General features: G+C 39.2%; 1 protein-coding gene across 1 annotated transcript; it reads right to left on the bottom strand.

Annotated features, from left to right (window-relative positions):
• Positions 1-23,409: 23,409 nt before the first annotated feature.
• On the bottom strand, positions 23,410-53,793 carry TRANK1 (tetratricopeptide repeat and ankyrin repeat containing 1; the record flags this gene model as incomplete). The annotated part of the gene is made up of 16 exons (XM_029087535.1): positions 23,410-23,518; positions 24,749-24,847; positions 26,383-29,459; positions 31,625-31,770; positions 32,660-32,792; positions 34,445-34,548; positions 38,631-38,719; positions 39,300-39,456; positions 40,182-40,322; positions 42,178-42,315; positions 42,792-42,991; positions 44,107-46,971; positions 48,533-48,709; positions 49,575-49,826; positions 50,221-50,379; positions 53,626-53,793. Coding segments are annotated over 16 exons (8,014 nt in total), but the record flags the coding sequence as incomplete, so codon positions are not given.
• Between the last annotated feature and the right edge of the window lie 936 nt (positions 53,794-54,729).

Raw genomic sequence — 54,729 nt, 5'->3', positions numbered from 1 at the left:
CGGGTGGGGAGCGGCACCTCCCGGGGGGGCCCCGCAGGGCTGAGCTCCCCGCCGACCAAAGAAATAAAAGGCAAGTGCTGAGCCATGTAAATAACACATACGATGGACGTGTGAACAACTGGTTGCCCAACATCTTAATGAGAAGACCTCTTGCCATACTAAGAAGGAGATGCAATTTGATAACAGCACCTACAAACCTTCAGAGGGGAAAATTCCAGGAATTAAAAGGCCCTTTAACCTTGTAGAGAAAAAGAATAATAGAGAATCAACGCCTGGAAGCTGAAGTTGGACAAATTCAAATTGGAAATGTTATCAATGGGAGTGAGTAGTCATTGGCAAAAGTTACGGAGAGAAGCTGTGTTTTCTTCTCTGGAAATCTCCAAATAAAACAAGATGTCTCTGTGGAAAATGTACTGTATCCCAATAGACGTAGCTGGACTTACCACAGGTATAATTGGATAAAGTTTAGTGGCAAGGGATATCTGGTCAGGGATAGTAAGTCAGACTAAAACAGTGTTCCATCAGTCTGGCCTCAGACAATATGAACAGGGCAAAGCAGAACATGCTAAAAAAATCCCTTATACTCTGATTTCTGTCATTTACTGACAGTTTTGTCCAGCTGCCCCATCTAACTAACTTGTCTTCTATGATTTTACCTCCAGAGTATTTAATAATTTTTGAGGTAACGCAGTCTGACACAAACACCTTTGTAAATGTAGGTCATAGAATCATAGAAAGGTTTGGGTGGGAAGGGACCTTAAAGATCATCCAGTTCCAACCCCCCTGCCATCAGCAGGGACACCTTCCACTAGACCAGGTTGCTCAAAGCTTCATCCAGCCTGGCCTTGAACACTTCCAGGGAGGAGCATCCAGAACTTCCCTGGGCAACCTGGGCCAGTGTCTTACCACCCTCACAGCAAAGAATTTCTTCCTCTTCATCAATGTTTATTCTGAAATATATTTCACCATGCTCTTTAAGAGTTGAGTGTAAAGGCCTGGACAGAAAACTCAAATATGTTTTCTGGCTGTTTGACACGGAGCATTCATATTTTGCTCAACTATTTAGTGAATGAAACCATGTAAATTAAAAGTGTAGACAAAAACCATCATGTAAAGTAGTCAAAACCCAGGTTGTCAAAACACATTATAATACCAAGTTAGCAAGGTGCAATCTAAAAACTTAACGTAATTTCACTTTCATTTGAAATCTCCATTTGTTTAAAATCTCAAAAACTCTCTAATTCCATATTTTTTTTATTTTTGCCTTACCCCATTGTCTAGAGTTTGTTAATCCTACAGTCATCATTATCTGTTTACCCTGAGTGTTGAAGTTATTTTCAAATAATAGGTCTTCAGGATTACAATTGCCTGGAGGAGCATAACTAAAGTGTTGGTTTTCAGTCATTTTTCACATGCACACCTTGTATGGTATAACAAGCTACCTCTTCTATCACATTCAATGCCCATGAAATATTGGCTTCACTACAGTCAATGGGAAGTGTCTTCTGCTATTCTCCATCTTTCACATGTTCTTTAATCAATGCTACAACTAATTTCTGCAGTTCTTGGCATCTCAATGACTTAATTCTATCTTAAAAATTCAGGAACTGTGTTCAGTTCCTGGCTCTGGGACCCCTCCATCAGGTTATTCCACATTTCTGTGTGTGACCTTTTCCACCTGTCAAATGTGGATAATGACACCAGTTAAAGGGATTTGCTGTCTATAGATGCAAAATCCTTAGAAGAGCTAAGTATCAATCCTAATTACCTGATATTACTTCCTGCAGTTGGTTTGCAAAATAAGAATGTTACATGACTCAAAAGTCAACACTCATTGGTAGTACTCACATCTCTTACTGCAGAATGAAAAACAGATGAAGAGTGAATAGACTTCTGAAGACACCTCATTCCTACTTGCCTCTGGAAATTTGTCATCTCTCCCTTCAACAGACAGTGAAGATGATTTCCCTTTAAGCCACTTTTTAACCAGCCAGTGAAGTCAACCATCCCATTCCTCTACTAAAGCATGTACAACTTTAATAAGCGCAAACAAGAACCACAAGATTTGCTTCTCAATAATAGCCTTTTAACCTGTAAGAATGCTCAATTTCACAGACTGAAATTCCAAGCTAATGACTAATTAGCAGAAAGCTGTCGAACACACATCTCCATGTGTTGCACATCTAGGTCATATAGAGTATCTACATATGCCTATAACTGACCACAGGTATGTTGGTACATACTTGAAAATTGGAGTTAAATCTCTTATGAAGATATCCTGCTTTCTTTTGACCTTGTCCTAAACTCAATGACTTCTCTCTGTCTTAGAAATCACAAATTCCTTCCCTCCCTCTTCCTCTCCTTTGAGACCCAAGATTCTGCTGGCTTCTGTTCTATTTCAAGGGCTGTACTTAAATTAGATGAGATCTGTGAAAGAAAAGATCCTACTGATCCTCTTGAGGAACTATTCTCTCTAGATGATCATGCTCTGAGATTGTCTTTTGTGTATTTCTCATCAAGTTCTTAGGAAAATTTCATTAAAATAAAATCCACATTTTTTCATAGTGGATCTATTAAGTTGTATCCCAGATATAATTGTTCTTTCTGATATCACAACACATTGCTTTGAAAAGAATAAATGACTGGTATGCACTTACCATATAAAGGGAGGAAAAAGTAGCAAGAGAAGAGGAACAACTGAACTATATATACTTATTTGCATCTATTTGTTTTACATAAGTTAAAAGTCATTACAATTGACCATTGACAAGAAAAAAGCAGCTACTTTAAGCTTAATCAGTTTATTCACAAAGTCTGATGATAACTGTATTCCTAATGTCCAGAAATCTAATCTAGAATATTGAAGAAATCAGCATAAAAGTAGCAGTTTCATAATGCAGTTTCAGTAATAAAAATGTTAGCTTGTCATTTGTATGTGAAAGTCATTCATCCACAGTGGTTTTCCAACTTACTAAATAGTCCTTTAGGAGGCAAATTAGCTTTGAAGTCTAGAAGCCTAGCACTATAATATAATCTGGTTTTAGCCTATAAAAAAAAGTGTGAGTGTCCTTTTCTGATGAATCTGAATACCCCACAGCGCTGGGATATTCCAAATACCCGGGAGCCAATGGTTGCTCTGGGCACATTAAATTTTGTCACATCATGTGGCGTGGAGAAGCTCTTGCTGACACAGAGCTTGAAATACAGACGTGTGTGACAGGCATCCTGAAACTGCTGCTACTGGCAGCGCTAACAGGGATGATTTCATATCTGCAAAAATATCTATATTGTAAATAAGACAGCAGTTAATATGGCTTCCTTTAAAAAAAGGAACCTAGCGTATTTAATATAAAAATAAAGACAAAAAGCCCTGACCTTTACACAAGACTGAAAATAAGACTGAGTCCTCTCCAAACCGCATTTCAATCTCATGTTCTATGGCTTGAGTATATGAAATATCAGGGCCAAAAGATAAAGGAATTAATCTGAATAAAGGTGAGAGTAGCTAACAGCTGCTGTTAGAATTCCAGGAGCAAATTTTTCAGACCTCTTCAATAAGAAATCAGTAAAATGACAGGCATTATTAAAACCACAAAAAAAAAAAGCCAAACTATATATAAATGATACAAGTTTTATCCTCTACCCTCAAAAATAAATTTAAAAAAAAAAATCCAAGAATTTACATCCATGCTACTCCTTAGATGTATGCTAAATGTAATGAAGAAAATAGTTCCCAATAGAAACCTGAGTGGAACCAAGACAATGTGTTGTTTTGCCAGAAGAGCGATATTACAGTAATTTACACAACAACAGTACTGGACATATTATCACAGGATCAAGAAAAAAAGGTCAGGATCCAAAACTTCCTCAGTCAGCAGACCAGCAGATACTCAAAGCAGAAACCAGACTTTAGCAACTTCTTATTACCTAACCAAGAATAATGATAATGAACATAATCCTGTACTTCTTTTCAGAATTCACTTTTTCTTTAAAGGGCATATTTAGGAAAAAAAGCATTGTAGCTTCAGCGAAGTAAGTTGTGTTATCTTCCTCTAACATACTGCCTTGTTTCAGTTTCCAAGTCATGAATATAGTTAATCAGTGTCAAATTCATATAATTAGAAGCTGCAATGGAAAAGGGCATTGATAATAGGTGCATTATAAATGGCAATGTTTTGATGATGTGGGATAATTCGCAATGACTTGTTTTAGAAACTGTTAATGTATTATTTTAAGAGAGACTCATTGGTATCAAACGAGTAGAAACTGTGAACGCCTAACACTCTGGATTTGTGCTTTGCCTGTGCTAAACTAATATGTCCAGCATTATGACTCCCGTACCTTCTAGGAAGACTCACAGAATGGCATGTTCATCACTAAGACACTTCCCAAGGATGACATTTTATATACTAATAATGCCTTTCATTCAAGTATCTGACAGCTCATCAACATTCAGTGAAATCTCACACAGTGATGCAAGGCATGTAGGAACTTCAGTAATAGGTGACCTGACCAAAACCTAGAGCTGGATAAAAACAGTTAAGGTGCATAAACCTTATTTTATTTTATTATCTTAAATGAATATTAGAAGTGAGAAGATTGAGGCACAAAGAGACTCAATGAGTGTCACATAGCACGTCATAGAAAGAAAATCCAAACTGCCTGACTTCCTGTGCCTCAATATTTATCATTGTTATTACAATATTTGATGCTGGATGCATTTCTTGAAAGTACCCTTTCAAGGTATTTAGACACCTACGTACACACAGAAGTTAGTTGTGGATTTTCAAAAAGCCAAATTCTCTGGTTGACAACATAGCTTTAAAATTCTGCTCCCTTTCTTGCTCAGAAGTTTTGAACACTCTCCCTGCTGTGAATACCTCTGCTTGCTACATATTAGTTTATTTCATGCCTTCAGGTAAAGTGAAAAGGAACCTTAGCTTATGGGAGACAATTTTCACTGCCTCTAATGACTCAGGCAACGGAGAATTTAGCTGCAAACAGTGTGAGACTGTTTGTACAGATATATTTTTAAATGACACAATTCATAGTATTTGGAATCAGCCAGTTTTTACTTACTAATTATGTCCGTATTCTTATTGTAGAAATGGAATGCTACCAGAAAAATAAAGATGGATGGGAAAAACCAATCAGTAAACCAGAAATAACAGTGCCAATCTGACACCGTCTTTTAACTCAAGGTCATTTAATCTAACACAGGTGAGCACTGATGAACATGTCTGACTTCTGAGTGCCACCAAAGGAAAGCAGCTCCTTCTGGCAAGGCAAGAGAGGCACCACTGATTTTCTGGCCACCTTTTCAGGCAACTTGATGGGCTTGTTTCTCTCCCCATGTTCAACAGCTGAGCTTGATGAGTAAATCCAATTCCTCACTTCCCTGTTGAATGAAAAGGTTGGAACAGAGAAAATATTTCTGTTTCCAGGATTAGGTGGACTGGACTCAAATTGTCCAACTTCTGTGCATCTTTGGAGAATGTGGTCACAGCCTGCTGTGTTCATGTATGCAAAAGGAAGGGACTTACTGAGACACTGCAGTCAGTTTCCTGTGTAATATGGCTGTAGATCTTTCTTAAATTAATTCACACTGAAATTAAAGCTTATCTACTGAAATAAGGACTTGTCATATAAACACTGCCCTGACTTATGGTTGGTCAGAAAAGCAGGAATTTGAAAACTGCAGGTTTAATCTGAGAAACCTCCCAGATAATACAAAATGTGGGCTTTTGCATCATGGTAAGAAACATCCCATCTTCTGTGCCTTCATTAAGAACACTTGAAAACTGCATCTTGTGCCAGGTTCAGTCTAACTAATAATGCTTGTGATTCTTAGGAAAGATGGATAAGGAGTCCGTATTTTTCTCTTTACTCTTGAATACATTCCACTGCAGTTAAAATTCAGACAGCAAACATGACACTACCACCATTGCTTTCTGCTTGCTTGCAGTTTTCTTTTTCTTCCCCAGGACAGAACTTATTGCTTCCCCATGCTTTTGCAGTGCTGACCACAGAGGAGTTCCTGGTGGCCTTCTCAGTCTCTCCATAAGAAGCACACATGACATGGAGGAAACTCAGGGATACAGGGATTCAGTATCTCATCACCCCTGCCCAAGGAGAATTCATGGGGGAAGCCTACACAGGTGGTGATCTCATGGACACAGACCTCAGTGGGACTCCTCAGCAACTGCTTTAGGCAGGGCAAACCATCTGGGAAGACAGCCTTTGGGACCAGCCTGCTCTTTCTTACTGTATCCTCATGGGAGCTGAAAAGATCCAGACCTCTACACAAAAACAGGAAGCTCCTTTAACAGGAGGTAATCCATTGCTTTGTAGCCAGTAGGCAGGAGAGTTCAGAGCATGTAACCTACCTTCACTTGTACTACCCTAACCTCAAAAGATTGCCTTGCAATCCCAGTTATTCCATCCATTATCATCATAGTACAGTAATACTGAGAGAAGATGATGTAAAGTGCCGCATCTTTGCACCAAGAGATACACAAATCCATTGTGACAGGCAGGTCTAACAGCCTGATGAGCTGGGTCCAAAATTATGCTTTAATTAATCATAGTCTGTCAGTTAGAACAGGAAAAAAAGGACAAGGTTAAACCACATGGAATAAGAATGTTTCTAATGGATTACAAAACACACAAGGAGAAGTTAACGTATTTTTGTTTGTATGACTCATAACCCCTTTCATATCCACAGGAACCTGCGTTTAGCTATTTAGTTCAGAAAAATAGGGAAATAAAGACAGTTTGTGATCCAAGTCAGTAACAAAGAAAGAAAAGTCCTACAAGAGAGAAAAATACATTAAAGAAAAGAATGTGGTGGGGAAGAAAGTCGTATCACTTTGACAAGGCCAAGAGACAAGCCTGTGCGTGGTAAATACACGGAGCGTTCACGCATTTATACTAAAGACAATGTAAACACAAATATACTTAATCAGAATATAATTCTTCTGAGAGGTCACAGCAGCGTGACAATTCATGAGTATCTGAAAAGTGTATGATGAAGCAGAATCATTGAATAAATTACTTTCTTCCTTTTTTTTCCCTTGTCTCAACAAAGATTTTAACAACCTTGCATAAAAGTGAATGAATACTGCTCAGCCATATCCCAAGACACAGTGTATTTCAAGTGTTTTGCACAGTTTTCTATATTTATTAAGTATTTATAATGTTTCCTTAAAACTTTGAGTTTCATAACACCATATTAAAAATGCAACATTTTATTTGGGACCTTGCAATGTGGCAGGGCAGTCCAGAGAAGGGATTCTGATGGGGAGGCAGGAGATTGAGCTCTATTCTCAGCTCAGACACTGATCTGCTCTGGAGCCAGGCACAAGTCACCTCATTTTGTGGCGCCTGTCTTTCCTTTTCCACTCTTGGCCTAATTAGCTATGATATTTTGGGGGAATGACATAGAGGGGAACTGGGGACAGGATTATCTCCCACAACATGTAGATACAAAAAATAGTACCTTCAGGTTCCACTTTCAGCTAGGACCTCTTGGTATTACTGAAGTATAAATAATAATATTACATTGCAAAGCACCCTCTAATATTTAGAGGAAGATGGTGTGTAAAAACGGTCACCAGCTGTTCCTTTCTTGCATGCTCAGGACAACTGGTGCCACCCAGCAACTTTTGGGAGCCCTGGTTAGAATTAGCTATTTATACTGGGCTTTGATGGACAAGATATCAAATCAGCAAGAGAACCAAAAGAAGAGAACCTGTTCTGGCAACTTTTTAAAAAACTTAATCTCACAATATAAAAATTATTTTTGAAGCCTCAGCTACAGTTATATGAGAATTTGTATCACCATGAACATCATAAAAAATGTTCAATCCTCTTGATTGAGAAAGAGTATCTTGAAAATATCAACTTACAGGTTGAAGAAGGAGCAGACAAAAATACAGTGCTGGCATTAACAGTTTCAAGTCTTGACTTCCCAAGGAAGGAAGACTTTTGAGCCTGTGATTTTCTCCACCTATCTTATTTGGCACTTTCCCTCTCCTCACCTAATAATTTTGAAACCACTGTCTAATTTCTACCAAATTGACAAGAGGGTAGACATTTGAAATACAGCTGTCCTGTATACATTTAGTGAAAACTTAAAGCTGGCTAGCACACAAGAAAGCAAATTGTTTTCCTTCATGAGGGCAAAGCGACTAGGATGTAGCCGCTCTTCACAGATGCAACTGCTGACAACCCACTGGCAGTCAAACATGGGTAATCATCCATGGGTGGCTTCATGTTAGCTCTGACCCTGTTTCTCAGGGTGAGCATCGACAGCTGCTGCATCAACAGCACAGGCTGGAGAGCTGACATTATTCATGTTGGAGGAAAGCATAAGGATGGGAGATAAAAGACTGGAGGCAAAGGATAATTCATAGGAAACCAGGATTGCTTAGTCCTACTGCTCACAGAACAACTTAAATCTCACTCATTTTAAGGTATGGGCCACCACCACAGCACAAACACTGTCAATTTTAGAAGAAAACACTGAAATGAGTACATGGCATTAATTCTGACCCCTCAGAAAAGCACTTTAAAAGTCTTTCCACCTTTTTTTTGATAGCACTTTCCTTTACCCCCTGTGCCAATATGCAGTATTACATTATTTACAAGCTTTTGAGCTCTTTATGCATTAATTTCGTTGCTCTCCTGACTTAGCCTTGCAAAACAAGAGTGCAAAAGATGTGCAAAACTGAACAAGGTGAAAAATCATAAGAAAGTAGGTGGTTTTCCACTGGCCCTAATGAACTTTGCTCAACCCCAGAGGACACAGGGGAAGCTGAAGTCCTGAAAGTGCTTCTATATAGCTGCCAATCTACTCATACCCAAGGAAAGGAGAAAGATGTAAAAGGCAAGAGCAGACAGTTAAGTGCTTTATTAGGATTTTGATGGAGATGGTGTTCTAGTACACAGACACCTGGCAGCAAGACAGGTTTTTTTCTGTTTTTGCCCTTCTCCTTGTGGTGCAGTGAAAGAAAGTGGAGAAAACATTGAGGGGCCTCCCGAACCATGGCTACTCAGCCAAGACAGCTGTGCCTAATGTATAGCCTTTCCTCTGCCATATGTCCTTCAGACACAGTAATAAGCAGCTCAAGAGGGAGAGGGAAACAATCTCCTTTCCTTGCTCCTGCCTACATACATTACACGTCAAATGGTATGGACACAATCCTACATTCTGCCTTCCCAGCTCAGTCAGATCAGAGTTGCTCCTATCTCACAGACACCTTGTTGGAACAGAACTTGGCATAAGATCTTCTGGATAAGAAGTTTTCTGTCCCTCCTTCCCTGGCCCAGATCTGTGGTCCCAGCTTATGCTCTAGTGCTCTATCCAATGCTATTTGTGAGGTCTTGCTTTCACAGGAGGCTCGAATTCAAATGGTTCATGTAGGTCACGGAGATGATGTTACAGGGCTAAATTAGCCATTCTGCAAGAGTTTAAGAATACCTTTCTACCAGGCCCTCCATTCAAATTTCATTCCTAAACAGGTAGGTTAAGCTTTTAAACTGCTTTGAACTAAGAGACCTAAGACTAGACAAATTTTGTTACTGCTGAAAGGAATGAAATTTTTCTGTACATGGAGAATAATGAGGAATACTGCATTGACATGAATGCTTTTTCAGTTTCCTCAGGCAGAAGATATGAATGAAGCATTACATTTACAGACAGTGCTATTTGTTGTTACAGCTACAGATGTCTACAACCTTTTATTTATACTTTTCTCATTCGCCAGCAATCCTCACAGTCTCCATCTAAAACAAGGAAAACTAGGCTTGGCATTTCAATGGTGAAAAGGTGACAAAAGAAAAACAGGTGGCAATTTCCTTCCCTTTGAGAAAATTCAGACAGTCCCTTCAAACCATCTTAAATTCATTGCAGATCACTTAACAAAACCCCATGTGGCACTTCATGAAAAGGCACCATGAAGCAGTGGGGGCCAGCTGCCTGTGTCACTTCATCTAATCAAGCAGTAGTTTGCCTGGAAAACACTCTATGTCACCCAAAAATTTAAGTTCACTTCAAAAGTATCCCTTGGAAATACCACTTTTCCCTCCCTTAAATGATCCATCAATCTCTCTCAAATAAGGAAACAGGAGGAAAACAGGTCAAAGTAAGCAAAAGGATTCTAATCCCTCTACACTTGTTAGGAACAGGCTTGCTACGGAGTGTTTGCTCACAGCCTGGGAGCTTGGGGACGATATTTTGCTACACAGGCAACTTATCCACATCATCAGTAAAGCCCTGCGGATAGTATCTGTAGACTAATCTGAATGAAGAACCCTGCATCTCATCAGCTCTGTCTTATTTACTTAACGAGATACAAATACAGCACCTGTCTAATGGTTCTTGTAATTAAAGGAGTGAAGTTGACAACGAAAACTTGATCAGAGTTTTTAGCCAGTGCTTTATCCTCCCATGCCTGTGCTGGGGATCACCATAAGACTGTCAAACACACTCCAAGGATGTATTTCCCTTAGGTGAAGCTGAAATGTGGCGTACCTTAGACTCTGTGTGAAACTGAAGATGTGATTCGAAACACCATTTTTGCATCAGGGAGTAATTAGAATTATCTGTTGAGTTTTGCCATCAAAGATTAATAAAAGAGTGAGTCAGCTTTAACTAAAGATGTAAAAATTCCTAGTCCCTTTTCTGAAATCAACCAAACGAGATGCTTTGATGAATAACTTTGCTCATTTCAGGGACAAACCTAGAGACTCTGCTCTTTAAAGGGAAAAATGGGTGTTCCTTGTATAAATTTTACCTATTTCAAGTAATTGATTGAGACCATCTGGAGTTTCAGACATTTTAAAATACTGAATATATTAAATACATAGGTCATACGTGTTCCAATGCATGTGTTGGCCCTACATCTGTACTGTCCAGTGAGTGACAAATTCCCAAGAATCAGAGCTGACAAAATGAATTCAGTCTGTGCAGAACTGTCTTTAACATGATGTTCTGAAAAAAGTGCAGGCTGACTGTTCCCCTGCCCTTTCCACTGGAAGATTTAAGGAGGCTACACCCATTATTTCACTCGACTCAGTGTTTCATGACCTGTGGTGCATGTGAACCACACCTGAAAATCAAGACTGTAAAATTTTAAAAAATTGCCTCTCTGTCAAGTTGCTAAGGAAAAGAGTAGCACCACGTGAACAAATTCTTCCTTTATGTTTTAAAACTTTTATTTGTTTGGGGGGTTTTTTGGTTTTTGGGGTTTGGGTTTTTTTTTTTGGTAAGGCAGGAATGGGAATTAATTTATTTTAGACATTTTAAAAAACAAATATTTCAATCAAATTTCTGTGTTACAATAACACATATGTACCTATATTGCAAGGGCATAGAAAATATGTGGAGGCAAAAGTACCAGCTTATCACCTTTGAATGTTCAGTGAGCATTCCAAAGGAGGACAATTTAGGGTGAATCATGCTGTGGTAAATACAGAAAGTTTTCCATAAGAATTTTTTCAGAATAGAGTCTATCTGAGCCTGGGTTTTTTATTGCCACTTTTCCAGGTAAGAATTTAAAATAAAGCTGAATATCTTTGTTATAAAGTCAGTAAATGGGTGCTGTTAAAACTCCAGTAGGTTGGAGATGATTGCACATGACTTACAGCTTTGTTTATTCACTGTATATTTTTTTTTTAAATGACATGGCATAAATCCAAAGGGAAACAATTAGTATCCGTGTACTGAGAAACAAAGCAGTGCTGGCTCTTCTAAACTCTCAGAGGAGTGACCAAGAGCTAGATAGAAGAAGGAGCTGAAAGTCCTTCATACTTCCTTCCAATACATACTTCATACAGTCCTTCCAATACAAGTGAGAATTAAGTTCACTAAATCAAAATCACATTCTGGAGCATCTCCCCTTCCCCTTAGCCACATCTAAATGCTGTCAGCACCTTCATTTTTTTCAGAAGCTGGTAGGTGTAAAACGCAGAACCATTGAGAAGTGAGCAGGCTTCGTCACCGAGTGACCCCAGCGTTAGGCTGCAAGATCTTGATCCCTGTACCCCCTCCTTTTCTCACCCAGTAATCTCTTAATGACTGTCAGCATAAAAGGGCCAGGTCCAAGAGGGAACCTTACCTCCAGCTTGGCTTTGTGTCTTGGTCTCAAGGTGGGAGATGTTGATCTGAGTATCCTGGGTGAGGAAGAGGCTGACTCTGCTCCCATTTTGTGTCCAAATGGTCCCACCATTTCAGTGTTTTCTTCAGGATGGAGCTTCTGGAGACCCTTTAGAGAGGTGGATCCCATGTAGACAAAGGTTTATCCTTCTCTCCATAATTTCTACATACCTAGCTTGAGGCAGTTGTATGTTTTAGTTAATCTCACAAATCAGTGTAATGGCTGCACTGGATTGAATCCTGAAGAGCCTTATTCTCTGTACCAACTACATATATTTCTGAGCAGAGGATTTTGGATTTCATTGTGGAAACAAGCACCTAGTGCCTAACACATTCACTGGACACATTGGCTTTTGCTTTCACTAAATAGAAAAGAGGGAGAGAAAGATGCATGTTTGAGGCCACCATATCATTTGAGGTCATCTATTAATTGTTCATTACTCAGCTGATATCAGAAAGAAAACCTAAAAAAAAAAAATAAAAATTCAAAAATGCAGCTATCATCAAATGCACACAAAGCCTACAAGAGCTTGAACAGAAAGGTAACATATGGGTAAGGCTGAAAAAGCTAATTTTAACATTATTTAGTTCAGCAAAGAACACATCCTGATTCAAAATGTGGCTTTATTCTTATCTCACATTTGTTATACTTAGTTATTTTTCTGAAGATTGATTCTCACTTTTAGCAATTACTAAGACATGCTGTTTTGCAAGTAAGTGAGGTGTTTTTACTAAATCTGGTAGTTTTTCTTTGGTAACTAGAAGAATGTATAATTATGTAACTGAATTTTTAGACTGTATTGTATTAGAAAAAGGCAGATAATAGTTCTTAGTTCTAAGGGGATTCCTTTTTATTTATGATTTGAGTTAAGCTAATTTGGATGGAAATTTCTACATATAAAAGGCAAAAACTTGATAAGCTTTGATCAATTAAATATAATTATATGGAGTACTATGAATAATAACAAAATATGTATTGAATTATATTTTAAGTTTAAACTATTTAAATAAGGAATTCTTCCTGGCCATCTGTCCTTCAAGATATCTAAAAGCACAGGAGGTTAACTCCTTCTCTACTAGATTTTTGTCATTAAGCTCTTAATTTTCTTTATCCAGGTTTCAACTTCCAATCAGCTTGTCAAGTTCTAATACTCCTTGTATTGAATTCAGTTTTTCATGCTGCAAAATATAAGAGTACCTACATATAATTTATTACTTCAGCAAATCCTATGCACAAAACCACCAGAGGTGATTTCACCTATTTCATTGACTGGACTTTTGTGGCTGACAACAAATACAGATTTTTTTTCCCAAGGGTAATTTGCAAGGATTTCATAAATAAATCTAATCTGCAATATACATTTTCATGGCAATATTCATGTTCTAAGCTGTAAACACATTTTAGTAGAAAATATTCATGACAGTGGGCCAGTTGCATGTTTTTTTTGAAGCCACCATTGTTTCATTTTGCCTTTTCACACCAAGGCAGAAAAATAAACCATTAAACTTACATTTTAGTTTCTTTGTTCATCTACTCTGAAGTTATTCTGGAAATGGGTCACTTACTGCTCTTTCATTCTGCGTAAGATATTTTTCTTCTAAATGAAACAAAAGAATTCTGTATCTTTGTTTATAAAGCTGTTTTCGCTTAAAGCTCTTTATCTCTTCATATCAATCAGCCAAGACTAATATGTGTGACAGAAAATAAAGCAGAGATTCCCAAAGACGGACAAAAAATGAAATGACAAATAAGCTAGAAAAGATGCAGGGTCATTTCCCTTTCAGCTTCAGTGAAATACCTTGCTTTATGAGTCAGCATCAAAGACACAAATAGTTTGCAATTATAAAAATAGTAAGATGATGAACACCAGACATTTGCAGAATGTATTTTGCTACTCCCGCTTAGCAAGGCAGGAACAAACAGGACTGATTGGTCTGAGATATCACAGCTCAAAAAGCATAAACCCAGGAGCTCAATACATGCTTTGGATACAGATTCAAGCAGCTGGAACACCAGGCTCTTGTGCAACAGAAGCAGAATCAGCTCACAAAGAAAAACCAGCCAAGAAGTCTTAACATTTCATAGAATGGTTTGGGTTGGAAGGGACCTTTAAAGGTCATCTAGTCCAACCTCCCTGCAGTGAGCAGAGACATCTTCAACTAGATGAGGTTGCGTAGGTTTCAGAAGCTTAGCTTAAGAAATCTTCATATGCTCAGAAACACACTCTTCCAGCCACAAAAAGAAACACTTTCCAGAACCTGAGAAGAAAGCAAGAGTTTCATTGCCCTGCAGCCTTCACCAGCAGTTCAATACTATCGACGTCCAGTTGAACTGCCACAAGAACAGCCCTTTTTTTTTATTTCTGACTGGATGAACAGGTCAGAGTGGTTCAGAAGGTCCACTTCAGCTTGTACATTGAGAACTGGCTGCCCTGCACTAAGACTTGAAGAATCTGACTCTGGTTTTACTTGTTTTCCTTTTATACTGGTGATATTAACCTAATTTTTACCACTTTAGTCCATTTCTCCACAAGCATAAATAAGATTAAAATGTGTCTGGAAGGGTTTATGCTGGGTGCAAGTATATATATATAGTTACTTCCAGAGCATGGACAGCAGAACTTACAGATCTCTCTGAGCTGGCGTTTAAACATTTCATCTTAACACATATCTTCATGTAACCATTATTTTGACCTTCCTTTAAAACAGCATTTCCTTTTTTAAGGAAATGTAGAAAGCTAATTAAGTTATATTGCCACAAATTATCAGAGATGCTTTTTTTTTTCACATTTAAAACAACTGTCGAGAGGGGAAAAACTAAGACTCTGCAGGTGGAAACAGTAGAGATACTCTCACTTAGTGATTCTGTCCCTGCCATTCTCACACGAGAAAATTCATTTTCCAGGAGAGCTTTAAAGTCATCAGTTCTAATGAAAGTGACAGGTAGATTAACCCTGAGCAAGGGAAGTAAATGACAGTGTATTTCAAGAGAAGGCTGGGTCAGGCATATACAGAAGTGTTCATGTTAAAGAAATGGTCCCTTCCAATCCAAACCATTCTACGTTAAAGCCAGGCAGCTAGTGTGAGTCTGAACAACACCTACAGGGAGTGAGGTCCTGTCCTGCAAGTAGAAGCTCGTAACACAAGGTCCAGCCCTACAAATCAATATTCTTGTGAGCCTAAAGCCTGTCACATATTCTCTATCCCCGAATTTTTCCATCTCTAAAGAGGAATGATCGATACATGTCCACTGGGATATCATAAAGCTCAGCTGCCTAATGTTGGTAAAGCATTTTGACAGACACAGATGGAAGCTGCTCCATAATTATGGAGAGTTGCCTCTACCTCCTTGAAAGTGCAGCAGCATCTGATCCACCCTTTTATCGACTGGTATTTCATGCACCCTCCCTTGCAGCCGAAGCAGTGAGCGAACAGAAATGACAAAGTTCGCTTCCAAACTTCCCTCCCACTCACCTCTCCTCCATCTGTTGGAGAGAGAGATTTTATTTGCTGCAGAAGTGCTGTCTGGCTAAAAATGTGAGCACTTTTTACAGCATGATCCTACTCTCTCCTCCACACCCACCCACTGCCCAAGTGCTTCATTTTGAAATATGACATCGCTTCTTAGCTAACACCCTGTGTAAGAAGAGGCTTCTACAGCTCATTTTATTAGGTGCTGACTAAAAAGCTGCTATAAAATCCCACATGGTGTTCACTGCTGATCTTCTCCACCCTACCTCTTAAGAATGGAAAGGAACAGAGGATATCTGACAATAAAGACTATTATTTTCTCCTCTTTTCCCTATCACAGACAGTCCAATTCAGTCATATGACTGTTTCCAAATTTTGAGGTTTAATCCTGAGTCTCATGACCAACTGGTATTTCTCTCTAATACCTGGTTCCTGGAAGGAAGTGCTCACTTCAGATTTGCTTTTGCTTTGAAAGAAAGCAGTAAATCATGAACCCCTGGGTAGGGAGGAAAAGAAGGTCTGGCTGAAGACACTCTAAAAGATTCAGGAAATAAGGATATATAGAAAGCATCAAAATTCATTAAACACACAATGCAATCCTTTGGCTTTAAGCCAGCGTGCAACACTTCTAAATCTCTGCAACTGGCACTATGAGGAGTGGGGAAAGCTTGTGGTCATGACTACAAGGTTGTCCACAACATGTAACTAAAGGGAATATAAAAACCTGTGTTCAGACAGTATTCTAATCCAGATATCAAGGACTGGGCTTGAGACACTCTTTAAAGAGAAAGCACAAGAGTAATTAGATCAAAGAGGGAGATACTGTCTCATCATTGAGGTAAAACCTCCCAACTTCATTTTTATTCTGATATTGCAGTTTTCATAAAGAGAAACGTTTGTGCAGTTTGGGAATTTTTTGAATTTTGAGTGGTCAAAGGAAGTATCTTTCCCAAATATATATAATGGTCTATCCTTCAATCCATCTAGGTAGATAGGGTAGGTAATTTCATCCCACATTTTCAGCTTTTTTTCTAGTAATCTTTGTAGAATGAGTACAAAATGGGGATATCTGGAAGGTAAGCATCAGACAAGAAGTGGCATTTTCTCTTCTCTCTCACCCCAGTTTTGGTTAGCAAATATGGAGGAATTTGGAATATGGAGATGGAGATCCATAGTACAGCTTTGAACAGGGAGAAATTGTCTTTCTTCCCTAAGGACACAACTTCTTCAGATTATGCTCTATCAATCCTTATCAAAAGGCTTCAAGCAGAAAAGCAGATGCATCACTGATGCCAATTAAAGCCCCACACTATTTTACCAGGTGATTACAGTTCATATTAAAAGCTCATTACATCTAGAAGGGAATGTTTTCTGGTTGGGGAATGGTGACCAGTCCCAAGTGGTGGCTCCAGCCTTGGACAAGCATGAGTCAATCCTAGCAGTTGCTCAAGAGATTTATAGGTCATCCTGGCCAAAGGGGGATGACCCCAAAATATTACTTAACTAAAGATTTGGCATCTTTATCTTGATGACACAAAAACAAGAAGAGCTTCAAAAAATCCTCCAGCTAAACCAGGCGGAGGTAGCTATTTCTGAACTAGGCAACACAAAATGGGCAAGGTGAGGGGAAGAGGAAGGACTTATTTCCTTTGGCCTGGTGGTGGAAATAGGCAAAATTCTCCTCTCTCCACACCCATATTCACAGTTCAGTAACAAATAACGATCTAGTTTTAATTCCCAACACAAAACACATCCCGCACAACAACCAAAGCCTTTTCTTCCCCCCCCTATAAGAAGACTATCACAGAGCACGGAGCTATAAATATCCCAGCTCACAGGTACAGTTCATTGTACTACAAGTTTATTCCTTTTTAAAACATCAATGACTCCAGCAACCAAAGCAGAATGGTGAGAAACTGTGAAGATAACATTGGGAAATTCCTTCCTATTAGCTGGTGTTTAATCTTGTCAGAACAGCATCAGATTGAACAGCAGACACATTCAAAGTGACAGGGTCAAGAAAAAGTGAGAGTTGCCCAGGCATGTTATTTACAGAGACAAACAGAGTGACTTGGAAGCTGACAGATTTTTTTTTTTCACCACTTACTTCAGCTTGATTCCTCTGTTCTTTATGCAGTTCTCCAGCCAAGAGTTCCTTGTTAACTGCTCAAAATGCATCTTCAAGGAAACTTGATCATGTTTTATTTAGGAACTGTGGAAAATGTGGTTCTGTATTTGTTAAAACAAAGTATTTAAATGCTTTATATCCACCCAATAATCATGCTTCAAATAAATACAACAGCACTGCTAACCTACTCCTGCGCTTTTCAGTGAAAAATTATCATGGAAAAGCACCAGTTATCCTAAAAGCACCAGTTATCCTAAAAATCTCCCAACTCTAAAAACTGATGGGGTTATGTAAGCAATACTGATCTCTGTATTTAATGGACACAAAGGCAGTAGTAGCCTCATCACTATGGGGATAAGGTAATGTCACTTTGAACTTGACGTTGTAACAGAGTAGAGTGACTGGGGGAAGGGAAAGGGCTTCAGAAAAAGATGGGTGGCATTAGCAATCAGCCAAGACCAAGATATCAGGCTGCACCACCCATGGTCTGACCCTGTACCTCCATTATACATCCAGAACTGCCATATTTTGACAAAGTTGAGCATCTCAGCATGTTACCTACCTGTAAGTCCCACCAGGATCCAGAAAAGATCTACCTTAGTCCAGTAAAGGTTCTTGCACACCATGGCCATCCCCATAAAACAGAGTGGTCACTACTGACTAGGCTCTGAATCAGAGTGTTCTCTCAGGGAAGAGGAGATCCAGGTTTAACTCCACATCTCCTACAGCTTAGCAGAGGATAAGCTTTACTAGTGGCATTTCTTTTAACCTGTTTCACTGCATGACAAATTCAGCAGTGACTTATCAGAGAAAGGGTGCTCAACCCTGCCATGGCAACCAAGCAGCACTAACATGGGAGCTACAGGTCCACTTTTAAGGGCTGGTTGCTTTTTTTCAAATGTAGGACTACTAGTGTTGATACTTGCAACTGCAATGCATGTCTTCACTTCCTGAATGGGTCCCTCTTCCACCCAAAATAATCCTGAATTAAGTCACCTTCAGCAGCAGCTGTAGTGAATGCTCCTTTAGGCAGATCAGCACATGGCTCAGACCATCCACCTGGGAGGAGCAAGTTTGAAACCTGGCCCTCGCAGGAGCCTGGAGAAGTACTCCAGCCACCCAGCTGTTACATGACTACTCATCATCACATCCTCCTCCAACTAGGCTTTTTTCTGGCTGTCTCCTGGTGAAAATAAAGAACTCTGATCTGTTCTTTTGACAGAGAGACTACTGAAGGTTTCCATGCTGTGCACTTCAGACACTCTCCCACTCCCAGACTCCTCCAGTCAAAGCTCCAATGATACAGAGGGTCTGAAACTCACCTGTATTCAGCGTTTTCCTGTCATTATGTCTTTTAACATCTGAAACACCATTCCAGATCACTAGTACCTCTCAACTCAGTGCTCTTCTCTTTTGCTGCTTATCCAATACTGAGGTACCCAACTTTCTCCATAGGAAACAGGCACCTCATCTACTTCTGCTTCAGAGCCCTTTGAAGCAGATCCATGTTCAAGGGCACTTCTATTTTTGGGGATCCTGCCTAAAACTACTAGAAATGTAAAATTCCTGAGAGAAAGGTTGTATAATGCATGCAGAATGCCCCAAACTACAAAGATTCTGACTTTGACTGGGACATCACTAATACTGGAGTATCTCTAAGCTCAGCGTATCTAAGCTGACAAGGCAAGTCAGCTGCAGATCTCCTTGTACTGTTTTGCTCTAGCCTGACTATTTCTAGAGAAGCAGTCAACTTTTGAACAGCTCAAATGTTCTGTCCCTGATTGTTCAAAGGTAAAAACCTCATCCCATGATTTCATAAAGCATGTCTAGCACAAGACAAAAAAAATGTTACAACGAATAACTGAACTGGCATGTGATGTAGCTTCAGTAAAGATCTACTCACCCCTTCACAAAAGGGAATTACAAGGAGTTACTTCTGCAAGATTTAATGAAAACCACTTCCTGGCATCACTATTATTTATTTGCCTGCAAAATTTCTTAATAGATAACCTAATTATGTCAACTGTTTGCTAAAATTTCAGCACTGGTTTACACAGGATGATTCTAGAGTATCAATACTACTTAAACCACTAGCAATTGCATCTTTATTTAAATCATGAAGCTTTTTGTGCAGACTAAAAGGAAGATGGGCTAAGGGTAGGTAAAAAGCCTTCTACCAATTTCTTCCCAAACACTATTTCCACAGATCAAGCAGCACAGAATGATTGGAACAGACTTCAAAGACACTGCAACCCCCACCCTCTTGCAACAAGGCAGGATCAAGACAGCAAAGATGACAGTATGGATATACATCACCTATGCACATACACCTGCCATGCTCAGATCACAGGCTGAAAACAGTATTAGAAGTTCACCTCAGAAAACTGAAATAAATGCTCTAATTCTCACAGAGTTTGGGGTTTTTTTTGTAATGGCTATTAATCTGAAAATTCAACTGCTTTGGTTTATCTGACTCTAAGTTTTTCACATTGGCTTTATGTCAAGTCAGAAATTTTGGGGTATGAATGTACAAACAAAATAAAATATGTAAACTCCTCCACTCCCTGCCTCACCAGCTCTTATAAATGGGTGCTAGGGAAGACACTCAAGATTTCTGACTCTACTACACCAAGATAAACAAAAAGTATGAGTGTTGCCTGGTACTTTGCTAATACATTTCTGAGTTACATGCTAACTGAAAGCCTGAATGACAGATACGCTATAAATCTAATACACAGTGAGACACTTTAGTAAGTAGAGGTGTGAAGGTTTTCATGAAAACTGAACGCTTCAACACCAAAGGCAGAAGCTCAGCAGCAACGGCTTCATATAAAGAATGATGCTTCATAATCAGTTTTCAGTAAATAATGTCACAGGGATTGCTGGCAGGAACAACTTTTATTTTATTTATACTGAGATAAGACAATTTCTTCCCTCCTACGTTTTCAGTAAGCATAAAGGCAAAAGGCTTCCCTTTAGGAATGAAAGCAAACACCTAAAAAACCAGCAAGTGTTTATAAGTGTTTTGCTGAGTCAGAGTTTCTAACAGCTAATTGTTAGGAACGTGTTTTGGAATAAGACTGGGCACTATTATGAAACAATGCTTTTAAGAGGAAAAAAAAAAAGGTGGCAAGTACCCATCACTTACCACACAGTCCTCTGTATTAATATGAGGTTCAAGTAAGCAAGAGATTTTTTTCTTGATGAGTTTGGTGTAATCTTTTAGACCACAGCTCTGTCTTCCAACTACAGAAAATAGTTCAATTTTCTTTTTCATGAAGGTGTCATTTTTGTATCACCAGGGAGAGAGATTTTAAGTCACCCGTTTCTGTGCTTTTGAAGCCTTTTCTAAATTCTTTTCAAGTCAACATGGCTTAGACAGGCAGAAGTGGGTGGATTAGCTTGACAGCCTGCATCCACTGCTCGGCTCCAAGGGTTTCAGTGCAATGTGCATCTAACATGTACCAAGGCACCTGTCATGGCTTTTTGAGTCAAAGGCATTAGCTGGTGCCAGAACACTGGAGCTTCCACTGGGGGTGAGAAAAATCTTTAAACAAACAAAAAAACCACCCCAAGGGTATATGTTGGCAACCCCATTTTGCTAATTAGACATTCAAATAGGATTAAAGCACACAGACCAATTATCTGAAGAGCCTGCCATGGAAAAATAAAAGGTTTATATTTATTTATGCATACCATCAAAGGGAAAAAACCATTAAGCACTGAAATTGGACTGGAGATCCAACTAGATTTCCCATCTCCGCTTAAACATTACTGAAATCTTGGCTTAATATAGCTCTGAAACCATGCAACCTGAAATTTAAATTGTCATTAATTGTGGCTAGCAGTCAGTCTGTCACACCCTATTGAAATAGCTTCCATCTGGGAGTGTGATTTGCAGTCAGAGAATGACCAGTGGTTTGTATTGAACCATACCAGGGATCAGAAGTCCCTGCACCAAGGAAACACATGGGAGATTAAGTTCTTGAAACAATAAAACTTCTGTTCTTCCTACTCCTTCTTTGTTTTCTTTTTGCTTGGTGTTTTGCAATAACGTTTTTAAAGCTTCGTTTTTCCCATAAAGAGAAAGAAAAAGCATGATCGCTACATCTTTAAACTGTGGCCAGCAAGGATTTTTAAATTGTAATTGTCCTTCAAAAGTTCAGGTAGCATTTACTGCCATAAATGTAAATATTCAAGCCAAGAAACTAATCAGGAAAGTTTCTCGGAGTAATCTCAAAAGCAAAATACACATTATTATAGAAAACAAAGCCACAGAAGTTACATTAATGATCCAGCTTTCTTGATTTCTATACAGTGAGAGTGACTAGCATTACGTTTCATCAATGTATGTTTTAAAAATATCTTCTAGACACTTGCTTAAGCAACGAGGCTTCTTTAAGATGAAGCACTTAGTAAAGAGTCTTCTGGCAGACAACAGCAATTACAATGCAATAGATAACTATTACTGCTGCCCACGTTGCTCCGGTCTACAGTAGCATTTCATCTTTACCCATGTAAAGTGTCCCACTTCCACAACATTGAGCATAATAAAAAGTTCTTAAAGTTTTTCGCAAAAGGTAATTATTGAAACAACTTGTTATGTATACAAAGTGGCTCCCTTTTCAAGACAAAATATTTAAACAACTAAATTATACTCTAATTATGTTTAACATGCAAATACATTCGTTTAAAATGTTGCTAAAGGAGACTACAGTGTGTTGGAGACATGGAAATCCCAGAAGTAAACCAGCATCAGTATGAACTGATATTCTGGATCCAATTTATAAAACTCATTCATGTCATCAGTCACACACAGCTTTCAGAAAAAATTCAACAAGATCAAGTGATTTTAAAAATCTTACAGGTTTTATAAAAATGTCATTATACATTACAAAGTCTTTTATCAATTAAAACTTACAAAGCACTTAAAATGTGTAATACTCTTTTACAGAAAGTTATCTATATTTTAATATGTACAGGTAAGAGTTTCTATCAAAATGATCAAATAGAAGACTATCTATAATTTTCATACACATCTAATTAGAAATATGTACAGTGTCAAAAATATGAACGTGTTTAGAAATTACTATTCTTGCCTGTAAAAATAGAAAAGAGATACTGTAAGTACCTCACCTGAAGACTCAAAAATTTTCAAACGTAACAAGACTCAGAACACAGCAGTTTTACAATGGTAACCTAAAAACACCGATTAAAACCTCTTAAAAAAATCAGAGAAACTATCCTTCTATTTTTTTTGAGTATTCCAGCTTGGAAGAATGAGTATGTAAATTAACAGGGAAGAAAAAAAAGAAGACTAAGTGGAAAAATACCCCTGAGATAAGACAAACTTTTTTTCTTTTTACTTGTTTGTTTCTTTGGCTTTTTGTTACTTTCAAGCTACCACATAGGTTTGAAAGGAAATTTGTCCTGTCATAGGTTTTAACAATTACATCATCATCACATAAGTAATTATTCTGACACAATACAAGTAATTAAAAAAAACCAATAGCATAAGTTGCTCTTTTTCTTCAGACTCTTCCAACTTCTGACCCCATCCCTCTATTTTTCTTTTTAACAATTTTTTAACTCTAAAATTAGATTGTTAAGAGGATAGAAGAACTACCTTCCTTTTTTTTTTTTTTATAATTACCATTTCCCACATCTTCCTTTTTTTCTTAAGGGTTTTTTATAGACAAGTTCTTCAAAAGCCATGCTTTCATCTTCCACTTCATTTTCCAAGTTTTTCTCATGAGCAAAGCCTGTATTAAAAACAAGAAATGAATGCAGAATGGAAAACCCCAACACCTTTTCCTCTCAATAATATGACAAGCTATATCATTGCTATTTTATACATCAGCAAGGTACCTTCATATGTGTATAATCATGTTTAAGAAGTATTGGCCTTAATATGACAATGTGCTTAAGAGCTCTGCCAGGAAGCAGAGATTACTAAGCCACTTGCTGCACTAGTAATTAATTTTTGCACTGAAAAATCTGTTTCTATTGTTATTGCTTTTGCCTTTTTTAAAGAGTATGCCTCTCCTCTTTCAGGATTCAGTTTCAGCAGACAATATATTTGCTTATTGACTTCAAAGACAGACTATAATGTTGCTTGTGAGACTATGAGAGCACTCCCATGTAGTCTTATTAACTATATCTTTCTTGGAAAAGGAAGGTGTAACACAATGCTTTATCACAATCAAATTTCCTAAAATAAAACTTCTTTAATGCTTTACATACAGCACAGTTTGTAAGCCTGATCACTTCATTGCTGCCTTTTTATGCAATTGCTGCAATCCTACCACCTAAATATGTGCTTAAACCTAAATATTCAGGGAGGCACAATGAAGTCCTGAGCTTGACTAGTCTGCGATGCAATAGACTTCATCAACGTATGTTATTTTTGGTGCGAAACCAAGTGAAATGGAAGTGAAAACAAAAGAAAACCAACTGCATATATTTTTCCACAGAACTCTGAAAAGCAAGCTAAGGATTAGTTTTGTCAGTAAGTTGGTTTCCAAGAACTTGGATCCACACTGCCCATAAATGCACTGCTGCAGCAGAGTGAAGAAACAGCACTGTCTTATCGGTGAAGATGAAGACAGCTTTCTCTTCTGTCCCTCCTGCCCAAGTCTCTACCCTGAAAACTACACTTGAGCCATAGTTACAAGGGCATCTGCCTCTGGGCACACACAAGTATATTTTATGCAGGCTTGGATCTACTGAGGGCCAGGGGAGGAGGTCTGCTCTATTCTGGCCACCCTGTGACCAGCTGCAAGGCTCATGTTCTCTTTTGAAGAGCCACTAAGTAAAGGCTGGTCAACTCATGTTTTCCAGAGTGTCCCTATGGAGGTGCCTGTTTCTTGTTGCCTAGGGGGTAAGTGAATATCCACAACACTGCTGACGTGGAGACTAAAGTGATGCTAAGAGACCATTACAGAACAGTGTCCTCTAGGCAGTGCAGAAACCTCTGTAATTTGAAAACATACCTTCTTTTATGCTATGAGAGTCCATTTTCTTCAGCCACTTATGAGCCTCATCGATGGTGGCAACCAATTTGCTGGTATGTTTGGTCATTATTTCTTCAGCTGAAAGAGAGCACAATTAACATTCTGTGAGAATACTAGCTGAGAGATGGACAGTGGCTAAAAGCCAAGCCCAAAACGAAGTTACACAGAGCTGTGTTATGTGATGATACTGCAAAGCAAGAAGTCCCAGTCACCAGTGATCTCATGTGCAGGCAAATTCACTGCTGGGGATGGAGATGCTGTATGTGTAGATGCTGGATGTGTTACTCCCCATTCCAATCAACATTTCTAGCACTATCAGAGAGGAAGTTCTCCATCCTTGTTCTGTGCTTTTTAAGGTATAACTGAAACTCATTAAAACATCTCTGGTTTATCCATCTTTGGGTGTTAAAGTTCCTGGCTTTCATTATCCCTCTGAAATTACACTAGTCAAACATGGAACTGAGGTGTTGCAGCCCTCGCTTAACTGCACCATTAAGGACTTGAAAAGTGCTTATCAAAGTGAAGGAAAAGTAATCTCACACGCAAGTAATTTCTGTAAATATGTTTTCACTGAGTGGAAGAACAAGGTAACATTCATCAAGCAATTGTCATAATAAAATCAACTATAACCTAATTAAGCCTACTACATATATCTTATTTGTCACTAGCATGGTTCATTGAGCTGAAAGACAACTAAATAATAAGCAAAACTTTATGGACTTCATCCATATGTAAAAGCTTTCCACTAGGAGTAAAGATAAAGCTTAAACATGAAGACAACAACCTAACATCTAGTTACAAATTTAACATATTTCACTGATCAGAGCTGACGAACATATCAAATATTACAGTTTTTCATTACTGTCAGACATCACAGGCAAAGTGACAACTTGACAGTGCTGGTGGATTTCTACAACTAATGCCAGTAACAATGTTTTGATTTAAGATGTCACTTTCCTCCAAGCAAGTACCCCAAACAATTGTGCTCCTAAGCCACTCCTTCAGTGATTCAATTGTGACTACAAAAATCAGCATATAATATGCTTTAAGCATACGGGGGGAGGGATCAAATATCAATATGTATCTCTTAAGTACCATAATTTACTAGACTTTATAATACCAGGGTTGCCTTTGCATGCCTGACATCCCACAGATTTGCAGTTAAGTATCCACTTTTGTCCAGCCCTAGCAAAATTACAAGTTCAAGGGTAGACTAGTCAGAGAAACCCTTAAATAAAGACTTCAACACTCTACCCCTGCATATCCAAATTACTATGGCTGTCAGAACTAAATAAGTAGGAAACAGTAGAAAAATTACTTGGTCTAATGTAACAGGCTGCTGTAAGACTGGAAAAATTCAGAGGACATAGCACATCTGATCACATAGTTGAAATTCACTTTACCTGTACCATCTGATGGATGAACTTTATGCTTGGAAGAGGTGAATGTATTTTTTTATTTTTTTTTTAGTATTTTCAGCTGTCTTAGTTACTCTTTTCCTCAGCTACCTGAAATACCTTTCTCTTGACTACATTAATTAGTTTTGTCAGGTCTAGAAGTTTAGCCACAAATGACATATTAAATGGTTTAAAAGAAAACTGGAAAAGTCGTACCTTTAGCCCAGGTTTTTCTCTCATAGATTTCCTCTACTGCATCGGCAATCTTCTTAATGTTCTCTTTGATTTTTCTCTGGCGTAAGTTGGAACCTTCTTTATATGCTAAATGATCTTGGGTGTAAGTCTTTTCAGCAATGGCATCCACTACTTCCAGTCCATCATATACTATTGGATCTATCTTTCTTCTGAAAAAGTCAGCATAGTATCTGTAGGCAGCATGATTATTTCTGTGTTCGTCTGTGTTTCTGTGCTCTAGGTAAGCCTCACTGGCCACAGAAACTGCATTTCCTTCTGCATGCAACTTTTCATCCCTGCTGACCTCTGTTTGTGTCACAGCTTCAGAAGTGTCTGCCTCCACGTTTTCTGACCGGTTGAAATAGTTCTCAGAGCTCTGGATAAATCTTACTCCACAGAGGTCACACTGGGTTTGGTCAATATCTGCTTTTTTGAAGATCTCTGATAAAAATTCCTCTCCTTCCATTGCAACAGGCTCAGCTTTGGAGCAGGCCTTCCTTTTCCACTTGATGCACAAAGAAATGAAATGGAAGACATGACGCAGCTGGCGTTGAGCAGATGCTTTCTGTTCTTGCTTCTGTTGCTTGCTAAGTGCAATGACTTCCAGGGGATCTTTCTGGTCCTCTAAGCAATGAACCCTTTCAAGTTCCTTTTCTAGCTGATCAGAGTATTCTGTCTTATCCAAATAAGTCATAAAACTGTCAAGGTTTACGGTTTCATACAGGATGCCCCGTATGGGTGGATGCCCCTGAGTGTACGCAGAGTCCCACCTCCATCGGCAGTCAACTAAGAACTCTGCGTCTCGCTCTGTCAGAAGCTCTTGCAGTCCCACAGCGATTTCTCTGACATGTGTAGCATCACTCACTTTTCCCACAACCCTTAGCAATCTTTCAGGCACTTTAGAGGGAGAGTCTGTTCTCATTGATTGCAGCATTGCCTTGATTTTAGGAAAGTGGTGGTACAAGAGGGATCTATATTTAGAATACTGGACCTGGTCAGCATTCAGTAACATCACTAAGCACAGCACTACAGTCCGCTCAGCCTCCCCTGAAGTTATGCAATCAGGATCCTCAAAAGCATCCAGAAGGACGTTGAACTTTCCATTAACTCCACACAAAACTTCTGCTAGATAACAGAGATGGTTTTTGAAACTCTGGACAGCTACATATGCATCCTTTGGTCTATACTCCTGTATTATAGAAAATGTGTCTCTAGGTTCCTTGTTACGGTCCTTGCTTCTGAACAAAAACTCCCAGTAGTGAATGAGAGCAATGTAACTCTTTGGAAAGCAGAGAGTAATGTTCTTGGAGAGACGCATCAGGACAGCACAACAGAGAATATACTGGAATTCCAACAACATAACCGTATTTCCTATGCTGGGAATCAGGTACCTTGTGCATTTCTTGACCAGGACATTCATAAAACGGAAAAAAAACCTTTTACAGTTTTCTGGGTTCTTATGAGCATAGAATTGCTCAAGTGAATTTTCAAGAAGTCGAATGAAGCACAAGTGTGTTCTCCCTGCACTGCTGACATTTTTGTCAGGTAGCAACATACCATGTCTGCCCTCTATTCCTTTGGTCTTTCCTCCTTGGCCTTTACTCTTTGGGAAGTTTTTTGTGTTTGACAAAGCAAAGCTTAGTTCTTTGTTATAATCATCCTCTTCCTTAAAAAGAAGTTTCTCAAATTCTTCAGGATATCCTGAAGATAAGATGAAACCTTGCATGGCACTTAGCCACAAGTCAGTTGATTCTCTTCTGGCTGCAGTGGCTTCCTTTTTAAACTTAAATGTGATGTATTCCTTCAATATTGCTCTACAGGGTTTGGAAATAGCATTACTGAATTCCAGTATTTCTTTGCACGCCTTTGGGTTCTCAGACAGTACTCTCAAATGAAAATGATTAGGAAAAAACATTTCTAGGAGGGCTTTACATGATGCGTATTTGTCAACAGTCAAAATGTCATCCAAGCTTTTGCACTGATTCAGTAGCTCTTTAGGGAAAGTGCATGTGGCTTCCAACAGCAGTCCATTTATTGCCACCAGATGCATTTTACACTGAAATATTGTCTTTGCTTCATGGCGCAACAAGGGCTTATGGAAACCCTTACAGGTTTTATCTTCACAGTTCAAGCCAACTATGAACTTCATACAAATATCAGGGTAATGCCTGTTCAGTAACTCACGGGTGATAGAGCACAACCTGCTTAACAAATGCTGCTTCAAAGCTGATTTTACCTCCTCTGTGCTTACTGAGAAATCACCTTTTGTCTTCTTCTCTTTTAGACCTGGCTTGTCTAACAAAAACTTGAGAATGGGTTCAGCTTCATTTTGAGACACCTGGCAACTGTCACCCGTTGGGACAATCCCAAAATAGGCAAAGCATGACTTCACCATATCTTTCTCCACATTGGTGGCTGCTTTCTTCAAAGCCCTAACCAGACTCAGAAGAGCCATTAAGCCGCGCGTTGCCATGAAAAGGATGTTCTGGGTAGGATTGCTGTGGTGAGATAATGCAAAGAGAGCTTCGACTGCACCAGCAGAATGATTCAGAGACAGGAACTGACTGTATGCACTGCTCAGCTTTGTGAAGTCTCCCCTCAGAGCTCCCTGCAAAAACACAGCCTCAGCAATGCCAGACTTCTGTTCAGTTTGTTCACAAAGTTCAAGGGCTTCTCTGAGGATGGCCTCCACATCTGCCAGGTCCGATTCAGAACAGCGAGTCGCACTGGCACGTGCTGCAGCAAGCAAACACGATGCACGGAACTCTTTGACAGCTGTGAGGTTGGCTGCTTCCAGAGCAAAACCGTGTTGTTTCATTAACTTTGCAGCCTCTTCCTCTCGACCTTCCCTTTTCAGTAAGTCTGCTGTTTGGCGCAAGCATCCACGAGACTTCAGAAACTCAAGCTGATCCTCTATATCAAGTTTTGAGAGGACTTGCATCATTTCCTCAGTTCTGTTCATATTCAGGTACTTTGCAGCTGCTTCCAAATACAACTGGTTTGCTGTACATGAGAGTTTGGAAACCATTTGGCCTTTTGTGTTTAACATCTCTTCATATCTGAAATAATAGATACATCATTTTACTACCACAGATGACTAACCTAGACAAAAAAAAAAAAAAAATACTGCATTTTTTAAAAGCCTCCAAAACAGTAAACAAATAGCTGGCCTCATAAGCCCTTCCTCCAAAAAGGTCAACTATTTCAAGTGATATGTCTGTCATGCAAAAAAACAATCACATCAGAAATAATTTAGTTACAACATCAGGTGGTCTGAAGCAAGATCATTAAATATCCTGGTACAAACAAGTTCACAAAGTTTACAGCATTAGTGAATCTTTCTCTATGCTGTTAAAGCACTGTACAAATTTTAATCCCATTTTGCCAGTGATAATCTCCTGTTTATCAAAGTCATCATCAATATAGAATGGTTTTTTATACTAACAGAAGTCAGAATGAAATAAATCAGAATTGCAATGAACTCTCCACAGGTCAATATAGATAATATCCTGTAAAATTTATATAAACCAGCCAGTTTAGAGAACTCTTTCGATTCTGTCGTACATATCTACATATACTTTGCTGCTTATTGAGTACCTGAGCAAAATACCTGGTTGCATCTTTCAAAACATGGACTTTAAAACACTCAGTTATTAATTATTATTGGCTGATGTGAAATTATTAAGATATCCCCTAAGCCAGACTTGCAAAAGTATTCTGTCCTGCATGCTGAGAATGAGTAATTTTTTCCTGATGGGCGAGTAAATTATCATTAGCCTTTCATTTTTATCTATTTCATTATAAATGTGGGAGTGCAGATTCTTGAACCTATGCTGATGAATTTGCATTAATGATCTGGGGACACTGATTTAAAATATCATTAGTTGGTAAGGTCACTTAGTGCCTGAACTTTTTGATCAAACTATCTCTACATATTAAACAAGCTTTAGTCCTTCAAAAAAACCAGTGACCATTACTGAAGGTACATCACAAAGGATTTCAGTGAAAGTGTGTAACTGCAGGCCTTCCTAAAATTCTAATTACTGTATATATATTCTTTAAAAGTCAAATCAATTTATGTGTAATGAAAGGTGTGGCCAATAAATAAACTGTTTATGCAAAAATGTGCTAATGAGGTCACAGGGCTGGTGCCAGATGCAAAGTTCTGTCAAAAAGATACTAATAAAAATCAGTTTATCAAGCACAGTGCAAGGCAGTTCCTAACTGCCCTGAGCCAGCACAGGGGAGATGGTGTGGAAAAGCTCAGCTCACAGACTGGGACCCAGAACCTCTCACAGAGAGAGCACAAGCTGGTCATTTAAATTACTATTCATTACTCTTAAGCTGGAGATTTTGGGAGACTAACAGTTCATTTGCCACAACAAGTGCCGCATTATATACCATACACCTAATGGTTCTTCTCCTACAGAAGTCACTGACAAAGTGGCCAAGTCCATTACTATTTCACTCTCAAAACAGAAGTATTAAATACTTCTATTAAATGTTTTTGTCATTTACTGTAAGAACCTAGTTCAGAGGACTGGCTGAAGGAGAACTTCAGCCTGGAGCATCTCCCGTATGAGGAGAAGCTGAGAGAGCTGGGACAGCTTGGAGAAGAGGAGACTGAGGGGGGATCTTATCAATGTCTATAAATATCTGAAATGTGGGGGCCAAATGGATGGGGCCAGGCTCTTTTCAGTAGTACCCAGTGACAGGACAAGGGGCAATGGGCAAAAACTGGAACACTGCAAGTTCCACACAAACCTAAGGAAAAACTTCTTTACTGTGAGGGTGTTGGAGCACTGGGACAGGCTGCCCAGAGAGGCTGTGGAGTCTCCATCTCTGGAAACCCGCCTGGACACTTTCCTGTGCAACCTGTTGTAGGGAACCTGCATTGGCAGGGGGGTTGGACTAGATGATCTCCTGAGGTCCCTTCCAAACCCTACAGTTCTGTGATTCTGTAACTTGTATGACTATTAACACAGACTGGAAAAAATTCCCAGGAAAATGAAGCTAGTCACTGCTCCAGCTGTGAATGCAGTAGAATGTTTTCACCATTTTATCATGACCTAAGTGAGAATGCTGACAAAGTTAATTTAATTTCGTATAAAACAAAGTCATCAGCCAAAACTCTTGTGAAAATTTTACAGTGAGCCAGCTGTATTATGTTGAATTTGGAAATGGAAAACAGAATTATATTCCAATACTGTCTTAGAAGACATACCTTTCAACTGCCTTTGCTGCTTCTTCATAGAGTTCTTCCTGACAATACATTTTAATTGCCAGATCAAACTCCTCAATTCGTTCATAACATTCAGATGCTTCTTTGTAGCACTGGCTCTTCTGATAGTAAACTGCAGCATCTTTCATCTGCAATGCAGAAGTCAGAAATGAAACTGAAGTGCTCTAAACAGTCAAAACTAAACGAACGGAATAAAGTCATTCCATCATGTAGGTATCGCAGAGAAGCACACTTTAATAAAATGTAATTAAACTATCTGAATGTAATCAAATACATATTAAAGTAACCATCATTAAAACTGAACAGATTTTTTAAAACTTTCAAAATATTTGTGCCTGAAAAACTAGAATGTAAAAGTAAAGGTATTACACAGGACTTCCAAAGTACTTTTTATTCACCCAGCTCTGCCTGTTATTAAAAACCACCACACACACTTCTGTTGATTTGCACATTTCTCAGAATCAACAGGATTAAATTAGAACAGTTGTAGATGCAGAGTGGGAACCCTACCCTTGTATCTTAAACTTTAAATATTTGGGAACAATTACTTTACATTCTTTTAAGGGAAATGCACCGTGGATAAAAACTGCAATTAAATATCCTCATACACTTAGAAAATTATTGTTAGTACATTACTTAATCCTTACAAGTTTCAAGGTTCCATTTAGATGGCTGTAATCAGTGAAGTTTCAATATCAGAGTACTGAATGAAGAAACAGCTTAAGTTTCATTAAATCAGTCATTAATTAACTTTTAACTGCAAAGCAGAAGTGACTGATGGTGACATTTGAGGAAAGCCAAAGAAATAAACCTAGACTGCGTAATTGCATCATTGTCCTCTACATTGCTCTTCTGGCTATTCTGTGACAAATGCTTCCTCTTGAATGGCCCAGCTTAAAGAGCTGTTTTAATTCAGCTACAACCATGTCACTTGTTACCTGATGAGTAATATGAGGGGAAAAAAAGCTGTAGGAAGAGGAAAGTGATAAGGAGAAGACAGTTTAAAGGATTTATTACCTTTCCTAGCTTTTTACACAGTTCTGCACAAAGCCGGAACTCCTTTGATTGAAACAGACATTTTAGTGATAGTTTTGGTTCTCCACATTCCAGGTAAGTTTTAGCCAATGTCATATATTCCATCTGTTTTTCCCTGTAGAAAGTAAGAGAAAATTACCATTTATATCCAAATTAAGTCTATGATCACACGATCTGCTACTGAGTCCAACCAACACCCGGCATCATGTGTATTTCATACGCAACCTGGTGAGGTATTACCTTATAATTAGTCGTATTTTGGGCTGACCCTGTTTGGTCCAGAAATCTGTTACAGAATCTCCCTGCTCTGGCATTAAAAAGCTTTTTAAAAAAAAAAAAAAAAAAATTCTCAAACTATGTATACTAATGTGGTTTTGTCCTGCTTCTCTTTTTTTATAGCTTAACTTTCTCCTTCTTCCTTTCTGCTGTTTTGCCCCAGTGCCACTAAATACAACAAACAAATTTGTTCTCAGCTTTTGTTCTGTATAACTAAACAAGCTCAGCCTTTCTGGTATCATCTCAGGGTATTTATTTTCTTCCTAGACCTAATCTGAATTCATCATTCTTGAGCCTGGAGGACCAGAATCGTACAGAGCATTTCACATTATAGAGCACACAGGAATCTTGCTTATGCTTTGTACACTAGCATTAATACCTCTACTAGAAAATAATGCCACTTTCACAGCTTCATTGTTACATATGTTCTGTCAACTTAACGTATCCTAATATGCCCAACTTCTCAAATTTTATCCAGCTGACAAGCACCTCAGCTTACAGCCATCTGAAAAAAAGTTTTTTCAGTCCCATCAACAAATTCGCTACGATCACAAAATTTTATGAATATCCTTCTATTAGTAGCCCTGGCTAGAAGTATAAAACAGGTAATTAAAAAAAGGTAAAGCCTTGATTAACTCCAGTAATAACATCTCTCCAGACCTCCCCCATTCTCCCTTCAGTGATAGCTTCCTCTGCTCTAGTCATTCCTTACCCACTCCACTATCACTGTTAGTTTTCAGCCTCCTCAGTATGAACAGGAATTAATCCACTTAGGTCTAGAGTCCTCCTCATGAAGTTTTTTCCTGTCTTATTTGAGACAAGTCCCAAACAGTTTTTCAGCCTTTTCAGGAAATTGCAAACTTTCTCCCCTGTCAAATCCTAGAACTACTTTGTACAGTTGACAGTACGAACAAAATGATTCATCTTAAAATCTGTCCCTTTAAAACTGCCCTTTGGTTCAGACCTAGTTCTACTTGTTTAGTTTGGATCAACCCTAACACTAATTTTACCTCAAAGCTCACTTTGTTGGCAGCTTTTCTTCTCCAGTGTAGCACACCATTTCTTCTTCTGTGTTAAGTGAATATGTAGTGGAATTAACTGGAGTTGAGCACTGCGGATTGCACATGCTCTTCTATCTACATCTAAGAGTATAAAGCCTCTTGAGGCAACACAAATCATGTTCCTTTTCCTTTACATAACCAGTAAACCCTTTTTGATGGCTCCACCTAGTTTAGACAGCCTATGGTGCACAACTGCTCTCCCTACCCCCCAAAGGCAGCAGTGCCCCAGATCCTGTTGGAACCATGCTAGACTTTCCAATTTCTTAAATCTCTTTTGCCACCCACAGATAAAGATGTGAAGACACCTCACGTGCGCGGTTCTCCAATGTCTCTTGTCCAGACCCGTAACTGTGGTGGCAATCCCCCCCTGCACACACCCATGAGGTCTGGCACTGCAGAATGAGACTCACTCATTGGCTTTTACACTTACCTGGGGCTAATTTTCTTTGAGTGCACTTTGAGAACAGCATCATGTGCCAGGGCCAGTTTTGACTTCTCAGTTGCTCCTCCCTTTTGGTAACATTTGGCTGCTACCTGGAGTGAAATCATACAGAGCATTCACACATGTGCATCCAGCCCACGGCTTATCACTTAAAATCAATACTTAATTTTACAGTCACTGTAATGGAAAACAGAAAGATCAGCAGGGTGCTTGGAAAAAGGAAAAGGTAAGACATTGCAGTGTGTTTTTAGGACAAAAAGAAAAACTTCTAAGTCAGTCCACATGTGACTATCACAATTAGAATTTTAATTACAATGTTTTACATGGAAGCAGTGAAAGCAAAATTCCCGGTAGGCTGACAGAAGAAAGAGCACATGCAATTTGAATGATGGCCTAAACCATTAATGGGTAAGTCACCAGGCATCTACAACAGGAATTCTATTAATAAGAGTTAGGAAAACCAATGTGTGCAAAGTTAAATCAAAAAGAGTGGAACATTTATTCATGCTTTTACCATACCAGGCCCTTTTTGTGATGAGCTAAAGAGAAACAGCAGGAGTTACCATGCTCCTAGCAAGGTTTGATTCATTATCACCTTGCTCATTCTGCAACACCATTATTTCTTTATTCTATCCATTAATTTAGTATTTGCTTCTGTTTGGAAATTGCACGTTGCAAGCCACTCTTAGAACTGCCAAATTCACCAGATAATTTATTCTTAATGTAGCAACAATAAGCAATGATCAGGGTCATAAAGAAAACAGAATAGCAGATAATATATCTAATATATTTCAGATTTCAAGATGAAATTTTTTCAGCTGTGTGGTTTTCAGCTAAACACTTTTCTGTCCATTTAGGAAATTGCCTTTTTTTTTTTTTTTTTTTTCAAAGGCAGATAAAGACTGTCTGTATAGTGGCAGCTGATTATTTTGATTTTTGCCTTGTTATAAATATATATTTTCCATATTAAAAAATAATATGTTACTATCAGCAAAAAAAAAGGAAGCTTTCCTTCTGCCATGATCAAAAAAGTATCCAAAATTTTATTTTATAGAATCATAGAATATCTCAAGTTGGAAAGGACTCATAAGGATCATTGAGTCCCACTCTCTGCTCCTTGCAGGACTACCTAAAACTAAACCATATGGCTAAAAGCATTGTCCAGATGTTCCTTAAATTCTGACAGGCTTGGTGCCATGACCACTTCCCTGGGGACACTGTTCCAGTGACTTAGTGAAGAGACTTTTCTTAACATCCAATCTGAACTTCCCTTGATGCAGCTTCATTCCACTTCCTCGTATCCTGTTGCTGGTCACCAGAGAGAGGTGATCAACACCTTTCTCTCCGCTGCCCTCCTTGAGGAAGCTATAGACTGCAATGAGGTCACCCCTCAGCTTTCTCTTCTCTAAGATGAACAAGCCAACTGACCTCAGCTGCTCCTCCTAAGTCTTGCTCTCAAGATCTTTCATCATCTTGGCTGCCCTCCTCTGGACACACTCTAATAGTTTGATGTCCCTCATATACTGAGGCACCCAAAACGCAGTACTCAAGGTGGAGCCACACCAGCATAGTGCAGAGTTGGACAGTCATCTCCCTCAACTGGCTACCTATGCTGTGCTTGATGCACCCCAGGACACAGTTGGCCGTTTTTTGCTGCCAGGGCACACTGCTGACTCATCTTCAACTTGCCATCAACCCAAACCCCCAGATCTCTTTCTGCAGGGCTACTCTCCAGCCTCTTGTCCCCCAGTTTGTATATATAACCAGGATTACCCCGTCACAGGTGCAGAATCCTCATCACTCTTGTTAAATTTCATACAATTAGTAATTGCCCAGCTCTCTAGTCTATCCAGATCTCTCTGTAAGGCCTCTCTTCCCTCAAGGTAGTCCACAGCTTCTCCTAGTTTAATATCATCAGCAAACTTACTTAATGTACACTCAATTCCTGCATCCAGATCATTTATAAAAACATTAAAGAGCACTGGCCCCAAAACTGAGCCCTAGGGAACCCCACTGGTGACTGGCTGACAGTCTGATGTAACCCCATTTACTGTAACTCTTTGAGCCTGACCCGTCAGCCAGTTGCTCACCCAATGTATTATGGACTTGTCTAGCTGTGAACCAGACATTTTGTCCAGAAGGACATTGTAAGAGACAGTATCAAAAACTTTGCTAAAATCCAAAACCACTACAACCACTGGCTTCCCTTGCTCAACTAGTTGGGAGACCTTGTCATAAAAGGAAGTTAAGTTGGTTAAGCAGGATTTTGCCCTTGTGAAGCCCATGCTGCCTATGACCAATGACTGCATTGTCTCTCAAGTGTTTTTCAGTAACTCCCAGAAAAACCTTCATAATTCTACCAGGCACAGAAGTGAGACTGACAGGCCTGTAATTACCAGGGTCTTCCTTACCCTTGAAAACTGGGATAGCATTTGACAGCTTCCAGTCAACTGGGACCTCTCCAGACTCCCAAGACCATTGGTAAAAAAATGGAGAGGTCTCAAAATAAAATTGGCCAGTTCCTTCAGTACCCTGGGATGAATCTCATCAGGCCCCATAGACTTACAAGCATCCAGCAAGTCTCAAACAAGTTCAGTTGGTTGGGAGTTTATCATCCCCCCAGTCATGGTCTTCCAACACAGGGTTCTGGAGGTCCCAGGACCCATCATCAGTGTTAAGTAGAGGTGAAGAAGGCATTAAATGTCTCTGCTTTGTCTACGTCCCTATTTGTGAGGTGACTGACCTCATCAAGTAACGGACCAATGTTACTTCTGATCTTCCTTTTGTGGTTAATGTATTTAGAAAAGCCCTTTTTGTTGTCCTTCCCAGTGCTGGCCAGCTTGAACTCTAATCAAGCTTTGGGCATGGGAATTTTCTCCCTACAGTCGTGAACAGTGTCTCTGTAGTCCTCCCGTGTTGCCTGTCCTTGCTTCTAATGTCCATACACTTTCCTTTTCTGCCTAAATTCTAGAATAAGATGTCTGCTTAGCCAAGCCGGCCTTCTGCCCCACTTGCCTGACTTCCAACACTTTGGAATTGCCTGCTCCCATGCTCTTAAGACATAGCTCTTAAAAAGTGTCCAGCATTCACAGACCCCAAGATCTTCAAAAGCAGATTCCGAGGGGACCTTACTAACCAGCTCCTTCAGCAGCTCGAAGTCCACTCCCCCCATATCTAGGGTCGAAGTTTTGCTGGGAGTTTTTCTCCTATTGCCAACAATTTGAAACTCAACTACTTCATGGTCACTGTGACCAAGACAGCCACCAATCACCACTTTGCCCATGAGTCCTTCTCTGTTTACAAACAACAAATCTAGGAGAGTACCTTTCCTAGTCAGCTCCCTTATTACCTGCACCAAGAAGTTATCTTCAACATGCTCTAGAAATTTCCTGGACCTGTTTGTGTCCACTCTATGACATTCTCAGTTGATATCTGTGAAGTTAAAATCATCCATAAGGACAAGGGCAGCTGATCTAGATATACACCTTAATTCACTGTAGAATAATTAATTGGTGTTGTCTTCCTGGCTGGGTTTTGCCACCATTCCAGTATTAATAATCAATTTAGGAAATAAAAGACTGTAAAATCTCCTTGTTCTTCAAATAGTAAGGAAATTAAACCATCATTTTACTATTCTTTCTGTGGTTTTCTTAGTGCTCCCTTGGTTCTTACACGCTGTTCCTTAATGTGTGTTTTGTATCCATCCCTACTTACTGTCCAAAAAAAAACATACAAGGGTTCCGAGATCATCACCCAAATCAACAGACTTCCAAGAAATGTTTTTATTTTCCTACAGCAATAGGTAATGATATTGTCAAACACGTGGTTTAGATTCACAAATTCCAGTCAATTCCAGTTGTTGCTAACAATTGTTTTTTCCAAACATCTTTCATCTTGCACATTAAAATATTCTTCCCCTCACTGGACTGCAAATTTCTGGGTAGCAAATTTAAGATTACAGACAATAAGCTTTCTCTCCCTGCTGACTTCTTGCAAGTCACTTAGAAGTAGTCTATAGACACCTACACAACTACAAACCACAAACTAAGATACACTGCTACAGACCAACTGAAGGTTTACAGATAATTTTATAGATGAAAAGGGGAAAAAGAAAGGGGGTGGGGGAGGTCAGAATAGACAAGAATCTTTATTTCAGATAAACATATGCTCCTACCTCCCAGAACTGATGTTTAGCATAGTAGTCCCCCTGTGCAATCCATTCTTCTGGAGTTGAAGTTTTAACAAACATGCTGTCATCCAAGTCTAGAAGGTTGGAGGCATTATTTTATGTTAGAATGGATAAACCACAGAAACAACTTATCAAGTACCAAAAATAAGCATTAACATCTCATAACATTCCAAACTCTTTGTGATTTGTGCTCACATTAGTAATGGTAACTGAGTTAAATACATTTTATCCCTCTCAATCAGCACTGAAAATCAGCAAGTTGGGTTTGGTTTTGAAAGATATTTCAAAATCATTATTGTTTTTTGGACAAAACTCTGTGTAAATCCACTGTCTTTATAGAAAGAAAATTCCTTCGTTTTATAAATCTTTTTTAGCTGGGATGGTTTTTCATGAACAGCCTTCATTAATTACTGTGCAGGAAAAATTATACTAATGAATTAGCAATGAAGTTACATCTTAACATGCACAACCAACCTTTAGAGCCAAAAGATTTAAGACCCACTGAAACCAGTGGAAATTTGCAAGGGCAGTTATCATTGCACACTGTTAGAGGGACTAAGGAATGTAACCTTTATTATACAGCCTAAAAGCAAGAAAGCATAAGTAAGCTGTCCTGTTTAACAGTCTTTTAATAAAGTTTTAGGATAACTTTACCTTTCTTTTCATCTGCTTTGACAACCTGAACAAACTCTCTTTTGATGAAATACTTAAAAGCTGGAGCCCGTTTATCACTGTCTTCATCAAAGATCCAAAGATTGACCCTGGCTCTTGTAATAGCAGTGTACAATTGCTTTAGTTCTCCATTCAGCATCTGAAGCAGAACCAAAATAAAATAAAATAAAATTAAAAAAAAGGGCAGCACACCAAAATAAATAAAATACAGTAAGTGAAATGCTGGATGAGCTGAATTGTTAGAAAGAAACATACTTTGCAATTATAAGAAAACAGTGAATATATACAGAATGAATAACAAAGTATCTTTAAGTAAGCAAGTCTAAATGTTAAATATGTGATTTTTCAACTACATAAGCCATCACCCAGCTATTTTGCACACAGCTACAGCAAATCTAGCAGCCGCGGGTGTGACTGACCATTTTCCTTCTAATTATTCATTATTATGCAATATACATATAATTATTCATTTTTTTACCATACAATCCTGATAATATGACTTACTAGATTCTAAGAAGTTTCCTTAATTTTAAGGTAGCAACACCAATTTGGAAACAGATTAAAGTAATAATAAATATCAGCAAGCTGATTTGCTATTTCCTTTAACCACAGCTACTCTATAAATACACCTAAAAGCCTATTACAGGTAGTTTTTGTTCTCTTATCAAATTATATTTTCAAAAAACCTCTTATCTTTCAAATTCAAGATTGTATTATACAAATGTGAACAACTACCAAAAAGATAAAGCAACTTTGATAAACATGAAACTACAAGGTGCAAGGATTTCTAGAAGAAATTTCCCCGCTTCTACAATTTAAGAATTTAGTTCATCCTTCCTATTCCCAGCATTATGAAAAACTCACCTTGTACATTTCTACATTAAAAGGAGTTCTTTTCTGCATACCAGTAGCATCCTCCAAAGGCATTTCAATTAGCAATTTGCTTCCTACTTGCACATCCGAATCAGAAGTATAAGAAGAAATGACCTTCCATTCTTTGCTAGCCTAAAATGTCAAGAGAATGAGGTTTCCTTGTGTGCAAGCAATCACCACTGCCCACATATGCAGAAGATAAGGTCGGATATTGTGATTGACTAACACAACCCCACAACTGAAGAAGGCTCAGAGGAGATGGGTAGGGGAGAAAAAAAACCAAAAAAACAACATTATCTCAGGGAAGAATGTAAAGAATGACCATCAATTTTCATCAAGAAAGCTGAACTTCATCCCCATACAAGCGGTATCGGAGCGTAACCCTTGTCTGAGATACACAGCTGTACCAGGCAGTCAGCAGGCTGAATAAACAACTTTCCTTGAAATAGCTAGTAGAGAGTCATGTCTTCCTGAGCCACCCAGACCAACACAGGGGAAGTGAAAACATGGCTCAGCCCAGAGTGCCTAAAAACTGAGCAACAAACAAAAATCTGGAAGACTGCAATTGGCTTGAGTTGGCTTCAAGCTACCTATCACTTCTCAGGGACTGAGGATGCCCAGCATCATCATGGTGGAACATATAGGGACTGTCAATGGGAATCACATTTGTATTGTGGTTTTTTATATATTTGCTGTGTATTACCACTCTTATGCTTGTCACACGATTTCAGGATACTGCTGTACCACTTCCCTAAATCTAAATCATATGCAATGCCTAACTGTTCACATAATTAGATGTGATACTAGACATGTAAACATCCTTTGGTGGGCTATAAATTTTCAGATAAACTTGAAGATACACCCTTACAATAGATGACCCATCTATGAGGAAAAAGAGGAAATCGGGTTACCCTCACCATGGATGAAGATCAAGATTTAGACGTAGGGCCAAGGATTCTCCTATAAATCCCAATACTGCAACAGGCAGACTCACTGTGGGGGTGTGCTGACTGCTGGGCCGGCTCGGGGCATGGTGAAAAGTAAATGGTGCTCCGAGGGCTGGAGCACCTCTCCTATGAGGACAGGCTAAAAGAGTTGGGGCTGTTCAGCCTGGAAAAGAGAAGGCTCCAACCACATTTGAGACTCTTTTGAGGGCTAGAGGCAGAAGGAAGATGTTCACACTGAATGTTTACTTACAGAGCAGCTGAATCATGGGCATTCTCAAGTCTCTGCAGACACCTTCAGTAAGGATGCTGCCTACTGCCTGGATAGAGTGGGCAGGGGGAGCTCCTTGATGCTCCAGCAACAACAGTTTCCTGACCACTCTTGAGCTAGACCAGAATGAGTTTGCTGGAGCTAAACTGTGGATGGCTGCAGAGCATGATCTGCCCCTGTCTCCAGCACATAAACACACTATTTGATTCTAAACATAATTGTTTTACTAAACTTGTAATTATTAAAAAAAATTTTTAAAAAAATCATTCTGTTTCATTTTGTCCAGGGCTGAGAAATTATTTCAAGTCCATAAGCTAGCACACCAAAAGAACTGCACTGTGAACAGAGTACTGATGCAAAGCAGGGGGTCTGAGGTGCTTTTTGAGGACCTAGAAACCCATTATAAGGTAAAGAGTATAAGAGGGTGATGGAGTATCTCTCCACCAACTGCCGTGATGTGAACAGGGAGCAGTAAGGAAGGACATGCTGTAAGCCAGTGGAGTAGTCTTGGTATGCAGCAAAAATATGCCTCTGTGTGTGTGTGTGTGTGTGAACCCCAAGGGTCTCCTCTAAATTTCTACAGCCAATCTGAAGGAAAATGCAGCACTAAGGGAAGACAGTCTCAATTCATAAACCTCTTAGTCCTGTTTTCTATTGTGATGAAACCACCCATCTTCAGAGAAAACAGTTTCCCCCAGCTGGAAACCAATTAGACCACAGGTAAAATCAAGACTTAAGAAAAAAACGCAGAAAATGGAAAAGAATGAAATACCTCCGAGTCTGTAAAAAAGTTGTAAAGGAGTACATCATCAAATTCCAAGCCCTTCGCTTCATAAATTGTCAGTACAAGTGCTAAACCGAGTTCCTCGGGTATCTTCTCCTTTGCAGTTTCATTTGCCACTAAAACCACCTGATAAAATACATTAATCAAAAGAACATATTAGAAAGAAGAAAAAAAAAAGGTAACAGCTGCATAGAGAAAGTATAGAAACATGTCAAAATAATGCCAGAGACGTCTCAACCAGACAACATTTCACACAGACATTCTACCACACTCTGCAAAAAAGGTCACAAAGCTGCAGCTAAAAGACTGACAACCACATGGCGTGTGCAGACAGCTGTAGATCTGGTGCAAGAAAATTTGGACTTAGAAAGGAATGAGATAGGCAACATCTGCTGCAAAAAACAATAGAAAGAGCCAGATGTGTACTAAGAAGAAATAGAAACCAAGATAATAAAGGTTTCTAAGTTTTAAAAGCATAATTTATCAGCGAGACACAAGGGCTTAAAAAAAGAAAGTTGTGGGCAGTCCATATAAAATGATGATTTAGCAACAGATAGTCATGGAAGAATCTGCGAAAAGCCGTATACCTAAGAAAAGCAAACCTGATGTGCTCCAAATTCAATGGGTTGTGTTTTCCTTTTGTTGCCCCTCAGCAGAATTGCTAGGTCACTAACACTGCAGGACTCCAAGACCGTAGGTTTTGGTCCATCAAAGAGACCACAGTCCTTAGGAAGACGATCAAAAGATTCGGGGAAATAATGCTGAAGCAAATCAACCACTCCAGATGCTAAACGGAGAATACCTGGAATAAGCAGAATACAGATTTTAAACTTTAGTCTGACTGTCTTATACTCTCTGGAAAACACACATTTAAAAAAAGATTTTGTTATAATTTTGAAATCAAGAAATATCATGACAAAAACACTAGTCAAGAGGAGAGAGAAGCTGTGAGGTCCACTTTCTGTTTCTGCCATTTTGAGTGGACCTCATTCTTGGGCCTGGAAAGATCAGAAAGCATACTACAAGGTCTGAGCAGTGTCCTCACAAAATAAGGGTCATAAATGAGAAACATAAGAAAAGCAGTAGTAGTACACCAGTGCTACAAAGTCTAGTGATTTGGGGATGGGACAACAGAAATGGGTATGGTTATTTGTTAAGTCTTTCTTCAAACAAATACAGTCAAAACATGCAGTAAGCATGAGTGTTCAAAAAATGACAATTTAAAAAATGTTTATTCTCGGTTTTCCAGTTGAGATGTCAAAACGCAGAATTTGCACATCAGAAAAAGCTGACCATCTGATCTCTTAAAAAAATCAAAACAGGCCACTTAAAGATGCTTTCAGTGGCCCAGTAGAAAATTTCAATTATTAGTAACATCTAATGGAGCCCTCATCACAAGAGAGACATGGAGCAGTTAGAACAAGTCCAGAGGAGGCCACCAGGATGATCCGAGGGCTGGAGCACCTCTCCTGTGAGGACAGGCTGAGAGTTGGGGCTGTTCAGCCTGGAAAAGAGAAGGCTCCGGGGAGATCTTATAGTGGCCTTCTAGTACCTGAAGGGGCTACAAGAAAGCTGGGGAGGGACTTTTCATAAGGGCAGTTAACGACAAAACAAGGGGAAATGGCTTTAAGCTGAAAGAGGGGAGGTTTAGATTAGATATTAGGAAGAAATTCTTTCCTGTGAGGGTGGTCAGACACTGGCCCAGGTTGCCCAAGGAAGTTGTAGATGCCCCCTCTCTGGAATTGTACAAGGCCAGGTTGGATGAGGCTTTGAGCAACCTGGTCTAGTGGAAGGTCTCCCTGCTCATGGCAGGGGGGTTGGAACTAGATAATTTTTAACGTCCCTTCCCACCCAAACCATTCTATGATTCTATCTGAAGAGCACAGGCTCAGATCATAAACAAATTTGTTACTCTACCTGAATGGGACCTGTAGTTCTGGTACAACTGATATATCCTTTTTGGTTTTCTAATCCGCTGCTTCTTGTTCATGGAGTTCTTGCTTGCATAGTGAAACAGTGACCTCAGATCACTAAAACGAAAAGCAACTCCTTTCATTATGCTCTGGGCAGTGTCACCAGTCAGAAACATGGCATTGGGGTCATTGACGCATTTCATTAAGAGTGCTAGCTCAGCTTGGGTGAAATCCTGTATTTCATCACCATAAAACTCATGGATGGACCACGGCAGCTCCCTGAGCTTCGAAAGTCTTTGAGATAAATTATACAGCAAATCTTCTTCATCGAAATAACCTCTCTGTGATCGTATCTGCTGATAAAGACAAAAGAGGCGATAGATTTCACTCCTGTCTTCTGTGAAGTTCGGTGATCTCTTTCGGCCCAGTTTTTTGTACTGCTCCTCAGTAAGTTTACCTCCAAAGCAACTCAGTGCCTCAAAAGAGCCTTTTAAAAATGATTTTATTTCTTTCCAAACCAGTGCTGGATTGTACAAGCTTTTACCTTTTATCATTTTTGGCCATATTTCATTTACAAATACATCATAAGTCACAAAAGTCCGAGGATCACTTTCCCTAGAGTACACGTCTGCAGCTCCTTCATCATCACCATGTTCTGCTTCAACATTACCTTCTTCATCCTCGTCTTGCCAATGTGGTACCACCAAGTCTTCCTGAGGACTCCAACCAACAATGGTTCTTTTCAAGCTTCCATCTTCATCTCTTGGAAAGAACGGGTCTGGCATGGATGCATCCAGTAACAGCAACAACTGCTTGGAAGTGACAAACAGAGGAAAATTTTCATCTTTGACATCTTGTAGCTTGTGAACATTTGGCTCCAGAGGCTTGAAGTGACTGGTTACCTTGGAAGACTTGCTAAGTTCAATGAAATTCTTCTGAACTTCTTGGCACAAGACAGGATTTTTTGTCACGAAGATCTGGTGCAGGTGCTCCAGCCTGTTCAATGCTTCTGTGCTACTCATTTGGTCTTCGTGGTCATCATATGAATTCACTTCTGCACCAGCTGTACCCACAGGAACTTTTTCATCCTCACTGTCCTCATCGCTTACCTGCTCCTCACTTGAATCATCACTGTCCTGTTTTAGTTCACCCTCTTCCTTCTCTAACCTAGCTTTTTCAACCTCACTGCACTTTCTTTGATGCCATGTTTGCCTCACCAGCAGAGGACCATTTGCCAAGGTAGATTTCTCCCAGTATGAATAGAATTTCTTCCAAAGTCGATACAAGCAGCAAGTAGTCTTCCCTGTCCCGCTTCGCCCAATTAAAATGATTGGTTCCATGGGCTTTGGATTGAGATCAATTACCGCGTACTCCAACTCCCCAACTCGGAAAGGGTATTCCACAGAAGAATGTACATCATTTATGATGTTAAGTGCCATGTTAGTACTGAAGCTGTGAAATTTCATTATATTGTATTCCAATTCTGCTGCACTGGCTGGAGGGAAATACTCAGGTATGGTATGTTCTTTTGATTTTTCTGCCTCTAGGTCTTCAACATAACAACGCGGAACACGCTTCTGTGTTGTCACATTGTGGTTCTGATGTCCTTCATTTATGCCCTTGAGCTTTTTCCTCAAGATGCAGGATAAACCACGATTGTAGGAAATACATATATTATCTAAGACACGGTTCAGCTTGCAGTGGTCGAGAACAACAGCCCAAATTCTGATTATTTCCGTGTAAATCCTACCCGACTTTTCTGGAACACTTTTTGTCTGTTCTGTCTCCATAATCTTTTCTGCACTCTCACTGCAACGAGGAGAAAAGTCGATTGCAAGTTCCCACAGCATTCTTGCACCTTTACCCAACTTGGCTTCATACAGCTGGATATCAGCTTTCAAGTGTTTCAGTGGTTTCTGAAGGCCCCTAGTCCATTCCCCATTGCCAAGCTGCTTAATTGTCATTATAGTTTTAGTTTTCAGATAATGAGGCACAGCTTTGCTGCCCAACGTCTTCAGCATTTCAGGAGTGCACTCTATTTCCCAGGTCATATTATCAAACTCCTGCACATATGCCTCAATATCCAGAATCTTCCCCTTCTCTTCCTCTAGTTCTTCCTTCTCTCCATTAGGCAGGGTGATACTGAATTCCCCTGCTCCCTTCTTTCTCTCCCAATCATCCCCTTTTCCTTCAGGATAACCTATGCTTCCACAAGGTTGCAAGGACTCACTTCTCTCTTCCAAATTAGTCTGGGCTGAAGATGGCTTTTGTGCCAGAGGATGATCCTTTCTTAGGGTGTCACCCAATTCCAATTGCTGAATTAAAGCTGTGATTGCTTGCACTAGAGTTTCCTGCAGTGTTAAAGGGCTATTTACTCTTTCTGTTTCCTCCTTCACCAACTGATCTTTTTTTGTCTTTACAGAACACGGGCTTTTGAAATCATTATGTGCTACGGTGCCAGACGGTGCCTTTAATGAGGACCCAGACGAAGAACGCCCTGTGCTCTTTGGCTGTGAAATCTCAGAGGCTGTAACAGGCTTAGATGTTTTAACTGACTGCCCTGCTACATCCTGCCGGGACTTCTTTTTCTCCAATAGAGCACTATTCCAAGCAAGTAGCAGTGGGTCTTTCTTTTTAATTCTATGCTTCACATCTCTTCCTAATTTGTTTTTTATATTAAAGTTAACATCAAATTTTGCCAATGACTCCATTATTCTCTTAGCCTGTTTTGAAAATCCTCTCTGAAAAATAACATGCATCACTGTATTTCCATTCTCATCTTGTACGTTTGGATTAAGATATGGAAAGTCAGAAGGTCTTGAAGCAAAGAGATCAAGTAGATAGTTCAGAATGTTTAAACCAGTGCCATCTGAAAGAAGAGAACAAATTTAAAAAATAATAATAATTTGTTTTACAAGGTTGCTTTGTAGGCTAACAATTTTCAATACTTTTTTTCCCCTGCAGCTATTAAATGCAAATCAATTTGCTTTCAAAAACAAACAAAAAAATGAACATTTCATGTTTGTAAAACACGCTTATTTGAAATGCCTCACAACTGAGCTTTTCTAACATCTCAGGTAAACAATGCAATGACAGCAAAGCTTTAAAAATCCCTAGTGCTGCAATTGCTCCTGTAGCATCAGTGAAAGACATTCCTTTTCTAACCTCTGGATGCAGACAGATTCATTCATCTTCCAACATCAACCCTGACTGCTACTCAAGGTAGGCTGGTGACTCCGGTCGTCTGCACAAGCAGCAGCTCTGGGTGCTGCTCTCAGGTCATTTGGTTAATTTTAGTATGCCACCCAGAAGCACTCTGCTGCAGATAAATTTTGTTTACTAAAATAACCTGTGGCAAATCCCAATTATTTCCTGATATCTGAGGTCCCTGAAGCAATTTCCTACAAAATAAGATTTGTCCAATAACTCCCTGGGGGGAGGAAATTCTACAGCTTTCTGGATTTAATCCAGATAATATATGTGATTTAAACCAGATAATATATGTGAAACATTTCTTTCCTAGCTGTAAGACAGTGACACACCAAAATCATTGTAAAGAAATTCCACCTTAAAAACTTTACACAGTGAAAAACACTTAAGATACTGTCATCAGACTTCTTAATTTTTTGATTTAAAATTTACATCTGGAAATATTTATGCTTTTAATCTCTCTAAAGCTATTAAATGAAATGTGTGTGCTTGAAAAATTAGTAAATTCAGTATTTTTTATTATTTTACACCCTCAACTAAAAAATGCATTTTTTCTTAATTTACAATCAAACCTGACTTTAGTGCTTGATTTGATAATTTATCTGAATTTCTTACTTTTTATGTAAGCCCTAAAGTCCTCTCACTCACTCCTTCTCTGAACAAAACTGTGCTTGATTTACTACTGAACAAGAACTGGGGAACAGATTTCAGATGCCACTGTAGGATTTCCTTCAAAATCTGCTGCCATTGTTCTTGCCTTTACCTTTGTTTCTTCCTAGATCCTTTCAGTTTACTTCATTCCCACCTAGTTCACATGTTACAGGGTTTCAGAGAGGAGCCTTCCTTTCTAAACAAGCTTGATTAAACAAGAAGATGTTCACAGAACAGTAAGTGATGGAGATAGTACAGCTGCTTGATTGCCCCTGGTCACCTGAGCTGCCATTAACTCTCCTTATAGTCCCAGCCACTGCAACCACAAAGCAGAACACATCAGATTGTTAACAAAGATTGGTGCATATCCTCTGGCCTGCAAGCTTAGGGGCTGAGACACAGTCAAGCATCCTGATCTTCTGCTAGCACATCAGTAAACAGCAGCAGAAGGGGCAGTGGGCTGGGCAGGTAAGAAATGGGGATGTTTTCAGCAAGTGCTGTGAAAACAAACAGTGAACATCTGCTAGAGCCCTTTGTGTCCCCTAGGCCCAGGCACACAAAAGCCTTACCTCTATTATTTAAACAGATGGAAACTGCAGCATGCAAAGGAGTATCTCCTCGTGCAACGGAGACATTTTGAGGATCTGCACCTTTGGTCAGCAGCAAATATACCAGCTCAAAATAATTCTTTTTGAGACATATTCGCAGTGGTATTTCAGAGTTGGTTCCAATCCCATCTGGCAGAGCTGGTGTGAAGGACATGAAAATATCAGGGGTTAGATCTGATAAGCCAGATCTGCAAACCACACAAAGTTCTAAACAGATGAAGGTACATGCTGATTTCTGAGCAGGCAACATTTTTTTTTGGAGAGCTTTTTACATGTATCTGTTAAAGAGCTTTTGCCAAAGAAAATCTTCAGATCTCCTCTGATCTCCCATTAAACTGAGCAACCAGTCCTCCTGTTGTGAAAGGAAGACAGAAAGGCCAGAACATATTTTCTTCAAGTCAGTCACTCACTGACTGACACAAGAAGCCTCCTTGCACCTCTAGCACTCACAAGGGTGCAGCAGGACTGTGTGTCCATAATTTATAGTTAACATCAAGTTATAAGATGAAATGAAAAATGCCAGCATAATCTTAAGAATAAACCTTAAACAAGAAAAATGATGATGTCCACACTAGCTAAAAAAAAGAAAGACATCTGGTCATGCCTTTGAAATCACTGAAGTAGTCAATTACTTCTAACATAACAACAGATTGAACCTCAAAGACTGTGGCTTACAGTTTCTATCAATCAGGATAACATTGTGGTTGAAGACAAATTAAAAACCAAAGAAACTGCAAGCAAAGGAGCAACAATAATCTTTGGATCTTTACCTTTTACTAACCCTGACAGGCAAATTTCATTTGAAAAAACATCTTCCATCCCACGTAGCCTTACTAAGCTTGCACGCAGCAGATGCAGCCAATGGACTGCACTCCAACAAGCTGCTGCACTTATACAGAGGCTCAAAAACCATGCGTTGGTATTTCTGAAACTATGTTGCTCCAAACATGCCAAATACAATATGGGATCTATTCTAACAGATTAGTATTGCACAGTTTTTCACCTCCTTGTTGAATCAAGCATCTTATGAGGGGCACTTGCTTATCCAATTTGTCACAGCATTGGATAACGTTGCCGATGTCAACATCTGAAAGACTGCAGTTTGTGAAGAGTCCTACACCCAATGGCTCTTCTCCGCTGGCTTTCCCTGTTAGCAACAGCAAAACTTGATGCCACATTTGCTTCTCCAGCAACTGCTTTATGAAGCTGTTAGCACAGGCACAGGAGATGTTACAAACCACCCCTTCAGGGATTTCTGCAAGACAGTCAAGACAACATAACTCACTCAAACCATGTTAAAAAAAAATTTAAAAAAATCAATCTCACTGTAAACTAATTTCAGAATAAAGAGCTCATTAAATCAAAAGTACAGAGCAGCAAAATGCAACACTTGCATCTTTTAATACTGATACTGACAGCCAATTAAGTTTGAACATTTTGATGCATCATACTCAAATTTTGTGCATATTCCGGTGGTTTTAAGTGCAAAACACAACAGTAAAAATAAGTAAAAACACATTGTTCCAGTAATATCAGTTGCAGAAACAGGGAAGGGAAGAAAGGGTAACAGAGCAAAAACTGTATGTTAGCAAACACATTTTTCACAGCGATTAAGTTTTGTGAAGGGGAGAAACGGGAACTTGCTGTACCTTTCACAGAAGACAGCAGTTTCAGAAATCGCTTAACTGCATTTTCTTTCAATACGTTTTTATGATGTGCTCCATTTTCCAATTTGTAGAACTGGACAAACTGTTCAAGAACATCCAGGAGAAAATCCGTATCAGCCATGGCTCTGCTTTCATTCCCCCCTGAAAAACATTACAGAAACTGAAAACCCACTTCCTTGCTGGCACGTTTTCAGGGCAGGACTGTAGTAAGTTACATCTCAGGGCTCTGAGAAATTTGTAGTGGCAGGTTAAAATCAGATGTCTGAAACAATTACTGCCAAAGCCAGTCCTGTGATGGACTTCATATCCTAAAGGATATTTGATACACTCATAGAATACACCCTTTACCATAATGCACTAAGCTGAAAATTGTAATAGTTCACAAGTTGATCTGCATGCAGGCAGGACACTACTGCCTTGCAGCGATATCATTGCTCAGAATTTTTAGAGTAGGTGACTGAAACCAGTACTGTTTTCAGCATAGTTTTAATCAAGTGTCCTGAGCTTGTCAGATTCCTCAGTGCCATTTAATACAGCCATAAAACAATTTTATAGAATCACAGAATCATAGAATGGTTTGGGTTGGAAGGGACCTTAAAGCTCATCCAGTTCCAACCCCCCTGCCATCAGCAGGGACACCTTCCACTAGACCAGGTTGCTCAAAGCCTCATCCAGCCTGGCCTTCAACACTTCCAGGGAGGAGCAGCCACAGCTTCCTTGGGTAACCTGAGCCAGTGTCTGACCACCCTCACAGTGAAGAACTACTTCCTAGTATCTAATTGGAAATGGGTTTAAACTGAAAGAGGGAAGGTTTAGATTAGATATTAGGAAGAAGTTTTTCACTGTCCCTGCTGATGGCAGGGGGGTTGGAACTGGATGATCTTTAAGGTCCCTTCCAACCCAAACCATTCTATGATTCTGTGATTCTACGATAATCTAAACCTCCCCTCTTTCAGTTTAAACCCATTTCCCCTTGTTTTGTCATTAACTGCCCTTATTTGTCCTCTTAAAAGAAAAAACCCAAAAAACAAAACCCTCACACAACAAAAGACTCCACCACACCAAAATCATACCTACAAGTTTAAGATACACTTAGGTAATGAGCAACAACAGATTTTAAGTTATGCCCTAACAAATGCCCTTAAATGAAAACTGAAAGGCTTGGCCTGACTTTCCTAAAATCTTTGAGAAATTCAAGCACATCAAAGACCAAACAAAACAGTAGCTTTATCCCTTAGGACAAAGCAACAGAGAAGGATGGTCACCTCTTTAGCAATCAGGATTAACTTCAGACTGCTATCTGTAAAACAATGGCATATTCTCCAGCCTCTCCTTTTGCACTAAGCCTAGAAAACTCCTGGGGGCTGTGCATTGGCAAAACAAAAACAAACAAACAAAAAACCCAACCAAAAGCAAACAAACCACAAAAGACAGACTGAGCTACCTGAAACACCAACCAGAGCAATTACCACCACAGAGGGATTGGTGTTAACCTCCTAACTGAGAACCACTGGGCTAAGACCTTTTCCAGAGCAGGGCAGGACATCTCCACAGCAAGGCAAGAGGAACCGTGGGAATCTGCTTTCCAGGAGCCATAAGATTGGAAGTGCAATGAAACTTGGTGCTTTCCAGCAAAATTATATGCAATATGCCCATGAAACCAGTGATATAGCCTAAAAACTTTGCTTTTTGCCAAGTCTGATTTGCCTGTGCAGCCTTTTGCTCCATCTGTGCTTTGAGATCTGCATGACACAAGCAAGTCCTGGTTTGAGAAGGTTATGCTTTGGGTTACTACAGTAATAAGGCTAATACAGGTGTTACCTTAAAGTTCTGGTTGGTTAGTGCCATGGAAAACTAGCAGATCAGGTACCAAGCCATCTTGGGGAAGACTGCACTGAAGAATAGCTTTCAAAGATGAACAATGTCCATGCTTGGGACTTATTTTTAAACAGCAGTCTAAACCATGCCTTGAAAAGATCAGAGGCAGGATCTATCTCCTGAGTTTCTGAACCTGAGAGTCCTGCAGAAACATCTTGCCTAACTAGCCCATCCATTTATTCTCATGTGGATACTCACAAGAGCTCTCCAAATGCCTTCTACAACTGGATTCTCTGCTCAAAACATCTGTGGCCCACTACAGTCTCTTTCAGAGCTAGGACATAAGCAGCAGCCAAGTTGTAGCACCATGCTGCCACAAAGGTGCATCCTGCATGGACCCACCAGTCCTGAGAGCAGACAGCTTCTCATCTTCTGCCCCAACTAGCATCTCTCCACCCATACTGCAGTACAGACAGCTCAGGCTTGTTCCATTTGTTAGGGCAGACAAGAAACTATATAAGGGTTAGCCTGTCTCAATATGGTCACATTGGGTTGGTATCATACAATTTGTATGTTTTCTTATCCTCATTTATTGGTGTGGAAAAAGAAATCCCCACTGTTTGGGTAATCACACTTGATACATTAGTTTCCAGAATGGAAAATGATAAAAAAAGTCAGAATCCTTTTCAGAATTGACTGGCTATTATAAAAAAGCAGACTGGAAACCAGTTTACCACTTCAGTTCATGAAATTTCCTATTAGCGCTGGGACAATTAAGATCTGTGTCTTTCTGTATGACAACAGATGCTTTCCAAACTGCCTAGAAATATCATTAATCATTTTTAAAATACACTTTGAGGTTTCCCCCATACTTCCTTCAAGAGTATAACTAAATTTTAGCTTCCCTGCTTTGGTTATGAGAGGCTCTCATAGTTTTAGTCTGATCATCTGCGCTGCTATTCTTTCCCCTGAACATGTGCAGAGGTTAAAATTTTCCAAGTAATACAGGAGTTTTAGCTATGTATCATCGACATAGATCAAAGATGGCTAAAACTTTGTGAGCAAAGAGCTCTCACTAAAATGTTATTTTATTTTTAGAAATGTCAGCAACTTTTCACACATTTTCATTATTTCAAAGCTTCTCTCTTTTTTTGGTCAATATTTTTTGTTATTAGAAGAGTTTTAAATATGGCACCAAGACTTTAACAAAATGTTTCATTTTCCAAGAACTACAGTGAAGGTAAAGGGTTAAAATTGAAAAAGCATCAAAGAGAAGCAGTTTCTGTGGCAGGGGGATCCTCATGTTAAAAGTGGGGGAAAAAAACAAAAGTGGCTTATAGTAACTTAGAGCAACTTGTAGCTACATACTGAATTATATACTAAGAACATCAGATGGACAGCAGTCACCTTCAGGCAAGGACAAAACGTTCATCATTGACTACTGACTGATAGGAGATCAGAGTGACAACTCATAGGAGAAGTTACATAAAAACCAGCTACTATTACCAATTAAAAATAAAACAATTTTGGATCTAAAGGATACAATTTTAAAACAGGACCAGGTAGTACCTGTCCGTTTCTCAGAGGAAGCGTGTTTCTCGATGTGATTGCTGACTGCTTTTACAGCATCAAAGTTTTTGTTCTTTTTCAAGATATCTATGACGTATCTTGACCGTGCATCTGGAACAGTGGGGTCAACCCCAAAATTCAGGAGCATGATCACATCTTCTGTTTGACCTAAAACATTAAATTAATAAACATTAGAGGAAGAATAATTCTCATTATTCAGGGGTTTTGTTCTGTTTTCCTTTGTATTTTTAATTTCCTGGCACGATTTCTAGCATAATTTTAATTAAAAAAAAAAAAAACCTAAATTTTTCCAATATAATAAGAATGAGGCATTGTTAGGTATTTTTCCCCAAAAGAAACCCCTTCAAAAAAGTTAAAACTCCATCTTCATTATTATTAATTGTGAAATGGGAGCACAGAAACAAAGTGAAAGGCAGTGTGTGGAATTCATCTCCTCCCTCATGCCCGAGCCTGTTCTTCAGGCTCTAGGAAAACTGCTATATACATAAAGAAAAAACAAGGGATTTTACTAGTGTTTGGAAGGTGGGTCAATAAACCTGAATATTTCATATATTCAGGCATGAATATACACAGCTAGGCATTGAGCTTCTCCCCTATGCAACATAAACCACATGACTTTCTTGGCAATAAGCCTTATAACAAAGATGTCTAGTTTGACTAAGGGTAGGTACCATTGCTTTCAACAGAAACCACTATCCTCTATAGGCACGTTTTTGATAAGCTATGTCCTCAGAACAGCTGGGAGAGTAGAGGAGCAACAAACCACCATATCAGACAGGAGAAGACTGAGCGATGGTGATCAAATAAGTGTTAGACCACCACACGTCCCCTAGGCACACCACCACAGCACACAGCCTCTGCTACTGCACGGGCTGAAGGCAAAACCTAGATGAAGAAAAAATTATGCAGGCTGACACAGAAGTGTGGCTTCATCTGCCTAAGCCTTACCAGTCAAGCTATTTTAGGGATTATTTTTTGTTAACAGATGGGTGCAAAGGTTTATTTTTATATACATATAAATTTTTATATATGTATATATTTATGTATATATTTATATACATAAATTATATACTCTATATATAA

This window comes from Antrostomus carolinensis, unplaced genomic scaffold (assembly GCF_000700745.2).
Source record: "Antrostomus carolinensis isolate BGI_N321 unplaced genomic scaffold, ASM70074v2 scaffold10061, whole genome shotgun sequence".
In the NCBI taxonomy this organism is placed as follows: Eukaryota; Metazoa; Chordata; class Aves; order Caprimulgiformes; family Caprimulgidae; genus Antrostomus; species Antrostomus carolinensis.
This window is presented reverse-complemented; position numbering and strand designations above follow the sequence as displayed.